Source organism: Protopterus annectens, chromosome 17.part0, assembly GCF_019279795.1.
Source record: "Protopterus annectens isolate FY-2018-M chromosome 17.part0, PAN1.0, whole genome shotgun sequence".
NCBI classification, from domain to species: Eukaryota; Metazoa; Chordata; order Ceratodontiformes; family Protopteridae; genus Protopterus; species Protopterus annectens.
This window is the reverse complement of record NC_056751.1, coordinates 431,811,365-431,883,453: the sequence shown is the minus strand read 5'-3', so window position 1 is coordinate 431,883,453 and position 72,089 is coordinate 431,811,365. Positions and strand designations below refer to the sequence as shown.

Genomic DNA, 72,089 nt, shown 5'->3' with positions numbered 1-72,089 from the left:
AGTTTAGCAAACCCACAGTAGCAATGCCACAGTTGTGGCCACTGACAAACTGTCTCATATTCTTGTAGGTCCCTCTGGTGTGACAGCAGGGCAGACGATCCATGCTGGTGAGTGTGTTATAACTTTAATATTGGTAATGAAATGTGCATGTCATAGGTGAGGTGTAAGCCATCTACACATAACACACCTACGCATAATGCATGCTGTGCATGTTTGCTGTGAGACGTTGCACATCTCAGTAATGTCAGTAGCTGCCTCAATCACATGAAATACACAGAGCATCAGACACACTTGTTGCAACACCGTACTGCACATTGGATAGGCATAGCTGTTACACATGTACACAACATAACACGCTTGTCATACGCAGTACACTTCAACATGCTACACATGGCGTAACCACACACCCGCTGTAAGGTCATAATTCAGTATCCCACATGTCATCCACACAGCACACATGATATACCTGAGGGGTAGAGGCCTATCATGGGGCTGTGCAACACTCTTCAACACATAACACAGTCATGTTAGGCAATGCTCCCTATTGGGCACCTCACGCATCCATGTACAAAGTGGCTGTGTAATTGTGAATGTAGCCACGGCACTGCAGATCAGGTACAGCATGCTAGGCAGTGGTCTGTCACACATTAGTAGCCTTGAGTGACCACATGACGCATGATGATGATGGCTCATGGTACTAAACCCCATCCAGTTACAGTGACCACAGTACTACACATAGCAGTCATTGCTTTGCACCTCAGTGTTGTGTGTGTGCAAACATATGCACCTATACAAATATGCATAGCATGTTGTGTGTGTGCAAACATATGCAACTATACACAATATGCATAGCAGTCGCCATCTGTACAAAGTGACACATATATGTCTTGGAATGCTATTGGGTGTATAGGTCACATGACACATATTGGGTATGTGTGATGTTTAATGTTGCAGTCGTGTAGCATGCCATGTCATGGCTGGCACTAACATATCTGCAATATGTCCCACACTCACCATAACCACTGTACAATGGCCATGTTGAGCATTGGTATTCCATCACGTATACATGCACCACTCATCCCATGTGTGTACATGCATGTGCTACACCTGTGCCCACAATTATCTGCTACAGACACAGACACTGTAATCAGACATGGAAATCTATGTGACACACAGATAACACATGCAGCCATGGTATGTATACCTGTGAGGGATGGTGCACAGGACATTGCAGAGCTTATAATACTTGCACAGCAATGTTGTGTCCTTATACACATTGTGTTCCAGGGTGTAGCCAATCACTGAACAACTACACACATGCATCAAAGCCATGTATACTGTTATTAACTAGGGCTGTCTACACTCGCACTGCATGGTCTTGAGCAACACATATTCTGCGTGCTGACATGTGTGAGGTGACTGTTTGCCTTGTGATACTGTCACCCACCTTCAACCACTATTGAGTATGTTTTGGATTGCTGGTGTGTGTGTGTATCTGCTGTAGTGAGGAGTGTATTTGTGTGCATGTATGCATGTGTTCATATGTGCATGTGTGCATGTGTTCATGTGTTCATGTGTGCATGTGTGCATGTGTTCATGTGCTCATGTGTGCATGTGTTCATGTGTGCATGTGTTCATGTGTTCATGTGTGCATGTGTGCATGTGTACATGTGTGATAACATCATGTACAGATTGTAAAGTGTGTTTCCTGTCTTCCTCTCACAGGTGCTGAGGTTGGGTTGGCTGAATGCAGCAGGGAACCTGAAGTCACTGCCACAAATAGTGGAGATGATGATACATGTATTGTGGCACAGGCAGGTTTGTCAGGGCCTGTCATTGGTCCGCCATTTGACAGTACACTGCTTTCCATCCCATCTATACCCACACTCATACTGCCAATACATCCCTCATCACCAATGGCCTTAGCTGAGGGACAGCATACAGTTGGCATTGACCAGGATAGTGTGGTATCCATGGCACATGCATCCCCTCACAGCAGCCATACCCAGATTCCTGGAACGGGACCACATAGGCGGATATCCAGGGGTTCTCGTGGGAGCACCGCTGGTCGTAATGCCCCTGGCAGACGTGCCCCCACAGGTCTTACAACCTCAGGTATGTTCCGGGCTGTAATGCAGGCACAGGCACATATGGAATGGTACACCAGACAGGGACAAGGGCGCAGAGGGCCCATAACACTGCTATCAATGACAGTATCCGTGACCTTGCCGTTGCCATCCGTAATTACACCGAGGTCATTGATAGACATTGGGGGGAGACATTAGATGCCCTCCACAATGTGTTTTCCATGAGCCAGGACCGTGCGGGACGGTTGAGATGTCGACGCGGATGTATGCCAGCAACATCAACAGCTGGCAGTCATCGCGGATGATCCACAGATCACAGCCGCTCCCGTAGCCTGTCGATTGACCATCCTAGTAAACCACGTGCATGTGGCTCTGGCCAGTCCCAGCAGGGACATGGATCCAGTTGACATACCTCTGCCTCTGATGATAGTACCCAGTCAGGCTTGGTACCCGATACTGTCCGTAGCACCCCTGCCAGGCACAGGTACCGTGTCCATGCCCAGAGACAATGATCTGTACAGCCTGGCAGGTACAGTCTGTGGCTGTCCCACAACCTCCCATATATGGCAGCCACATGGTGGAGCTGTGTGCATGCAGACACACACACATAAACCAAACACCTAGGGCTCACACATGCACACACACATTGCATCCACATTGGCCCATGCTGTACTGTTGCCCCTCACACACACACACACAAACACACATACATGTCGATTGGATGGGTCAATGTTGGGCTCTGGCAAACCAACAACACACCCTGTGCATATGATGAAACCTGTGCCACCTCCTGTCATCTGTAACATTGATGCAGGAACAGGCTAACGTGGTGCTGATGCACAGGGTGACATTATGGCAGTGTAGCAATGTTAGCATGTCGTCAACAGGAAAGTGTAATGATATCCTTGTAGGTATATCTGAGCAGGCATGATGCATCAAAGCTATGATTGTCAATGTAGTATTGTTTACATCAGTGTTAAGTCTGAGTATGTATTGTCCGCCCATGTGCCACTTGGCTGAAGTGTATAGTGTTGCCAGCATGTGTTAGTGAGTGGAAAGTACGTGTGTGATGTGTGCAGTACAGATTAGCAGGTGTACATCTGTGAACATGGTGGGGGTGCACTGTCTGCATGTACGTGCATAGTGGACACATGGGACGTGTGACATACCCTGTATTACAGTGTTAACATCTCATAGTATCTCTCGGTGGCCAGTATGTATTATACTACAAATATGTTCTAACATGGGTACACATGTGTGTATGACATGGTTTGACACTATGCTGTGGGTGATACTGTTACTATCTGTCAATGTTTTGCATTCTGGTAGCATGCACAACCTCAACAGCCTGACTATAACCAATCATTAGATGATGTCCTGACAACTGACACACAGTTGTAGGGAACTCTGTAACAGTTGGATCCTTCCGGTACTATACTATAACAGTAACCAGTGGTATTGACCGCCACCCGTTCCTGGGACCACACCTGTTTGGCATATAGCCCTCTTAGGTACATGCAAACACACAAGGGATATGTCCATCCACATCTGGAAATGCATGCATTGGCCTACAATGCATTCTCTGGATGGGACACATATCCTACACAAGGGTATCATACAGACAGATACCTGCTGTCCAACACATGCTGTATAGCTCTAGGCCAACTATAGCATAGTCATCCACATTTACTATACATAGTATCCCGACAGTACCACATAGGTGGTAGCCCTCAACATGTATGTCGGGTACCAATGTGTACATACAGCCAAGTGTTATGTCATCTGTCCTTTGGTATCCACATATCCAAAGGTATTGTGAAGTCCCTCGATGTATCACATAAGAAATTAGGGGCCTGTATGCATATCCACAAGGCTGTTGTACACCTATAATAACTGTCCATTATTGCCAGACTTTGTTGTGTATGAACATGTGTGACATATACCCCAGACATGTACCCTCACTCACACTAGTCTATAGAAACTGTCATGGGTGTGTGTGACACAGATGACCTTGGCCACAGATCACTACAGTGGCCGGCCTTGTCACATTCATACATATGTGACCTACGATCTGAGAAGCAGCGGCACAATCTGTCAAAGGTAACAAATGTATTCATGTAGTATGCAGGCTTCACACCTATGTACTAATTGAGGTCACATGTACATATATTTATTTGCCACACAGATACCTGATGTGTGCAATGTACATACTGTTTTAATCCTGATATGTCATACCGTAGTAAAAGCAAAACCCACACTGTACTGAACAACAGTGTCACACACGCACACACAGCAATTGCAGGATTCAAACCCCTACTTGATTATGTTATGACACTAGAGACATACGCATTAACACAACGCGCTATATGCTTTACTGGGATTCTCATTTCCACTGCTATATTTGTACCATTGCTATATTTGTAGGATGCTGACATCATCAGACTTGCCAAAGGGGAATATACCTCTCTTAAGGTGTTTCCCTCGTCTCCAAAAAGGGCATTCCTCTCAATGGAAGTCACACAGACACATACACCCCCCCCGCACACACACTCAGCAACTGCAGGATGCAAACCCCTATCTAACTATGTTATGACACTAGTGACACACACATTAACATGACGCGCTATATGCTTTACTGAGGTTTTCATTTCCACTGCTATATTTGTAGGATGCTGACATCATCAGACTTGCCAAAGAGGAATAAACCTCTTTTAAGGTGTTTCCCTAGTCTCCAAAAAGGGCATTCCGCTCAAAGGAAGTCACACAGACACATACACCCCCCCACACACACACTCAGCAAATGCAGGATTCAAACCCCTACCTAATTATGGTATGACACTAGAGACATACACATTAACATGACACGCTATATGCTTTACTGGGATTTTCATTTCCACTGCTATATTTGTAGGATGCTGACATCATCAGACTAGACATGGTAATGTGTGTGCACTTTGTTTTATGCAATCCCAGGACTGCACCATGGGGGACAGCAGGTGTTAACAGCTTGAACAGGACTCCTCAATTCTTAGCTTGTGTGATCTATCTGTCAACCAATTGCCAATCCATCATATGACAGTACATATTTATGCACAGAGTGTTGATTTTATGGATACGACATGTGTCTGGGATATGGGAAAAGGGCTATTCAAGGTCTATGTGGGATGTGTGTAGCTCATTTCTGTGAGGTATGTCCTGGGTGGCTGCCTTGCAAACAGTCTAGCAGTTTGGGAACCATGATCTGCCCATGAACAGACCAAAGTTGGTAGGGTTGTGTGTTTGTCGGCTTCTAATAGCTCTGTTTATGACTTCAATCATGATGGACCCCATGTCCTTGCAGATCAGACATCATAGGCATATAAGACTATAGTTCCCATGGTCTGTTGTGCACCAACACTTGTGGAGTGTGCCATATGTTGCTGTAATCCATTCAGAGGTTTCATATCCTGTAGAGAGGGTAAGGCTCAACAGACTGTTCAGGTAAAGGGTCTGTTTGTTCTGCAGTTCACTTATGACACATATAGGGAAACAATGTAATCCAATCGATGCCATGTTTTCAGCTTTGGAAGGAGCTGTTTACCCATTCTACATGTGATATCTCCTGGTATGATGATAGGGCCTTTTGTCAGTGGGAGGTGGCTATGTATGTATGGGCTTGTGTAACAGGATGTTGGCATTGTCAGTCATTTACAGTTGGCCCTGACTCAGGACATATATGAGTGTACATTGCTATTTATGACATAGCTGAAGGAAGTGTCATAGTTCTGTCTGGACTCCTTCACAGATAATCTTACAAAACACCAACAAACATAGGCACTAAACCCGTGTTATACTCTTTTACACACTTAATACCCTACTGATCCTTTTTGATCAGTCAAAAGAGTATTTCATCATAATATCTTGACATGTCCTAAGGTCGGTTTCGTGTGTACTCTCCAGTCCAGCTGGTGAATATGGGGATTTTGAGGCAATGTTACAACTGCCTTATGTACACAGACAACCCTCTCCTCCTCCCAACAAACTCAGATATTTGTGAGAGATGCAACTATATAGACAAACTGGAGGCTGAGCTCTCTAGACCCATGACTGGCACAGTCTATCAGGAGGAGAAGTTAACCACACACTCCACGACTCCATTGTCACATAGACCTATAGCAACAGCAGACCAAACACATAAACACACAAAAACATACTTGGAGGCTCTAAATAAAACTCTGCCTAATCAGCAACGACCCCCAAAGCAGACACCCAAACAACTGCTTCCCCACAACTATACCCACATATCACAAAGTACACAATGTCAGTGTGCCACACAGTCACTGCCCTTAAGGCTAAACAACACACCTAATACACCTGTGATAGGTGACTCTATTGTCAGACACACTGACGTCCCACTCACCAAGCTGAACAAGGAGACGGTCACTGTAAGCTGTCTGTCAGGTGCCAGGATCCGACACATAACACATGCACTCAGGTCACTCCAAAGCAAGTACAGATATGACTCCATCATTGTCCATGCTGGTGTGAATGTCCTGAGACATTCCTCCCTGGACTACATGAAATGAGACATAGAGGAGCTCTATGATCATGTAGCCCAGGCCAGTATGATCCTGACCTTGTGTAGCATCTTACCCTCACCAAGAATGATGCCACAGTATAAAGACAACATGATCAATTTTAACAGTTGGCTAATGTATTTGTGTCATTCACAGGGGATCCAGTGTCTGTCGGCCTGGGATGACATGCTCATCATGCCACGTTGCTTCACTAGGGACGGCTTGCACCTGTCACCCCTGGGCTTTCGAATACTGGCTAAGGCACTTGCCACCCCCATAGTGCCTTTTTTAGGCAAGGTTCAAAATACAAACCCACCTCCATAGACAATACAAGGTAAAAGAAACTAAGGGTAATGCTGCTTAATTCCAGAAGTCTACACCTCTAAATGCACGCAGTCAAGTCTATCTTCAGTATGGAGAATATCAATATCTGTGCAGTAACAGAAACCTGGTTTAAGGCTCCCGAAAGCACCCCAGCACTACCAGGTTACACTTCATATCATGCTTTTCGGCCACAATAACCGGGCCACACCACAAAAGGAGGGGGAATATCCATATACATCAAAGATACACAAATCTACAGGTTAGTAGCACTGCACAAAGCATCGGAGAACATCCATGTGTAACTAACAGTGGGCTAAACTGCCTTTCAGGTTGTAGCCTGCTACAGACCACCCTCCCAAACTCAGGGACCCCACTCGGCTTTCCTGAGAACACTGGAGAATATGTGGATCTCTCCAAACACCATTATATTGGGTGACTTCAACTAGCCAAACATTGACTGGGAATACTACTCAAGCCCCAACACCCTCACCCAATGGTTCCTCGAATATATAAACTCAAATGCTATGGAACAACTGGTCACCACCCCCACAAGTGGGGTATACATATTGGATCTGGTCATCACCAACATGGGGACTCTATGTTCCACACCAGAGGTATACCCCTCATTGGTAAGGTCAGACCATACATTTATCGCACTGGACATCCATATCCCATCCCCACCCCCAGCCAAGGTAACCTCGGTGAGAAACTTCTCAAAAGCAAACGTCACACTTCTCAAAACCAAGGTGGTTTCCTTCAAAGCCTGCGGGCCAGTGGGAACTACGACTCATACCACAGTATCCTTTAGAAACCCATTGTATGGACACCTACAGGAAAGCATGGATCATGCTATCCCACATGAATCCAAGACTCACTCCTCTAAAGACAGGTGACCTGTCTGGTAGACCCCGGCCATAAATAAGCTATGCAACAAAAGGAGGAGGGTACTACATGATAGAGCAGTATCCCACAAAGGGGAGGCATCTCTGACTACTAGCAAGAATCTACAATCACTCATAAAATCATCTAAGGCCAGCTTCGACAGTAAGATTGCACAAGACACTAAAGACAATCACAAGGCCTTCTTTAGTTATGTCAGGAACCTGGGTGGCAACTCCCAGATATGCTCTGAGTTAGTGCATAATGACAACAAAATTCACTGAACCCACAGACATTGCCAACATCCTGGCAGAGAGGTTCAGTGCATATTTCTCCCCCCAATCCCCCAAAAGTACAAATGTCCATCCCAACAGAGTGTAGCCTCCCTGACATCACAGATGAACATGTGAGAGCTGCCCTCTCCAAAACAATAATACAGCATCAATGGGACCAGACGGTGTCCCAAGCTGCGTCTTACATGAGCTTCATGAAGAACATAACCCTCACATAATGTCACTGTTCAATATCAGATTTACTACAGGATATGTACCCAAGGAATTGCGTACAGCAACAGTGGTCCCACTCCACAAAGGTGGTGCCACAAAGGACCCTGGACACTATCACCCTATAAGCCTGACTAGCCTGGTCTGCAAAGCTATGGAGCGTATCACCATGGAACTCATAAACAAACATCGGCAACCTCCAGGCACTGGCTCCTGCACAATTCACCTTTGTTAAGGACAGATCTTGCCTCTTGCACCTGGACGACTTCTTTGAATCAGTTACCAGGGCCATATACATAGGGAAGGTAGTCCACACAGCCTACCTGGACCTCCCAAAAGCCTTTGACACAATACCCCACTCGGGCATCTTAAATACACTCACCAGCTTAGATATCAACACATATGTCACAAGATGGATTGCAAACTGGATCAGGGATAGCACCCACATGGTCGGAATTGCAGGTGCCATGTCAGACTCTACACCACGTACGTGTGGCATCCCACAAGGCTCAGTTCTGGGACCTCTCTTGTTCAGTATATATTTCTCTGAGGTACAGGCTAACACGGGAGGACTATGGCTGACCAAGTTCACGGATGACTGCAAACTGGGTGCCATAATTGACTCTCCAGCTGACACAAGCATCCTCCTAAAGGGTCTCACAGAGATGGATAACTGGTGCCAGAGCCATAGCCTAAAGCTAAATGCCATAAAATGCATAGTCATCCCCTTTGGGAATAACAAAGTGCACACAGATTACCACATAGGTGTTAATCCATTATGTACAGAAGGTGTACTTAGGAATTTGGGGACCAAAGTAGATAGTAATCTCTCCTTTGCAATTCATGTTGCCAAAGTGGTTAGGTAGACCTTGTATATAGCCCACCTTATCCCAAACAGTTTCACATCTAAATCAAGAGAGGTCATTGTGCACCTCTACTCATCAGGCCCATACTTGGGTACAATGCCCCATTTGGGATGTACCTTACCCGACACCTGCAGCAACTGTAATGACCCCAAAGGTACCTCACCAAGTGGAACAGGAGACTCATACAGATGCCCTACGCAGTTCAGCTACAGAAACTCCAGCTGTACTCAGTTGCTTACCACCTACCCAGATGCGATCTGTGCCTGCCGTATACAGCCATGTCCAACCCAGACTTATTGGTCATGCTCCACCTCAGGATATCAGAATCCCTTACAGTTACATGCTCCAGGGACTTCAACCTCAGCACAGAATTAATAGGACATGCTGGAGGGACAGATTCATATCCCAGAAGCTCCCCTCACTCTGGAACGAAATCCCAGTCCAAGTTAGGCAGACCACTCAATGACCCTCTTCAAGGGAAGTCTTGACGAGTGGATGGGTGATCATATGTTTACCCCAGGGATCTCTTCTGGGTCCCTGCTAGACAGAGGCACAATACACTAACCATACAACGGCTATCTTGTGTGACCTACTATTCAAAGGCACAGTATACTAGTCTACAGGGTGGTGAATGCCAAACACACTCTGGCTAGGCTTATGAATGCCTAGGGCTGATACCTAGTATCAACCTATGAACCTATGTACCTATGATAATGTTTGGAGTGCACATTGTTTATTGATGATACTGACTGCCGGTTTGTTATCTTCTTTGCTTTCCCACTTTATATGTACAACCTATGTATCTGTAGTACATATTTGATTATGACAGGGTTCCAAGATGTTATATATGTGTCTGTTGTCTTATAACTGTGTGCACAAGGCAGGATTGGTGGCTAGTGAGAGGTTCCTGGGTTAACACATGAACTGCCAGATATGTCTGGCCCACTGCTGCACTCAGACATGGCCTAAGTGTGTGAGCATGCCCAGTTTGCCCTTGCAGTGTTTTGTTGCCTGACATTTTGTCTCATTTATTCAAGTGTGTGAGCATGCCCAGTGTGACCTTTCAGTATGTTGCTGTCTGGAGTCCACTACATTTGTTACCATGTGTGAACATGCCCAGTATTAACATGTATACTATGTGTGTTGGAAATCAAGTTATATTTATACTGCAGGGCTCACCTTTGTGTCATAACTCGACATGAATTATACTGTGCCTGCAGGGTTTCCATGAGACACTTTGCATAGACTTATCAACATGTCTTCATACAGGCTGACCAGTGCAATACTGTTGTGGTTTAGTGGTTCGGTACTGTGACTATAGTGCATAGTATCCTGGGTTCGAGGCCTGTCACTGCTTTAAATTTTCATACTGGGCAGACCAGACTGCTTAAGGTCCAATAAAGCATATATGTGCATGTTTACCTGCTTTTGCTCAACTATGCCCAAAGTTGTGCCAGTTAGTGTGTACCATTATGTTTACATATACTAAGTAGTGGCAAAGCTGTTTAGCACTGCTTTATATTGCTTAACATAAGGCAATCATGCCTCAGGTGGTGCTGCAGGGCTGCCTATGTCGGATGCACATAGTACACTCCCTAAACATGTTTGAAAACAGGTAGTGTCAAGTTAGGCATCCCTTTTACTATATGTGTGGGTTAGGGAGAGGTATCATTTCCAGGGTTCCTACTGAGCCAGTGTATGTGCTATGTGTTGCCTCTTTGCCAAGGCCAAAGCATACTGGGCACACCTCCTTCTGCCTACTGGGGCAGGCTCAGGTTGTTCCTCCTCTGAGTCACACTCTGCCTGTGATGGCCTTGGCAATGGTGGGGGGCTGTTTGGCTCGGCCCTATGCTGATCCTGCTGCAGCTGTTTTCGCAGGATCATATTATGTAGCATAGCACATTCCATGACAATTTGGGTACATGTAGTTGGTGAGTACTGCAAGGCTCCACCAGATGTGTCCAGGCACCGGAACTGTGACTTGAGCAGCCCAAACACATGCTCGATTACATTTCGTGTTTGTGCATGTGCCTCAATATGGCGTTCCTGTTCAGGTGTGTGTGCATTTCTGATGGGTGTCATTAGCCACGGCTCCAATGCATATCCAGCATCCCCCAATAGGTGACCATGAGGGATGTCCCCATTGGCAAATGTCTGGTACAGCTGTGTCAGATGCCAGATATGGGAATCATGGTAGCTTCCAGGGCAGCCAGCACACACATTCATTATTATGCCCTGGGCATCACACATGACCTGGCAGTTGATGGAGGGGAAGCCCTTGCGGTTAATGTAGGCCCTATCCCGCTCATCGGCTGGTGCTTTGATGCATATGTGCATGCAGTCTATTGCACCCACTACCTCAGGGTATTCTGCTATTTGCTGGAAAAGACGCATATTGCTGGCCAATACGTCACGGGAATTGGGGAAATATACATGATCACCGACATGTGCTGACATGGCATCCAGGAACTGGTGCAGTACCCTGGATGCTGATGCCTGTGAAATCCCCATCATATCACCAGTAGGTCTCTGAAAAGTACCTGTTGCTAGTATTCTTAGGCCAACACATACCTTGGTTTCCACTGGGATGGGTTCCCCTCTGTTGGTTCTGTGTGTGAGGCATGGCCTGCACAGCTCAACAATTTGCTGCATGAGGTCTCTGTCCACTCTATAGTGCTCCATTATCTCCAGCTCATGTAGCCCCTGGTAGGTTACCCTGGGCCTGTACACTCTTCTCCGTCTCCTCACTTTGTGTTGCTCAGCAGCATTTGCATTGTCACCACCCTCAGCATGTTGCATATGTCGCCTTATGGCAGCAATGGCAGCCCCTAACATTTCTTTGTCTCAGTAAAGCTTTTTGAGTATTGACTTCTCTTAGCTTACTGCAGTGCTGCAGTGTCTCTGAGGAATACATAGTGGAAAGTTGTTTGCAGAGTTTTAAGTGCTGGGCTGGGCTGGGCTAGTGTACTGCCTGTGTAATTGCCTGATTCTGATTGTTGTCACCTGCTAACTCTGCTGATTATCCCTGGTTAACTTCCTACTCTTTGTTGTGCTTCCTTTTCCCTTTCTCTTTCCACAGGGGGCAGTGCCGCGCACAGAAGCGCAAATACGTGCACACCACCTCACACATGCGCACACATGCTTACAAAGCCTAACACTTGCTAATTCCTGCTTAAATGCACTTACACAGGCGCAAACATGCTTACACAGATTTACACATCCTTACACATACTTACTCTGGCTTAAACGCGCACACATGGGCGCACATGCGTGCACACAGTCTTACTCGGATTCCCTGGCGTGCACCCACGTGCAAACACTTTGCAGCCACTTAAACCAGAAACTTTAGTGTTATCCATGGCATACACCTTCTATTTCTTGACTTTAGCTAGGATACCTGGTGACACACCTCTTCCAGTGATGAGTAACTGACAGCAGACACATGCCACTCTGCTCCAATGAGCTTACATTCTTTCATACATACCCCCCTCATGATGTCACCTATCTTCTACTCTGTTACTCCCCTTATCCTACTCTTACACTCCACTGACTGTGCTCATTTGCTATGTAAACTTGGGATTCACTATCCTTACCCTCATTTGCATAGGATTGCCTACGAATGCTTGGTTACATCTCTTAGACTGAGTTTCCACCTTAGCAACCTCTACTCGGTAGCCATGTTGTCTTCAGCCTGCCATTCACTTTCATTGTATAGTATGATATTCTGTAAATTCCCTATTTATGCCTTTTAATTTTTGGTTTTCTGGTTTTTAGAGTGCAGCACGTTTGCGTGGTGCTGCGCTACGCTTAAACCTCGGAGATTGGGGGAAAAATTTTTTTTTTTAAATATTGCATATATTTGGCCACTGGCATGCTTCCTCAACTGGATGCAACCTTTATTTGGTGCTGTCACGGATACATTTCTGCAAATAACACTGCTCTTACTCGGACAGGTTTGGGTTTCCTGGATCGCAAATTTACCTCATTTGCATGCCTTTCAGCAGCAATTGAGGTAATTTGCATATCCTAACCCTGTCCGTGTAAGAGCCGTTTTAGGAGCACTCTTGCACTCCCCTGCCGGCTGTTCCTGAATCGCTCATCAGACATGTTGGCTGCATGGAGTCTTACTCTACTCTTAGACTCTGTGCAAGCCTTCGTGAATCTGGCCCATAGTCTTCAAAATCTTCCAACATAACTTAACAGTATCAGGACAACATTAAGGTACTGCTGATAAAAATTAGGAGCTTTTACAAAAAAAAAAAGTCCACACCCTACAAAACATTATTTACCTTGGAAAATGCAGATATATGCATCATCACAGAGACCTTGATGACTGGAGGGCTTCTATGCATATTACACATACAGGCCCACCACATTAGAAGAAGGCACTATAGGTGTAGGTATTTCTTTTTTTCTTAAAAATAATCTCACATCTATATTCATTAGAAAATGATTTAAAACTCTTTTATGTCAAGCTTACTTAAACTAATACCTTTATCAAATCATAATTCCCGCCATGTCCCTCTTGGCACATACTGCCTACCTAACCAATATGGAGTCCCAAGGTATTAAGCCAAACACCATTCTTCTAGGAAACATCAACCATCTCATCAACTGGGAAACTTATACATCCTCAAACATACATGCTTAGAGATTTCTGGACTTCATAAATACAAACTCTATGGACCAGTTAGTCCACACCCCAAACAGGGGAGATAAAATCCTGGATTTGTTCCTTACCAATATGGAACAGCTCTGTTCCCTATGTATTGTAACCTCATCCCTGGTGAAACTGGATCACAAGTCTATTCACATTCACTTTATGACTGAAGGCAGAAGCATCCCACAATCTCATAGTATTCAGTGACTGTTAAAAAGCTGATCTAACCAAAACTGAATGATGAGTTTCTAAATTCAAATGCCCTTTCCTCCTCAACAATGCCACTGCTTATACTGAGTAATTTACTACCAAGATCTATGCCCTTGTAAATGGTTGCATAGATTCATCTGTCCCCCTCAGAATAAATAAAATGCAAAATTAGAAAAATAACCTCCTACATTTGAACCTTAATATAAATAGGCGCTATAATAAAAGGAAAAAAATAATAATTTCACCTAAACATAATCCTAATTCTCAAGAAACTAAAAATGCTCTTAATAAACTAAACAAGAAACTCCAAATTTTGATCAAATTATCCAATGCCAGATATGAAGCAAAAATAGCCACCCAAGCCAGCTTTTTTAATTATGCGAGAAATTTCAGAAACAATGCCTACCACTACTCAGAGCTAATAGTAAATGATATCACATACGCTGACCCATAGGGCATAGCAAATCTACTATTGCCCCTTCTTCCAGTATTCTCAGATCAACTACCCACATCTACATCCCTCCTCATATCTTCCAAGAGCAAGTTCTCAAGCCATTGTCTAAGGCCAAAAATGCTTCATCTTTGGGGCCAGATAGTATATCCAGCTAACTGTTGGCTAGCCTGAAACATAAATTGTCAGACCCCTGACAGGGGCCATTTAACATTAATCTCAAAACAGACTCTGTGCCAGATGAATAGAAAACAGCAATAATCATTCCTTTGCACAATGGTGTAACTACAATGCACCGTAATTACAGACCCATAAATCTGACCAGACTCATCTGTAAGGCTATACAAAGGATCATTATGGAAATAATAAATAAGGATATAGGTGACCTACAGACACTCAACCCAATTCAATTTGGATTAATCAAGGGATGATCCTGCCTTCTTAAACTGGTTAACTTGTTCAAAAAGATCACAGAGGCAGCAGACAAGGGCAAATAATTGCACTTGCCTATCTGAGTCTTGCAAAGGTGATCAAAACCGTCCCACATTGATAAACACTCTCAGCTAAATGTTTAATTCCATGTAACTCACCAGATAGAAAATTGACTCACAATTCGAGCACAGGAAGTAATGATGGATGGCTCTACCTCCTCCGCAAGACTTGTCACTACAATGCCCTAAGATTCAGGCTTTGTGCCAGTTCTCTTTAGCAGTTACTTTTCAGAGGTCAAAGATAATGGTAAGGGCTTGTCAATGACAAAGTTTGCAGATGACTGCAAATTTGCTGCCATCATAAATTCCAAAGAGAACACCATGATCCTATTAGAAGGACTGTTCCAAGCAAAAGGCCAAAACTGTGTACTGAAACTAAAGACCAAGAAATGTATAATTGCTTTCTTCAGCATGCTTCACTCCCTTTGTAACTGTCACATTGACATACACCCTCTGAAAACAGATCCCACAGGTAGAGATCTGGAACCTATATTGACAATGAACTGCCCTTTGATAACCATGTATCCACTCTTGTGATGAAGTCTTTTTTTACTACACAGCTCATAATGAAGGGTATGGAATCCAGATCCATGGACATAATTGTTCCTCTGTATTCAGCACTCATTAGGCCAACCATATAATATAATACCCCTTTAGGTATATACCTGTCAAGACATTTTTCAGAGCTAGAATGATCACAATATTTCCTCATTAACAAAAACTGCTTTAAAACCTTGTCTATCTTCTCAGTAACTTACAGGCTACTGAGAGGTGAACTTTGCTTTTTATATAGATCCTCAAATGATCCTGTTTTGTCAGATCTATCACATGTCCAGAAGTCCAGTGATATCAGAAATATATACTCCAGGGATCTCATTCTCTTTGCACGAGGAGCAGAGCATGCTGGAAGGATAGGGCTGTATTACAAAGAATACCACTTTTGTGGCACTGGCTTCTCCTCCACATGAAGTATTTGTGGCAAATGCAACTTGGACAAATAGATAGATTGCTGCAAATTCACCCCTGGTGTAGCAACAGTCGCCTTCTTGGATAGGAGAAGCATAAAAATACACAGCATATACTTGTGTGGTCCACCTTTGGGGATTCATACTTGTGTGGCCCCATATCTGGAGATTCATATTGCAAAATATAAGGGCTGATAATTACCATGGGAATGCAGGGCTATGGATCTTAAGATCTTCACAGATCATTAGTCTCATAAGTACCTATGAACCTGTGAACCTATTACATCAGAAGGAGAAATTCTTTATATTATAACAGAAGCAAATAAATAAATTTTTTATTCACAACATAGAATAGGTAATATGCCAGATGTCTGTGTAACTAATGTGATGAAATTGTATTTAGCATAGGACGGCACTGAAACTCCTAAAGCTAGAATAGGAAACTTACTTCTTAAAAGAGAATTGAAATATGGCATTTTATAGAGCCATTATATCCATACATTTAAAGGTGGTAATGCCACAGTGTGACAGTTAACATTATATCTCATTTCTGTACTTGTTTTGAATTTCTGCTTTATAACCCGAGCACAGTAATAGCTTAGAAAACTTCTTGACTGAGTTGGCTTTAGAGCAGAAGTAAAAATCCTCTACATTTCTACAGAAGAATAAATTGTGACATGCCAAGGCTGCAATGCCATGCTTTGTTCTGCCTAAAGAAGTGGGATGAAATTCAGAGTTATACTACTCTTGTATCTCTGTGGGTAGAACAGTTTTAGGTGTGCTTTGTAGCTGAATGCCCTGGGGTTATTTGTTCGGTGTTTCTCATTAAAAGAGCTTTGTAATACATGCTGAGTTGTGCTGTACTTTATCATTTGCTCAAATGAGTCATTTTAAGTTGAATTCAGTAAAATGCTTTCTGTTTGTACAAATAACTGAGAAGGAGTACTCTTTCAGGAGGTCTTAGCAGGAAGTATGTTACTCAGTTATTGGCATGGATTGATAACTGATGTGTTTATTGTAAATAAAGTTTTCCATTTCATAATCAAAGAATTAGATGTAATTTATGGTCAGTAAAGTAGCTACAATTATTTATTACAGAGGCTGTTTGTGAATAAAAGTGACTACTACCCCATATGAAATTTTTATCAAATGTCTATGGTTAACAAGCATATCATTCACGTATATGAAAATGTTGGAAAAGTGCTGTACATTGAAACACATGGCATCTAAAAGTCCATGATTATTAGCTCCCAGACACCTATTATAATTTGTTTCCTTTGAAAAGCACTTAGATTTCTAGCAAAATCCATTGGCTCACTAAGAAATGAATTAACTGTTCTTTATTAGTATTATACATTTCTATCAACATCCCTTAATTTTGTGGTTCACAGAAAATTTTGCAACTCCCCTCCAAAAAAGATTCCTGTGTATTACCATGGGAACCCCTGTTGATTTCATTCCTTGTAGGGTAGGGCTTTCTTGGCAAATACTGATCAACAGTGTGCCTCATGGAGAAAGTGCTACAAAGAACCAAAAAGACCACGCTCTAGGATTGTAAGTGAGCAAGTTATGTGAGAACAGTGGCATCCTAGCCTGAGGTCTTCATAATAATAATAGAATAAAGGCATGCAAGATGCATATATACTATAAAGGACTGATGCAAGAAGGCACAGGTAAAGGTTAAGGGGAACTGCCAAGACAATGTGAAAGAGGAAAGCAGTCTAACTTATAAGGGATAAGAAGACAATTATAAATGATAAGGAAAAGAAATATAAAGCCTGTGTAAACAACTGGGGAAGGTCATTGATAAATGTATGTGACAACCAGAAAAAAAACATAAGCAAACTATGTTAAGAACTCACAATGGAAATATAGAAAATATTAGCAGAAGGTATTATTGAGTAAAGAAGGCTTTTCAGGAATGTAGATGAAAGGAAGACTCAGGAAAGAAACTGATATAACTCAAAAATACCATATAATTAGTGGCAAAGGAAACAGTGAAGACTCTAAATTATTATTTTGCCTTAGTTTCCATAAGGTGAGACAAGAAAGAAAAGTGCCCTGTCAGCAGGATCAGAGTAGTAGCAGGACGGACAGGTGAGATGATAGTGAATACCAAATATACTAGTGAACAGAAAAAACTTAAGTATGGAGACCTGATATCTAATACAGGTCCCACAATGGCTGCTTAGGTTTATAGAATTGTTCAGCAAATATCTTTAAGAAGTGATTGTTGAAAGAGATATAAATAAAGTTGTGGTGCTTCCTATGTGTAAAGGCAGAGTAAGTGTCAACCCTGGAAACTACAGATTAGTGACAAAGACTTTGCAGGTTGGATAAGGGATCAGGACAGTCCTGATTTTAAAGTTTACAAGGTACTTGCTGTAGACTGTACTGCATAGTTAATTCCAGCATAGATTTACAGCAGGTAGATCCTGTCAGATTAACTTGTTACATTTCATTGATGGTGTCACCAAAGAAGTAGACAGAGACAGGTTTGTGGAAGTGATCTTTCTCTTTGCTAGTATAAATATTGTCTCTTTGGTTTCCATTAAATAAAAATTGTATAATTTATTATGTCACTGAGGTCCACAATGCTACTTTATATAAAGATGCTTGTAACAACATTGAGTAGTAATCAGTGTGGATGGGTAGAAAACTGGTTTAATAATGAGAAAAGGGTGGCCGTCAGGGTGGTATTAGGTCCAGCACTGCTATCTGTGTTTGTGCCCAATTTTATGCAAGACAATAATAATAGAATTAGCATTCTCAGGATCTTGCATTCTAAGGACCACTTACTCAGCTGGCCATTCTCCTTTCTCTTGACCAATAAATTACACTACATATGCCAGTTACTTAGACTTCATAGCTGACAGGTTTCTGCATTCAGGAAATTACTTTGAACCCTTCTGTTAATTGCTTTGTTTTGGCTATAAACTTATTACTGTCTGTTATAATTTGACCTGAGGGAGGGAGGTCACTGTAGTAGAATGTGTTGTCAAATATCCCCTCATTATTCTCTCCTCTTTCACTCATTACCAACTTCCTTCGCAGTGCAGATATGTCTCACATGTTATTACATTTCTGTTTGTTGTAAGACTATGTAGAACTATGAATAAACCTTGGTAGTGTGCTGTATCTGTATCAAATTCATTCAAGTCAGATAAGCTTTATGTATGCTGAGCCTGTGCCCTTTAACAAGTATGTAATGTCAGTTGCTGGTGTTTTGGTATATATAACACTTGTTTGATATATGAGTTAATCTCATGAATGATTAATAAATGATGGGTTTATATTGTGCTTATCAGTTCAGTGCTGTGTTATGATAACTTGTTCTATACATCTGTATATATACACTGCTAAACTATTTTCAGTTTACATTCATAAACTTTTTACCATCTCTCTGTTCTTATACTTTCCCCATATTTTCTTGCTGTGATGCACTGAGGTCCTTCCTCCATACCTTTATTTATAATAAGTGTTAATTTTATTGCCTCAGTATAGTATGACAGCTTAGTAGAGCTTTTTACTCTTGTCTTTCCTTTCAGAGTGTGTTTTCACTACATCCCACCCTAATTCTGCAGGAACGCTGACACAAAGGTCAATTTCTAAAAGTTTTCACTGAGAATCTTGTCTTTGTACAATGTAACCAAAATTTAACTTGAAGAACCTTGCTATATATTGACTTCCAGCTAGTCAAATACATGTCTGCCTTTGCTGGAAATTGATTTTAACTCCCACTCCGAAAGAGTAGTCATTGCATCTAAGGACCATTTACTAAGTTGGCCACTGTCCTTTGTCTTGACTAATAGATTACACTATATATGCCAGTTACTCGGTCTTCCTAGCTGACATGTTTCTGCATTAATGAAGTTAAAGAAAACCAGTTCACCTTTTACCTCTTTGTTTATTACTTTATTTTGGCTAGAAACTGATTATGTCATGATTTGACCTTAGTGTGGGAGGGTCGCTGTAGTCAATTGCATTTCTAAATTTTACCTCATTATTCTCTTCTCTTTCAATCATTACCAACTTACTTCAAAGTGCTGGTATGTGTCATTTATTCTAAGACTGTGTGGAACAATGAATAGACCTTGGTAGTGTGTTGTATTTGTATTAATTTAGTTGAAATCAATAAGCTTTATTCATGTTGAGCCTCTGCCTTTTAACAACTATGTAATTTCAGTTGTTGATGTTTTAGTATATTTAGCACTCGTCAGATATACTGGTTAATCCCATGAATGTTTAATAAGTGATGGTTTTATATAGTGCTTATCAGTGTAGTGGTATATTTTGATAGCTTGCTCTATACAGCTCTCGCTATACACACTATTACTGCAATTCTCTATCAGTATACCTCCTGCTAACCTCATTTCAGCTTACATTTATAAACTTTTTTACCATCTCTTTATTCTTATACTTTCCCTATATTTTCTTGCTCTGCCAAACTGTGGTCCTTCCTCCATCACGTTTTATAATAAGAATTAACTTTATTGCCTCAATAAAATATGACAACTCAGTCGAGTTTTTCTCTTTTCTTTCCTTTCGGATCCTGTGGTTACTATATCCGATTCCATTACTGCAGAAGTTGTGCCACAAGGGTCAACTGCCAAGCATTTTCACTGAGAATGTTATCTTTGTACAAAGTAAACAAATTTTATTTGAAGAGCTTTGCTGTGTAATGACTTCAACTAGTCAAATATATGTCATCCTGTTCTGGAATTTGGCTTTAACATCTCCCTTCAAAACAGTAGTCTTTGCATTCTAAAGACCACTTACTAAGTTGTCCACTGTCTTTTCCCTTGACCAGTAGATTGTACTGCATATGCCAGTTACTTGGTCTTTCTGGCTAACAGGTTTCTGCATTCAGGAAATGAAAGAAAACCTGTTCTGCTTTGTTCCTCTCTGTTAATTGCTTTGGTTTGGTTAGAAACTAATTATTTTTGTCATAATTTGTCCTGAGGGGAAGCCTGCTATGGTTAGCCTCACAATGCTCAGTTTTGTTTTGGTCTCCTACCCTACCCCCAATTTTCACCCACCCACCCCCTCTTACCCTTCTATTAAACATCTTACATACGCATTTCACTTGTGAATCCTATTTCCTAAGCATCCCAGACAGCCTTACTACTATCATACAAACACTCAAGTTTCTTTTCACTTAATTCCTAACTTTCATTTAATCTTTTAGAACCATTCCCAACAACCTTTATCTCCCATACTGGTATGCACTATATTCATTCATAATCACACTCTTCCCTAACAGCACCTATGTATTCTACATTAAATGTTCTTCTTTTCTCTATTTTAACTACATTCGCATACTCTAGCCTTTTAACCCCATCTATTCCTTACATCCCAGAGAAGACACTAAGACAACCTAACATTCTTTCTTCATAGAAAATAATTCTTTCCTAACTACCCCCCCTCAACCTTCAGCCTCCAACACCACTAAATATCCTTCTGCCCTGCAAATTATTTTCCTTCTTGATACCTACTTCCTCACTGCCTGCCAACTGTAGCATACAGATCCTTTTAATTAACCATGCTACTCCTCAGCTTATCCTCTATTCTTTTTTTGCTATTGGGCCATCACTAATCCTGCCATGACTCTATAATAGCTCTCAACATGTCTCCAGCTCTGTACCAACCACCTATTAACATTTCTTCCCTACTCTCTCCACTTATTGCTCTAAATATATTTAATGACGCCCCTCATCTTTACTCCAAATGTGCATTGTTTAACTCCATTTCAACTCAAACTAAAACAAAATTAAGTAGGAAAATAGTCTGCAAAAACAATTATCAATAATTCCTTCTAGGAAGAGGCATTCATCCTAATCATGGCCCACCTATCACAATGAACATCAAGACAATTATCTTCCATACACTACTCTAACCCTACATCGGTCAACCCCTGACACTGGTAAGCTAACTTTTGCTCCCATAAATGTTAGAAGCATAAGAAATAAAATTATTGAACTACATGCCTGGATTACTCATCATAAGCCTAATATTTTCACTGAACTGAAACTTAGCTTAAAGCCAGTATAAATGACTCTGAAATGACACCTCCTGGCTATAATATCATCCATAATGACCATATAAAGAGGAAAGTTGGTGAAATTTCTTTAATATTTCCCATCATCTACCACATTTCCATTTACAGCAAGCCCAAAAATTCAATTCAGCAGAACTTATTATTACTTTCTGGAAATTAAACAATTATAAATAAACAAGTATGGCTGTTCTTTACAACCCTCCTGGTAACAATACTGCTATACTGGACCATATCCTATATTGGATATCCATAATAATTCCGCATGAAAAATACTACTAGTTGTTTTGAATGTCAGTTGGTTGGACATAAACTCTAACTCCCCTGCAGCTAGTGTGAGCTCATTTGGTTTCACATAATTAATTAACAGACCCACGCATTATAGCAAGGCATCAACTTCCCTATTAGACTGGATCCTGGAATTAGACCTTAGCAAATACACCACCTCAGTTACAGTGTCTGTCTCTGAGATCATTTTCCATCTATACAACTAGGCATCATGAAGTATCGAATATAGAAAAGTATAAAGCAATTAAGCCAATAAGTTTCACTGTTAGAAGAGTATAGAAGAGGGAACAGATCAACAAAATTACTCAGAAAGATGGCCATGATAAAAGCAATGCACACTATCAGAACAGATCAGGATCTGCCGGGCACTGTTTCAAATATAAATTCAAAATATCAGCACAGGCAGAAAAACTTAAAAGGTACACAGATAAACATAAAGGAAAAGTACAAAATAAGCAATTGACTAATGACCCAAAAAAGTTTTATAGAGAATTGAGAAACAAAGGAAAAGGAATTGAAGCATCACCAAAAAAAAGAAGAAATAGATACATTTTGGAGAAATATCTATGAAGACCCTGTGGAACATAACAAAGATGCTAAACTGATAGAAGAACTAAAAGAAAGAATAAGAAGTTCAAAAGTACAGGATAGGCAATGGGATGAAGTAAGGGCCAGAGAGATTGAAACAAAGTTAAGAAAAGCTCCTATTTGTAAAACCCCAGGCACAGATGTAGTACATAACTTCTGACTAAAGGAATTAACACCTTTACATGAAGATTTAGCCATAAGTAAAAAAATAATCATATGCATACTCTGAACAGACACCAATCTGGCTAATAACAGGAAAAAAAATACTCCTACTTAAGAGTGAACCTGCAAGCTATCCTAAAAACTATAGACCAATAACTTGCCTTCCAGCGACGTATAAAGTATACACTGAAATTGATGCCGATGGAGTTTATAGTCATTTAGAAGAAAACTCAATCATGGCAATAGAATAAAAGAGTAATAAAAGAAAGTCATATGAAACAAAGGATCATTTGATGTTAAAATCATAATGGATAACTGTCAAAAGGGGAAGAATCTAAGTATGGCATGCAAAGACTACAAAAAAAAAGTATTTGACAGTATCCCACATACATGGTGTTTAAGATACACCCTGCACTGATTGATTACATTACTGTGACCATGGAACAGCGGCAAACCACTTTGCAGTTAAGCCATGATAAAGGCCAAATTATTATTCCAGGGATAAAAATTCAAAAGGGGATATTCCAAGGTGACTCTCTTTCACAGCTGCTCTTTTGTCTTGCCCATAACCCATTAAGCTACTTAACAGATTAGGTCATGGCTATAATTTGGATCACAGAAAACAACTAAGTGTAAAGACTTCTCATCTTTTTATAGATGATTTAAAACTGTATAGTTCATCAGATGAGGAACTAAAGGCACAACTGCAAGTGGTAAAACCTTTCTCAGATGATATAGCATTGTCATTTGGTCTTGATAAATGTTCAAGAGCAACCTTTAAAGCAGGAAAGCTGCAGCACCAAGAAAACATCACTTTGGGACAGGAATGCAATATAAATGAACTTGAGCAAGAGGGATTATATAAATATTTGGGAACTGATGAAGGATCAACAATAAAACATGAACAAATGCAGATAAAACTTAGCAAGGAATATTTTAAAAGACTTAAATTAATACTAAAAACAGTATTGACATCTAGGAAGAAAGTTTAAGCTATAAACCAATTTGCTCTTCCTGTCCTAACTTATAGTTTTGGAGAGATTGACTGGCCCTAAAAGTTATTGGATAGTTTGGACAGGAAAACAAGAAGGATGTTTCACGCTCATCAAATGATTTATAAAAATCCGTGCATACCAAGACTATATATTCCCCATTCTGAAAGAGGTATAGGCCTCCTTGAAATCGACTGCATGTATAGATCTGCAATAGTGGGACTGCATACATATCTGATAACCTCACAAGACTCAAATGTAGTGAAAGTTTTGAAACATGAGGAGAACAAGTCTAAGATAACTTCTATGCTTAGTTTAGCAGAAGCATATTGGCATCAAGTGGGAAAAGAAATCAGAGCAGAAGTAGATAAAAATCAGGCAGAAACTCTCCAGAAAGAATATAAGGTGAAGGATTGGATGAGAAGGCAAGAAATGTGGAAAATGCATAAATATAGTAGCAAGTATAGAAAACCCGTGGAACAACTACATGTTGATCAGGATCTAACGCAGGAATGGTTAAGGACAGGTGAATTTAAGCCAAAAGATGAAAGGTTAATATCCCAAGATAGTGGACTACATAAACGTTCATTTACAAAGGCCATTGAACATGTGGGAGAAACAGACAAATGTAGGTTTTATAAAAAAGAATTGGAAACAGTCACACATCTTGTTGCTGGTTGTGATATACTAATGGCTGATGTCAGAATGGTTCAACAGATGACATTTCTGATGAAATGCCATTTGACAATGTGGCCGTTCGATAAAATAATAGGGACCAATACTGCTGATAAAGATAGAGATAATGGCAAACTAGTCTCCACCCTATATCTAGACTTGTCTAAAACCTTTGACAAAGTTCATCACATGATTTCAAATGTCCTCATTAGGTCTCTCTCAGCCCACCCTTCTGTGGTTCAACAGCTACTTATCCAATAGGTGTTAGTCAATAAAATGGCACTCCACCCTTTCACCGTGCCTCCCATTTACCACCAGTGTACCACAAGGCTCTACCCATTTTCACCAACCTCCATACCTCCTTCAATAATAAGCTACAGCAATGCTACTATAAGATAGCAAAATTTGCATCTAACTTGTCTAACCGCTCTCACCACTGCAACGCTCTCTCAAACCTGTCTTGGCTAGAGTTTCACCAATATCCCCAGCTTACTCAACTAACTATTGCCACAAACTACTTTTCCAACTGGATAGCTGCCCCATTCTCCAATCCATCTTACACATATATACCCCCTATGCAATCCCTCTGCTCTTCAGAGAGAACCCTTCTAAGCATAGCTAAACCCAACAAAAGTGCTGGACAATGCCTATATTCTTACAACACAGCCAGACTATGGAATACCCTCCACTCTTCCATTACCCAACTACACTCCCTGAAGACTTTTAAAGCTGCACTAAAAAAACTACTTTTTACAGAATCCAAGCTGCTTGTGTGAATTACAATCCAAGCCCCCATAATCCTATAATTTATTTTTCCAAAAATCCTGCCTTAACACCTCTGATTCCAATCTACTCCTTGAATGGCAATACTCTAATACTTGTCCTTTACTATGTGCCTATTTTTTTCTATGATGCAGTTGTACTTGTGGTATGGTGCATGTTGTAACATTTGTTTGTATTTATATTGATTACTATGATAGTCTGATTTTGTGTAACTGTGGATCCTTCTCCCAGATCTGTAATTTAAATGTATAATATTTTAACTTTCATTGTTTTGCTTTAATTGTGGAGCTTTTCTCCCCAGGCCTCCACTGAAAATGGGTTCTCACCCTGTGGACTTTCCCGGTCAACAAATGCCAATAAATAAATAAATCATAATTATCCTTGGGCCCCTTCTCTTTAACATTCTCACCAGCAAACTCACACATTCGCACAACAGGCCTCACTAATACGCAGATGACTTCTCACTCATTTGCACATCTGACAACATGGCATACCTCCACAAAATTACTGGAAGCTTTAACAGCAACTGAAACATGGTTTTGTAAATCATAATGCATGCTCAACCCTAAAACCAAAAAAAATATGACTTTTTTCTCCAAATCTCTCTGCCACGAAAAAAAAAAAGTTTAAAGTCCTCTCTCGATAATACAACCATTGATGCCACTTCTCATAGCAAATTATTAAGGATGATAGTGAGGATGATCTTAAATTTGACATGCATGTACAAAATTGCATAAGAAAAACTCATCAAAAAATAGGGATGCTTTATGCAGCCAAAAACCTCTTCACCAGCACAACTAAAGCTACACTTGTCACTACTTATCTCCTCACCTCACTTCTTTATGGCATTCCCATCCTTACTAATCATTAGGCATTACAAAAATCAAAACTTGAACATTGCTTTTCAAAGTGGCTAAATTTGCAGCAAATACTTTTTCAGAACCCACCACTGTATAGATCACTTTACAACCTAAACTGGTTACAACTTCCCTATTGACTAATATATACACAGCTTCTTACCACCTATAAAATTATCCAGAATCCTTATCCAGAATCCATCTGCTTTTCCAGTATCAAATAACATTCTACACGACTATGTTCCCATCCAAAACTCCTATCTGTCCACAAACCTATCAGATCTGCTGGGCATTGTCTGCACTGCACCCCCCTGGAAATCTTTATTTGTAAACATCAATTCAATACCCTCCCTCCCATCTTTCAAAACCATTCTGAATGATTTCCTAGCCAAAAGCTAGCTCTATTCTTAGTCAACACCAGGATAAACTATATCCCTAAATGTGAACAAATACCTATTCATACCTTGCATCTCCTTACTCTCCCTTCTTCTTCAATCACTTCCTTATGTCTGTCAATTTATCTCCCAGGCTTTCTCGCTAAATATACTATAAACCTGCTTTTCTTTCACTTTGTATTGTAATTCATGTTTGTATTATACTAACCTACCTTTAATTTCCTCTATAACTTGACTAAGATTTCTCTAACTATTAAATCATTGTCATATAACGTGCATCTATTCTCAACCAATGTCTATTTTTTTATAATTATTTAAACTGTAGGTGTTTTTTTGTATTATTTTGAAAGACTGTAAAATTATTGTTCTTAAAATGTTTTGTAATACTTTGGAGCTTTACTTCCCAGGAATCTGCTGAAAATGGGCTCCTACCTAGTCAGACTTTCGGTGTAATCAAATGTCTATAAATCAATCAATAAATTGGTGTCTAAGTTGGAGATACCATCATATGGAGGATTGGTGGCCGTGCCTAAAATTGGATGTATAATGTCAGAGGTGTGGTCTATGAAGCAACAGGCCTTCCACCTGCATGGAGCTCTACATCAGCTATAATAACCCAGAAAAGAAATATGCATTAGAGTTAATCAAACTGGAAAATATGCAGTAGGTAAAAAAGTCAGTAGTTATTATTATATGTAGTGCAAATCATTAAGAAACAGTGAGAAGTTGGTGTCTAAAGCAAAACTGGTGCAGTGGGTATGACTCAGGTAATGGAATCTACTAGGTAGCAGGTAATTAGCCTTGAATCAAACACTGATATTGCCATAGGTGGAGCACTTATGAGGCTTTATAGTGAAGAAGCATTAACAGTGTTGAAAACAGTATGGATGACAGCAATTAGGAAGGTAAGGAAAGAGAGAATATATAATGAGAGAAGAGAATAAGAGAGCGTATTCACTTTTTAACAGAAATCAGGTGAAATGCTGAATATGAGACACGTCTACAAGACACTAAAGGAAAGATGTTTGTGAATCACAAATTACACTGAAAAAAGAGACATAGACTAAGCAATAAGGCTCAAGACCAGCAGATGAAGGAGACATGATTAATCTAGGTATACAAACATACTTTTTCATTAAGAATCTGATGAGCAGAATGAACTGTCTCCCAGAATGCAGGTAGCAAAATAGCCAAGAACATTGAAAAAGTCTGGGATTTGAAGAAGGATAGGATGAAAGAGGAAGAAGAAAGGGCCACTGATCTAGACCAGCTGCAGCTGTAACATGTTTGGAGACTAGAGAGAATCATATCCACCTTTAGCAATTTTATTTATGTAATATGATGTTATGTTACTTTATATGTTAGGTTTATAATCTTATGCTGTTTCTTTACTGTATGTTACCATATATGTGTTACATCCTTAGCATATGTTATGTTGAATTACCTCATATTCTTGGATTATGTTTTGTTAAATTATGCTATAGTATGCTGTATCTGCTGATTGTTAACAGGGGAGTTGATTGGATTTTGTGCAACATTTTGTGTGACTGGACAGTTGTGAAGCTAAGGTTTTTGATCTGTTGTCTTAGTTGTGCATTCATATTTTTATGTTATTTATTTATCTTTTGTAGACCCAGTTATTCCCACAAGGCTAGTGGACTCTTTTCAGGGGAGACATAAGATATTATTTATACTACTTACATAATTTTGGCCAGGGCATTGGGGAACTTAAACAAAAATACATTAACCTACCACTCAGATGTACAAGTACAAGCATACAAAACCAAGCTGCCAGTTTCCAGCAACCATAACCAGACAGACTTGTTTGAAAACATTTTTATATTTTTTATTCAAGCTACTGGTACTTTTGAAGAATAACAGCAGTCTTCTCTTTAAACACTTTACTGCAAATGTCATTACTACAGTTTTTGTTAAGTTGTTTTAAGCTTTATTTCTTTAAGTCATCTGTTTTAGACCCTTCTAACATGACTTCTTTCTTTTCACTTTGTTGTTCTTGTTTATCTTGATAGTTTTTTGCAATGATTCCGCATACCAGTATAAGATGTTGTATTCCTTGACATTATTTTATGCTAAAGTTCTTTGCCTTGGTTTAATTCTTGGGTACAGCCCAATTAAATTGCATGGCACATATCCCTCTTTATCACCAAGCTGGGCCCACCACCACTCAACCTCGAGTTCATCTTCCCTCTGGATAACAGTCATGCAGTCACTTTCTTTAAATGAAAGTTCATCCTCATTCTCTACCTCATAGTCCCAAAGAACATAAACTTCTCCTCGGTTCATAATGCCCATCTTCTATTGAACACCGTATAAGAACTGGGAACATTGACGGTAACCTTCTTCCATCTCTTCAGACTTATCAGCTGCAGTCTGAATGTTGCTGTATGTCATGCCAAACACTGTGGCTCCTGATTGTACCAGTAACTTATAAACTTGGACATTATTGCAGAATGCAGCACAGTGTAAAGGTGTCCATCCATCACTGTCTGCTGCACTGATGTTCACACCAAACTGTACTACGAATTTAACAATCTCTGTGTGACCAGCACATACCACATTGTGAAGTGCTGTAATACATCCATCATTTGGCATACTGGGGTCCTCCACCTCATAAATGACCCTCTGGACAAGGTCATATTCTCCTTCCAAAGACACATCCAAGAGAAGTGCAAGCAGATTGAATTTTGCTCTCATTCCATGATCAATCCTTTCAGATTCATTTTTTCTCAAATTAATTCTCTTTCCTGGTGGCAGTGACAATTGTCCTGTAGTTTCAGGTGGATTTAAGTTAAAGGTGTCCTCTCCCAGGCTCTGAGTCCCCAGCAGTAGGATATGATGGGGGAGGATATGGTGGATGCTCCTCTAAGTAAGGAAGCATGGCATCAGAATCCACTCCTTCTGGGCCAGGTAGTAAAGGCTGTTTCTTCTTGAGAGTTTTTCCAGACAGTGGTTCAGGATATGATGAAGTTACAGATGCTGCTAGTTCCTCTGAGCTTATATTTTCATTTTTTGGTAAAGGAGGTTGGTCAGGTGAAACAGGAGAAATGTCTTCTTCAGGTACAGTTTCATTCTCTGTTCCTGTGCTTGGATCTTGTAGACTTTCTGTCATGCCACTACTTTCGACATGTAGTGAAGATGCAGGCTGCTTGGGTTGGTAGAATGGATTTGAACCTGTTGTCTCTAAGGCAGCCAAAGTAGTTTTTTGGTAAAGTAACTTCTTGATGTTTGGTCCATTGGGCCTCTCTGGTTGCATTTCTTCAATGGTCTTGGTACATTAGTCAATTTCTTTTTAAAAGGCTCTAAATTGGCATTATTCTGGTTTCGATAACTACCTGAAAGGAAGGGGAACAGTTTTGTAGGGCTAAGAGGTCGAGGATTGCATTCAGTCTACTGGTTCTCTATCGAAGCAGTAGAAGAGCCAGTCTCAATTTCAGGGCTGTCAGATTTGTCATGGTTCTCTGCATAAATATTCTCACATTGTAAGTTCACAGGGGGAGCACCAGATGAGTTACCTTCAGGAACAACAGACTTTCCGTATACTGTTGGTAGTGGCAAATTTCATGTCTGTCCCCTGGTTAAGGCACTTTGCACAGCTTGCTGAAAGTTCTTCCCTGGAGTCTGTGCTGCTGTGTGATATCTGAGTAACTAGAACTAGCTACAACAATCAGAAGCTTTCAATAGGACTGGGGTGGAACCTCTTTTTCAGGCTAAGGTGTGAAAGGTCGTACTGTGGTAGCAGGTGGAGTTTCTTGTTTGGAAGGTGCTGAAGAGTTTGCAATTGACCCTACTACAGCAGGAGTTACACTGACTCTATGCTAAGAGCCGCTCTGAGGCTGTTGCTGGGTTGCTGGCTTTAGTTTACTAGCCGCAGCTGCTGATGAATTTTGAGGGCTTGCATCTGGCTTTATCTTTCACACAGGTTGTACGTTTGCTGGTCCAAAGTAAGATAAGTTAACTTGCTTAGATTTGGTAGGAAGAGGTGGTGGAACTCTCACCTTTTGTGTACTCTGCACCTCCTTCGAGATGTACTCACTGCTCTGGTTCTTTCTCAACATTCCAAAGGAAGGCAAACCTGTGGCTGGATCCAAAGAATCAAACATTGAAACTGGTCATGTTTTTGTATCTTTCTCTCTCATCACATTCTTCAAATCAGCAGCTGAGTCTTCAGGTCCTGCCTAAGGTGCTTAAGAAGCTTGAATTCTACCTTGTGAAACTGATTGTTTTCTAGAACAAAATATATATCCCAGAAAATTAAACATTTGCCTAGTTCCAAAAGATTTGTTCCAGAGTACAGCCAATCTATAAATTAGGCTCACACCATCACTTACATCAAGACCAAGTCTTTTAGAACTGGGCCCATTGTCCACACCTAAGCTTGCATTCAATGTAAAGGCTTCTGAATGTAATAATAACTTAAATATGCCCCACTGAAAAAAATAACAGCTATGTGCTTCTTCCACTGTGTTAGCAGGATGGTGTTAATTCCACAGCATGTACATCTATTTGCAAAGCTGCACCATGCCATTGTTAATACTTGGTTAATGCACTGCATGACTTATAAATCAAAATAAGTGAGTACCTATACATTTCTTTATACTGTTCTTGAAAATGAAAGGTTTACAGAAAGTCTAGAACCTAGCTTTACATGAATCATTTTTGTGGTGAACAGTGGATTTGTTTGTATCCTTTGTATGATTTCATGAGAGTTTTGGTCTCATGTTTTGAGCATTCTCCATATGTTGGTGCAGAAAAGTTCCCCGCATATTAGTTTATAAACAAAGTTGTCCACTGTTATATACTTTGTGATTCTGCAGTGGTCTTTTTATCTTAATTACCTCATACTAAAAGAAGAAGCTAAAACTATCTATGGGTTGAGGCGAGATTATTTATTTCCATTTGTTTACAGAGAAAGTCCGACTGAATCAGAAATAACCTCTTTTCTGTGAAGGTCCAGGAAGAAAAAGATCTCTATCAGTCTTACTTACATTGTGTGACTAAGTTGATTTATATAGAGTTGTTTATAATACATTTAACAAAAACAATAAGAATAATAACTACACTACAGTAAAAGGCATAAACAGACATAATACTAATTCTGTTAGTTTTTCTCCCATGTTACACAGCACTTCATTTTCACATTTTTGTTTGCATTCTATTCATTATCTTGTGCAGCTGTGTTAATAAAGGTCTTTCAGTAGGTTTAAACTACAAAATGCAGAGGCAATTGCCAGAGGCACCATGGGTGGAAAAGGACAGATGACAAAAAAATTGGTGTGGGGATGTTAGGACATCAGGAAGTGGCAGTGTAAAACTCGTGTCTTGTTCCCATTAAATGAAAATGATGCAATTTAAGTCACTCATTTGACTAATGTCACACAGGGCAAATACAAGTAAAGGTTTGTATTTATCCTGTCTTCCTGTATGACAGAATAGGATAAGATCTCACATACCACACAACCACCACAATTACAGTGACTGATGAAAAATTCAATCTACACTGAGCTCTGAACAGTGTCAACCTCTTCCAAACATTAACTTTCCTTTTGCTGGTGGTTCCATTCTCACTTTTTCAAGAAGGCTTGCTGATAATGTATCCTTCTATTTAAAGCAGAGTTTTTGTCTAGAGTTCATTGTGTTCCTAATTAAATATTGATTCAAGTAAAATTGTCTGCTGATATGCAGATAATGTCCCCTGATACAGTGATAGATTTTCTTGGTATAGTTTTGTATGATTCACAAATAGCCTAATTGCAGTACGTTATTTAAACAAGCAAGAAACAAGCAGAGAACTAACAGAAGAGATGCATATACTCTCCCATGTATTATAAATACCTTTCTCCTCACAGTGCGTACTATTTGCATAGACAGTCACACAGATAAAGAAGGCTAACAAAAATATTAGAGCCCATAAATAGACTTAGAAAGGTTAAACCATACAAGCATTTTTTTCTGTAAATGAATAGTGTAGTTATTTTTTTGTAAATCTAGTTCATATCCCACAATTAACTTTTGAATCACTTCTTGCACTGAAGTCAGTGCAGAATGTTTTTCCAACTTCAATATATGTGACTCACAGTTTATCGAAGGTGGCCATTACTAAGAGGGGTATATTCTTACCCATAAGGTATATTCTTCCATACAGGGTGCAGTGACTTTAAGTTTCAAGTTTAAGTTTATTTAAGTGCTTTTTTCCTCATCACCATAACAATAAGGCTAAATAAAGATAAAATGCAGAGCAAGACACCTTAACAATGAAAACAAAATGTGGCTAGATAAATAAGGCAACACAGTAAGCCAAAACTTTAATGCTGCATCTGCTCCAGGTGCAAGCTGTTAGGGTGTACCATAAGGACTTTAGAAGAGTTACCTTTGGGAGCTGATGCAGTGCTAACATTCATTTAAGGATGTAAGGGCAGCACTTCTGCCCTTATGTGAGTAACTATATCAGTGGGCTACTATATGCCATTTTCTATGGTCATCAGCCTCATGAACGTACCTTTTTTATCCTTGACCCAATGGACCAGCTATACTAGCTACATCAAGAAATTTGTGCATAGCTAAAAGATTTTCTAAAATATGTTACAACAGACAATAACCTGAATAAATCAAACCAAAGCAAGACTGTAAAATGCAGAATAAAAGCTTACAGAGGTGCCATACTGAGCTGAAAAAATACAAAATAAAATAACAGCAACATTAAGATTTATCAAAATTAAAGATATGGTCAGGTAATTTGCTTTAGAGGAATCTGTTAAAATACTGGATTATGGGAAATTCCCTCAACCCCTGAAGGAGAAGAGGTTCTAGATTCAATGTAGTTTATGGTGAAAGATCTTGCCTCCACAAGGCTGAAGCTAGGACCTAAGAATCTCCAACAGTCTCATGGAAGAAGACTGTATGAGGATAATTAACAGTATGGGACAAAGCATCTTTGGGGTATAGAGACCCAGACTGTGCAGGGCTAAGTAAATTGGCAGCCGGTGCAGCCTTTTTATACCAGGAGTAATATGAAAGTAATGAGATGTACCTGTAAGAAGCCATACTTACAGGATTGTGAACCAGATGCAAACAGTCTGGCTCACTGCTAAACAGCTCTGGGTAAAGGGAATGGTAATCAGATAGTAAAGAGACTAAGCCAGTTACCTTCTGAAAATGGCCACCAGGAGAAAGGAAATGCTTAATTCAAGAAATATTTCAGAAATAAAATCAGGACAGTTTCATTACAGATGACACATGGTCAGCTATGGCCAGTCTGTTATTGGAAATTACAACAAGATTTTTTACCTGCTTTACAAAAGTCAGTCTATCACCTCTGTAAATCCCAATGGGGTCAAGGGTTGGACAAATAGATTCCTTCAGAATGACATGGTTTGCCATGGTTATTCTGCTCGACATGTTCAGTCAAAGGTGGTTTTTAGTCATTCAGTTCTGAATGCATTGCTGATTCTCAACTAATAAATCCACTGACAACAGAGTCGAGTATCATCCTTGTAATAATTGCAAGGATATTGAAGATCTCGTTCTCACTCTCTAATGAGCTCTTCTAGTGGAAGGGTATGCATGGAGAGGCATAAGAGAGAGACCTGAGGAGCTACAGATGATGCAGATAAAATAATGAACAGATTATCCCCAAAGAGTCTTTTGTATGCCCTGTAAGGTAGGAGGTAAGCCAATCAAGTTTGGTACCTTTAATTGATCAAGAAGTATACTCTGATTTACATTATAACATGAGATGAGAAAGAGATCAAGGAGCACCAGTATAGAATAATATTTTTGATATCAGCCATTCAAAGGTCATTCAGAGACCATGTAACAGCCATACCTGCACAGTGTCTTTTGCAGAACATGGACTGGAAAGGATCTTGGGTATGGTATCCCTAAAGATAAATTCCAGATTGAGCACCCAACCTTCTTAACAGAACTACAAATACATGGAAGGGTTGATATGTGGTAACAATTATCCAAGTCATCTGGATCAATACTTTTCTTCTTAAATACCAGGATGACCAAGGTCTCCTTTAGAAAAAAAGTAAGTACAAGAAAAGGTAGAAACCACTTCGTAGAGAAATGGTCTAAGAACATCAAGGTGAGTCATAACTAATCCTGGATATTGATCTAAGTTGCATGCAATAGCCTGTAAGCCTGAAATTATGGAGACTAGATCTGGGCAGCTAACTGAAAATTACATCATGCCCAAAATTTGTGGATGGTATGGAACTAAAGCAAGTAGCTTTTCAGCTTATCATGAGGAATACACAGTCTGCAATAAGGCCAGCTTAGCAGCAAAAAATCCAAGTAGCCTACTTACATTCATTGGACAAAATTACTCAATGCAGGATTACTCAGGCTGTCAACCACTGAAAAGAGCAGAGCTGTTCAGTTAGCCACATCAGAGCTCTCTCTCTTGACAGTAATGCTGTCTTCTTCTGAAAGAGCTCTGCTGATAAAGCACACAGTGTTCATCAAATGTGAGCTTGTCCTCAACTCAGCCTGTGTGATTTTATAAAGTTCAACATTAAACCATGGCTCGTGTGGACTAAGATAGAACTTGGTATGCACAAAGTGCGGCAAGAAGGTCAAGTGAGGAACATACAGCTGAGTTATATGGTGCAAGTAGCTCCTTCTTGAACTACTGCACTAGAGACTGTAAGAAGATGGCTTAACACAAGAGGAAGCCAGTTATGGGTTACTTCTCTCCAGTTTCAGCACTTGACCACTTCAAGACTAGGAGTCAATAACTCTGTGAGAAATAGACAAAGCAGAAGATAGACCAAGACAGTGGTTCAACCACCAAGTCAGAAGTAGACACACCAAGATGGAACACTAAATTCAGAGTATGTCCAAAGTGATGGATAGTAGAGCAAAGTAAAAATCCTTTATAGTAGAGAGAAAATCCTTCACAAAACATGGATTCATCATTAACCCGGATGCTGATGTAACTCAGAACTACTCAAGGAGACATCAGTAACATCTGGTCAGGGATAAAGTCTAAAATTCTGAAGGACAATTCTCAGATTATCATGTAGAAGGTAAATAAAAAAAGAACCATAAGTTTGCTCCTGTACTCATGGCATACTCAAGGAATTTGGCAGTCCAATACTAAATCTTGGTCAGTCTCAAAAAAGTGAGAACAACCCCCCCCCCCATCTTGCCAGATCTAGGGTGTTCTAGAACAGAGAATATAGGGGTAGCTGTGGCCAGCAAGTATTGACCAAATTTATCACCTAAGGAGGTCTCTATGATAAAAGCTATGTCCGCATCTCACAAGTCCACCATGAAACCAGGTGTGTTGTGGCTGGATCTAAGCATTAAGTACCTGAATAGAGGCACTGTGTGCATAGGACCCCAATAACAGGCCAGGAAAAATAGCTGGATTCCAGGGTACATTGCCTATAAGAAGTTCTGTGCTTCTCCCAAGGTGACAGTTGGGCAGTCTTATGACCAACAGGCCTATGAAAATAGGAATTCCAAAGCATTTCTGTCTGTTGGAGATTCGGATGTGATTATAATAATAGCAAAAGCATGCATGGGTGTACTATCTACTGTGTGAAATGGGATCAAAAGAATCATTCAGCAGTTACAAACAAATGGCCTTTTGGCCATCTTTGTACATTTGCAGATCTATTTGGTCTATTCATTCAGACCAATTTAGAAGGGAAGGTAGTAAACAGATGAAGATAAGTAGTTAAGCACTCTTTTTTTCTATTTTTTCTGCCTTATATTAGTGGTTGTGACCTTTTTTGAAATGATTCATTAAAATGTAATTTCTTTCCCTAACTTTTAGAGATTAAAGATTAATTTGCTATACACTAGTACATTTAACTCAAAAAGAGATAAGCAATTGAGTTGAATTGTCATACGTCCATTATGTCTCATAAACATTTATCATGAATGCAGGTGTACTAGTAGAGATGTACGGATTTATCTTAAGGCCAAAAACCCAACACAAATCAAGACATACTCACATTTTGACTGTGATGCCAACATTTAAAACAGAAGTAGTAGCACCATTATCAGGGGATTCATTTTCACACCTTCATTGGTTCATGGGCTAGTTGAACTTGCTGGCCATTTTAAGCCTATCCAATTTCCCTTTTTTGTGTTTTAAGTAATATGCTCCTATTAATTAGACACTGGCCTTATCCATCCCATGGTTGATAACTATATATTACTCCAATGACAATAACTGGTGTGATGGTCCCTACTCTGGGCCAGCAACCAGGGAGACCCAATCCTCACCACTGACACCGGTGAGGAACAACCACTAGCAGCAAAGATGAAACACATTATTTTCAGTTGCAGCTCTCTGCACCAAGTACAGTTTCCCTTAAGAGCACACAGCTAGCACACTCCCGGCCTTGGGCTGGACTTTCTTTCTCTTTGCAGGCCCCAAACAAGACTCATCACTGACCACTTTGAAGATCTGTGTCCCTGTTCCCAGTAGCTGACACACACACTTGGATATTTGATTTACACACACACACACACACACACACACACACACACACACACACACACACACACACACACACACACACACACACACACACACACACACACACACACACACACACACACACACACACACACACACACACACACACACACACACACACACACACACACACACACACACACCTCTGGGAAAGACTGGCATATATTTGCCAGCTGCGCACCCTCTGCCCAGACTATGAGGTAATTATGCTGCCACCAGTCAGCTACTCTGAGGTTCTTACAAGGGTACGCAATTATACTGAGTAAAATTAATACTAATACAAATGGTAGAGTTTGACCAATGCAAAAGGCTTTCAAGAGTGGCCATGGTGTCACTAAAATAAGCATAAGTACTGTCAAGAAGTTAAAAGTATTCTCTAAAAAAACTGCCACAATGGAAGGTATAGAAATATTTAATAATAAATAGTAAAATAGAAAACATGAGAATACTGAATATCTAGTTACAATAAACACCAGAGTTTCAGTCACAGGAGATATAAAAAATAACACAGTTGGATAGATTCACACAGATGTAGAAAAGCAATACTTAACTAATCTCACTCTATTTTCCTGACTGACTAAAGAACTACTGTACCCTGGTTACTTACTAAAGCAAGGCAAGATGATGACTGCTGAGTTGCTTACTACAGCAAGGCAAGATGAGGTGTGAGATATCTGTGAGAGATCTTTCTTTCTAGGTTCTAAAGCGCTGCTGTCAGAGTTCTGGAATATCTCTCACCAATATCTAAAAAAATAATTTCAGTACTGGTTTTAGAATGACATCACATCCGGTCACCTGACTATGATACAATACACACCCAGGGCTTTGCTAAGATCTGTTGCAGCATCTGAAAGCTATAAAACAATTTAAAAACCTTCCACCCTTCCAGGGTAGCAATTAGTTCACCCTTAAGGACAGTATAGTAATATTCCTAGTTCTGGTTTCCCAGACATTTTTGCCTCTGGCTGCAACCAGACCTGTAAGATAAAATCTTTATGGCCTAAACCAACCCATTTCATTTTCAACTTATTTTTTAAAATTAGTTGGATTGTGATTTACCTCTTCCCTTCCAGAATTCTTTGTTCAAACCGATACCTTTAATCAGTTAGAATAATATTGTCTGACATCCATGTATATCTCTTTTCTGTTCAGCAGGACCCACTGTTGATGCATTTTTTAACACAAGCAACTTTACAAATATATTTTTAACACAAGCATCTGTACAAATCAGTATGATAGTCAAATGACATACAATTCTTTACAAAACTCCAGCTAGATATGCAAGCATATGTTACACATGCACTTCCCTACTCTCCGTGGCACAGATAGCACTACCTCATATCATCACAACTAGAATCATAAAATAGATAATTTGAGGGGACACATGCATGAAATAAAGCATGTAGGTGCTACTTTTGTCCAATAGTAGTACAGGGGGCAGTCCTGGGGTAAATATTCTGTTACATATCCATAGATCCGTGTTGCAATTGAATATGGGCATGGATGGACTTTGTGTTTATGTGCATGGGAAGTCTGTTCCAGAGCAGTGGTATCCTCTGCGAGATATACCTGTCCCTGCAAACCATTCTGTTGATGTTGCAGAAGAGGTTTAGATCCGTAGACTAAGTATTTCTATTGCCTTCTGACTTGCTAATGTACTAGGAAATCCATCAGTATTAGGTCAGAGGATGCCTTGTATTTGAGACACAAGTTACCTCTTAGCATTCTGTAGGATAATGAGTATAGTGACATGACTTTGAATTGGCCTATTTATGTCATGTTGTTTAGACCTAGTATCTCTTCAGTGAGATAGTTAATTTTTTATCCTTTATATAATAAATATATATCTACATAATATATATATAATTTATATGTACATTTATATAAATATATATAAAGCCTATATTTATATAAGATGTTTATCCTTTTAGTGTGTTTTTTTATGCAAGTAACACCAGGTGGAGAACCAGAGAGCCACAAAAGCAATGGTCACTACAACAATAAACATTTTGTACTCACCCTTTATAAACAGTATGATAATCTGTGTTTGTGTAAAACTGCTCATACCAAGAGAAATTTCATGACCTTACTTCTGTTTTATAGATAATGTAAATTTCAGTAATCTCTCTATTAAATATTTTTTTTTCATAATTCTAATCTTTTTTCACAGAAATATACAATAGTTGCATATGAATGTTACACTATGTACCGCAGATCTCACAGTTCTTGAAGGTGATAAAACAGGAAGCACCAAGTCACAAATTCACATGCTTTGTAATTTTGTACCTCTTCTCATATGACATGCCTTCACTCATTGCTGTACATCTTTGAACTATTCATTGACATTCATTTTGATACAGTCTGTTAAAAATTTGTTAAATACTCGATAGGCTGGATTGCTACTCATTCACTGTCTCAAAATGAAAAAAAAAATGTTTATTTACATGGAAAATGTAATTTTGTATGTTACATCTCATTCCATTTGCTTCCTGCTTTTGAAAAGAGCAGCCAGACTCTTTTACATGCTGCACTACTTCTGTTAGACTACACAAACTGGAACTGTGATATTGTGCTATTTTAATACCAAGCAGTTTGGATGTTTTCAGCTACCATTCCAGGGTATACAGATGCATGTTTTCTGCTACCATCCTAGGGAATGCAGATGCATGTTTTCAGCTACCTTCCTATGGTATGCACATACATGTTTTCAGCTACCATCCTAAGGTATGCGCCTGCATATTTTCAGCTACCATCCCAGGGTATGCAGATGCTTGTTTTCACCTCCATCCTTGGGTATGCACATGCATGTTTTCAGCTACCATCCTAGGGTATGAACATGCATGTTTTCACCTACAATTCAGGGGTATGCACCTGAATGTTTTCAGCTGCCATACCAGAGTATGTGCCCACAATTTTTCAGCTACCATGCCAGCATATGTTCCTGTATATTTTCAGCTACCATTCCAGAATGTGCAGTTGCATATTTTCAGCTACTAACCCAGGTTGTGCACTTGCATGTTTTCAACTATCATCTCATTGTATGCGCATCCATGTTTTCAGCTAACATCCCAGTGTATGCACATGCATGTTTTCAGATACCAACCCAAGGTATGTACCTGCATGTTTTCACCTACTATCCCTGAGAGTGCACCTGCATGTTTTCAGCCACCATCCCAAGGTATTTGCCTGCACCTTTTCAGCTACCAACCCAGGGTATGCACTTAAGTGTTTTCAGCTACCATTTCAGGATATGCACCTGCATGTTTTCAGCTACCATCTCAGGGTATGCACTTGCATGTTTTCAGTTACCATCCCAGGGTGTGCACATGCATGCTTTCAGCTGCCATCCTAGAGTACATACCTGCATGCTATCAGCTACCATCCCAGGGTGTGCACCTACCTGTCTGTTTCAATACCATCTCAGTGTATTTACCTGCATAGGATACATGATAAGGCACTGCCTGTGGCCTGACAATGCCTTTCTGCAAATCAGTCCTATAATGTTACCACCTGCAGTCATTCATGTGGCATTTGAACAGCTCAGTCCATCACTATGCATTGCCTAAGAAAGTAAGATCACTTGTGGCATTCAGCATTCTTCTTCTGAGGCCTTTAACAGGACATACATGTATAATAACTGCTAGCAGTACTTTGTAAGACAAAGACATAATCCTAAACCTTAATTCTAATCCACAAGCATTTAATTTATCAGGAGAAAAGTGCTGAATTAATCAAAATAACTGAACTTCATTACTAATTCATGAGGTCCCTAGCAAAGCAGTGTCTCGCTTCAGCAGTATTGCCTTTGAATGATAACATGACTAAAGTGCAGATCTAGAGACCTGTAGTCTTTCATAATAATTCTTAGTTTCCATTTAACACAAAGCTTAGTCTTACCAGAGCAAATGTATGAATTAATGAATTTCAAGGGAAATACCATCCCTCTCAACTGTAACTGACGTAAGTTCATCACCTTCTACAATGCATTTTCTATGAAGCAGGATAAAAAAAAGGATATTAGAAAATCTTTAAAAAAATTAACAAATGTAGGGAGACTTCTCCATCTTTTCTAGAAGTTTTATTTTATACCTTTAATATTGCAAAAAGTGACAAATTTTAGATACTGTTCAGGCCTGGGAGACACAAAATAAAAGAGAAACAAATATATCAAGAAATAAAGAAAGAAGGGTATACTGTAGCATTCACTGTTTCATTTCATAGTGTCCCACTGTCTGTCTCTGTCTCTCTGTGTCTATGTGTCTCCTTACTGTTTTTCTTTTTTTTTTTTCGTTAGCAAGATCCACTTCCGGTTTTTGTAGTTATACTTGAACCTTCCTTTTACTTTCTGTGACACTTAAATATTTTCTTTGTTTTGTGTGTGGGGAGCAGATTCTAATGACAGGTCAATAATACTACAACCAGGTTTTCAAAAGCTTACTTCATCCATCCACAACCCATTTTCTAATTTTTACATATAGGGTTGGAGTGTCACTTTAACAACAGCAATCATTTACAGCCATGGTTCACATCACTCGGTGGCTAGCCCTGCTGTAGCTGTTCTTCCATATCACACTCTCCCATGCACACTCACACCTATGGCCAATTTAGAGTGTCTAGTCCACCTACTGCATGTCATTGGAATGTGGATACAAACCAGAGCATCTTGAGGAAACACACATGAACACAGGGATGACATTCAGACTCTGCACAGAAGACACCCCAGCCAAGAATGGAACTGGAGAACCTTTTGGTGTGAGGCAGCAATGTACTTGTTTTATTCTACATTTCCCTGTATTACCTAAGTTTTTATTCCAAAGCCAGCTATAAGCAAACTGAATGTGGTCATGAGACATAATAACATATTGTATACTACCTGTCTTTTTTAACACTTAAGTCAGCCTTGATCTTTTTTCTAAACACACAGTTAAACCTGCACCAGTACCCAGAACCACACAGCTGAGAGAATGAAGGGAACCTTGTTTTTCCATGTTTACTGTCTGTCTTCCTCAAGCAGAGCAGGTATAAATGTATTTATTTTTTTTTCTTCAAGTAGTCATCAAGGTCTCTTGACATTATGAACAGCATCACCTTCTGCCCAGCTGTGGTTGATGGCAAAGCTATTTCTTTCTACACACTGAATCATGATTCCAAAGTTCTGCTCCCATGACCATTATATCAGGAATGGGACAGGCACCTCATTCCTGTCTCAGTAAATAGCACAACATTCCTCTACCTACTGCAGTCATCACAAGGGAGGAACAAAGTACATCCAGAAATTTCTCTCCTGTTTCAACAAATTGGATTACAACAAACGTTGTGGCTAGTATGAGACAGGCCTAAGAGAGCTATTGGGCTGTAACAGTTTATTAACCATTACTTAATAAATCCATCCTTCTCCTTTAATAACACAACACAGCTGTTCCATTAGTTACTGCAAGGACCTAATAGTCACTCTTCTCACACAACCAATAGTAAGGACTATAATGCAGATAATACACCAAACCACAGTAGGACAAGCACATGTAAACTGATTTATCCTGACTGTAACATATATACAGTATTTCTCCATAAATAAGACCTAACCAGAGAATAAGGCCTAGCATGGTTTTCCATGGTGGTCATGATATAAGCCCTACCCCAAAGATAAGCCCCAGTTAAGTTTGTCAACAACACATGACTGACGTGTTGAATTGAAAAATAATATTATTGACACTTGTTGACTGAGGTTATCGTACTCTGCTCGCCATTTTCGGACCATTCGGACACCCAACTGCTTCTCTTTGCAGAAAGTCATAAGATTCTTTCCCTGGGAGTCCTCCACAATTCTTACTGTAACCCTAATCCAAACTCACACTTGACGGTTGAGATCCATGGCCCATAAACACTGGCAAGTATACTTTGATCGGTCAAAGTACAGACAACGCATGTGCACTTGATAACAAACGGGTGTGGTTGTATCTTCTTAACTGTCACCATTTTATGTTGCCACACCTGTCTCGTAAGTCTTTAATTACCCCCCCCCCAGACAAGGTGAGTGCAAAAAGAAAGAGCTATTCCGTCAATTACAAGAAAGGAATCATGGAGGACTCCTGGGGAAAGAATCTGATGGCTTTCTGCAAAGAGAAGAAGTTGGATCTCCAAATGGTCAGAAAATGTCGAGCAGCATACGATAACCTCAGTCAACAGGCCAACAAGGGAAATGCTAAGAAGTGCAAGTGTGAATCAGGTCAGCAACTTATTTCCTGAGCTGGAAGACATCATCTGTGAATGGATTGCTAACAGGAGAGCAAAGGCTTTGGTTGTGTGCAGGGCTGATATTCAAGCATTTGTCCTTGCAATGGCACCACAGTTAGAAATATCCCCAGAAGAATTCAAAGCATCACAACACTGGCTGGATGGCTTCCTTCAGCGATATGAACTGTCTCTAAGAAGATCGACAACACTGTTTAAGCTGGAAGATACTGAAGTTAATAAATGTGCACTTGCATTCAAGTCCTTTGTTGATGGCATCAACTTTTCTAAATACCAACTCTCCAACATGATTGCTATGGATGAAACTGCAGTGTTTATGGGCCAAGGATCTCAAACAACAATTGATCAGAGGGGTGCCTTGTCAATCTACCTTCCCTCCATTGGTTACGAAAGTGCATGTGTTACCTGTACTTTGGCAATTCATCTAGATGGAAAGAAAACCCCACCTCTAATCATTAGCAACGGCAAGAAAGATAAGATTGAACATGTTTCAGGCATTTACATTCTTGAAAATGAAAAAGCCTGGTGCACACAAGCAGTTATAAGGAAGTGGGTCGATGTAATGCTGCCACTTGTTTTGTGAGGTGGAGAAAAAGGTCTGCTAGTCTGGGATTCAGCCAGCACTCACCACGCTAAAGACATGAAGAACTTCCTTGCACAGAGAAGAATAGATCAAATAATGATTCCCACAGGAGTGATTGCCTATCTCCAGACTCTTGATATTGCAATAAATAAGCCATTCAAGGACCATTTCAGCATGCAACTCATGACTAAATTGAAAATAGAATGGAGAGAAATCAGCGTGGAAACTTTGTGAAGCCTAGCCTGCAAGAGGCTGTGACTTGGGTGAAGAATTCATTGGAAATAGTCACTGACAGCTGTGTTGCCAATGCACTACAAGCAGGCTACATGGACAAACAGTGCTCATTTAAAGGGAGCTCTGTTGTTAGGGATGACAGTTTGGGGCCAATGGTTCTACAGGAAATGGAGTCACAAGAAATTCAGACCAGAATTCGTGGGTTGGAGACTTATGACAATGTTCTAGAAGAAGATGACATGAGTGTATTTGAATAACTTTTCCATTATCGGGACAACAGAATGGATTGCTTCTGCTTTCAGCTGCCAGCAAGCTCGTAATTTTTTTTTTACTTTATTGTATTAAGATAACGTTTCATTATCAAGGGGTAGTTACAAAGTAAGGCCACTAGTTCCAAGACTTCATTTTTATGCCTTTCCATCATTCTTCTCTTATGGTTTGGGTAAGGAATAAAGAAAGCATCACCACTCAAAAAATTGGCAGTTATTCACCTGTTCTAGTCCCCTCCTCCAATACACATGTATTGAGATTTTTCTGCACTTTCTGTTAAGCATGAAATATTGCACTGTGAAAGCCAAGGTGTAGATATTCTGAAGTTGAAATGTTTGTTGCACTGTTTATGTAGAATTCTCACACAACTGTTAACACGTTACCTAGAACTGTTGCCCAATAACAGAAAAGTACCAAATAAATGTCAGTTTGTGTACATGAGTAAATATCGATTTGTGTACATGAATAAATGTCGATTTTTGTACATGAATAAATGTCGATTTGTGTACATGAATAAATATTGATTTTTCTACATGAATAAATGTAGATTGTTGTATAGGGGGTAAATAAGGCATCCCCTGATAATAAGCCCTAATGCGTATTTCGGTGGGGGGGGGGGGAGTATAAAACCCGGTCTTATTTTCAGGGAAATACGGTACTACTTATGGGCCAAACTCCTCCTCTTTCCAGGAAGAGGTCTGAGTTCTGCACAGTTGTAAGATAACTTATTCTACAAGGAGGATCTTGGCTACAAACATCTCACCCCTATTTCCTTTTCTCAGCTAGTGAACTATGCAGAACACTGTTATATACAGAGTAAAACAATACAGTACTGAGATTTGAGGCTAGGGCCTCAAAGGTGAACTTCTTTGTTTGAAATTAAATGGCAGTAAATCACCCTTATGGCTATAGCTTTACTGGACTGTCTATAGGTAATACATTGCAATATGACCAGCATATACTGCACACCATTAAATAAACACACAGGAAACTAGTCTCCCTTTATAGGATCAATGGATTCCTTACAGATACTGCAAGAAAAACTCTAGCCACCACCTTCTTATTGCCAGCTCTCTTATACATTGCTCCTATCCTAACAGACTTAAACAATACTCAAAGAAAGAAACTCCTGCTACAGTAAACTAGACAAATTTGTGACCAATCTCCCTCATAAGACCCACCATTGTCATAGCTTAATTAAACTGGCTTGAATTACACATTTACCTAACATATTCACTACTAACTACAGGACACAAACTTATTTATCATCCAGAAAAATGCCCTGTACTACAAAAGTCATTACTGCCCTACTGTTCAGCAAGGAACATCTGAATTCAAACAGTGTTGCAGGAGACTTGCTCTACTCCCAGTACATTGCTAAACTCTGGAATAGTATCTCCACACAAATAAAACTCTCTGACAAACTCAGTAGTTTTAAACCACTGCTTAAACAATCATCTTAACCAGTTCTGGTTTTGCACATGCTCAGCATAAGGTTAGGACTTTGTGTTCACTGTACAGTACTCTCCATATATTCTCCTTAAACAGAATATTCTCAATCTCTCACTGAAATGACAAAACACTTTTTATGCACAACTGCTGCCTGTACAATTCATTAAGTTGCATGTGGATTTTCTCTTTAGTCACTTCCACCTCTGTAAAATCTTGTAATGTATAAATGTAAATAGAAATGTAACTATTCTACCTAACTGGAACTTCGTATAATGCAATGTAAGCAAAAGGAGCTTTTCTCCCCAGGCCTCCAATGAAAATGGGTATTATCCAGTCGGACTTTCCCGGTAAACAAAGACAAATGAATAAATGAAAAAATACCACTCAAACTACTTCATAACAATGATCTGGACTTACTGACATAGGTCTGGAGACACTGTGGCATTATTGCACACATGATAAGTCATATCTGCACTGTGCAATGGTGACAAGGTTTTCTTTGTGTGTCAGTACAGGACTCAGAGAACATATTGGGACATTTCCCTATGTTATGTTACTCCATTAGTTTTGTAACAGCAATCAACTTCTTCGTTCACATAGGGAAGTATGTAGCGCTTATTTTTACAGTTTCATAGTTTCAGTTGTCAGGCACTCAGACCTGGCCATTATAAGCTTGTTACTGCTTTTACCAAATAAGATACTTACAGTAGCCTACTCCTTATGCTATTTTTTGCAATGTTTCCACTGATACTTTTCAAAGTTTGCATCCATATTTCTAGTCAGTAAATGGCATTTATACATAGCTATTCAACTTCATCAGGATAAACTTATTTTTCAGCTACTGTACTACTGTTTTTAACATTAAAATATTTCAAAGCAGAGTGAACGTTTGCAATTTATTTATTTTGTATTTCTTTGTTAGCTTTCTTGCTTATTTATTTGTCTTCTTGTTTGTTTGATTTATTACTTGAAGCACTCTAAAAGAAGCAATTCCATCCATAATGATTAATTCAGAGTACCAGTGGCTTCTGAAGTTGGATCTATAACATACTGAATTTATTTATGGCGGCTAAGTTAAAGTTAAGATAAAAACAAAAACAAGTGGTAACTGTTAGCCCAGAAGCACAGCACTGATTAGCTTTGTATATGTAGATGGGAAAAGGAGTTGTCTCAGATTAAAATCTATCAGGTCTTCTGTAAGCCTTGTGTTCCTTAACTGGGATCTTGAGGGATTGCAAAAGCAGGAACAGCAGTGTTAGGGCCAAGCACCAGACATTTGTCCCATTCTTCAAGGTCTAACTCCTTGCCAGACCTGGATCATGGTTAAATGGGGCCAAAGGCAAGATAATGGACTAGGGCCCCTCCAACTTTACCAGTTTCCCATTGCTAGACTATCTGTCCTCAATTACTATACAACACTGTTCAAACTTGTCAGTGTGCATAATATTTTCTTCTTTACTTTAACACTGGTCATACTGATATGGATTTAATTTACAACTTTTATTTCAAATTTTGCAGCAAAAGTACTGACAGCAATTTGTTAAACAATACAAAAAGTTCTCACATTGAAAATTAAGAGGTGATCTGTGTTTGTCATACAAGGCATCCTCCAATCCAACACTAATGGATTTGCTGCACATCAGCAATTCAGATGGCATCAAAAATACTCAGTCTAGGGAATTAAACCTCTTCTCCAACATAAACAGAACAGTTTGTTGGGACAAGTATATCTCACAGAGGATACTAGTGCTCTTGAATAGACCACCATCCACATAAAACAAAATCATCCTTGTCCATATTCAAGCACAACCTGGATCTATGGCTGGAACTCAGAAAGTTTGCTCCAGGACTGCCCTCTGTACTACTAATGGATGAAGGTGGCTCCTAAATGTTTTATCAAAATTATCTATGGTATGATCCCAGTTGTTCTCATTAGGACTTTGTTTGTGTCGTTCGGCTTTTCCCGGTTAGGAGTCGCCACAGCAGAACTCCGGTCCGCTAATGATTGGTAGTGGATTTTTATGTACCGGGTTACCAGCCCTGATGCACAACCTTCAACGAAGGCATGCCCGTTCACGTATGTCTCTACAAAGAAGACTCTCTAGCTGAGAATCGAATGGGACATCGTCTTACTGTGAGGTGACAACGCTACCGCAGCACCACCACCGCAGTTGTTCTCATTAGGACTAATATATAATAATTCACCATTGAATTGGTAAAGTCAGTCTCTAACCTAATGGGATAGGTTGATTGAAACAGAAAAGGGAAATTGGCTAGGCTTAAAATGGCCCACAAAGGCAGCTAGCCTAGTACTTGCCTATGGACCTGTAAAACTGACTTAGCATAAGCAAAAAAATAAACTTCCTTTCCATGAAAAACTCACATTTATTAAAAGTGCATTTGATAAAACTACAAGACATGTGCTTGTATTCATAGTCAAATAGTATATAGTTAAGTATTAATTAGTGGCTATATGAAGGGTGCAGCAATTCAAATAATAATGTGTAACAAATTTGCTAATAGCCTGTAAGAGCCCAATGGACACAAGTGTCTCTTTTAGGAGCAGCTGTTGAGCACAGTCTGGTAAAATGATTTGGACATAGTCATACATTTGACAAATGATTGCTGAAGGAATCAAAGTCTGCACTACAGGAAGTAGTTATTTAGCAGCCCATAGCCATACTCATCTGGATTAAGTGCCAAGCAAGTTGATGTAGCCCAACACAGTGAATTTCACACCCACATATCTGCAAAATAACAAAATTAAAAATGTATTCAGGTTAAAATATTAAAATTAAACTCATAGACTTCACACTGTCCAGTTCATTCACAACCAGATAATAAACACTCTGCCACTTATGAACAAACCAAAGAAAATATGGATCATATGATAACGATTCTCTTTTTATGATCAGTTCCTTCCTTTACACCATACCAGTCTGGGATGTAGGAACCAAGTATTCATATACTCATATGCACACATTGACACACAGACACACCCACACAGACACACACACACACACACACACACACACACACACACACACACACACACACACACACACACACACACATACGTGACTGTCAGTTAGTGCCCCTTGAATAACTGTCTATACCTCAGATGTTTCCCTGAGATAAAATGCATAGACAAATGCATAAAATGAGCAAGAAATGTATTTCAACTTGCTGCTGTGAGAAACATACAGTGCAAGCTATTGCACCCTCCGTCCAATCCCAACCCCATACCTCAAGAATCCCAGACAAAGACCAAAAATCAGGAATATATTTTTCGTACATACTTAGAAAGTTCATAGTATACTTTTTGCATTAGCAAACAATTTGTGAAGGTTACGAAGTGTGAAACTCGTGTTTGTCATTATTTAGTGACTGTAATCCATAACAATTTGTCGGAAAGCCACAAATTTTTGCAGAACAATTTTCTTTAATAACTTATTAGGTTACATATCAGCAATAATAAAAACAATAATTAAAAACACAACATTAAAAAAAGAACATAATAGTGTAGCCTTCAACTTTACAAAATACATTCTAGTGCACTTATAGATTATACTGCACATAATTGATGTATCAGATATACACTGGGGATTAGCCATTCTCAGATTACTGCCAAAACAGTTACAATCTAAGCAACTCATTGCAAGACTTTTAACAGATATAATAATTTTGGAGTTCTCTAACAGTGATAATGACATCCATCTGGATAGCAAGTGCCACCTTGTGGAGAGAATGATACTTGGGTGGGTGACTGCATGTCCAGCCTCCAGCCCTTTCAGTTCATTTAACAATCAAACTGATTGTTGTCAAGTAGAGAGATGCTCTTGATCCATCAGCTGTTGTTGCATTAATGACATCATGCTCAGGTCTACTTGTCCCACTCTAGTGCAGGCATCATCCCCTATTATTTGCCACAATACTAGCTCTGGGGTATATGCAGCTTTATTGTAGTGCATACACTCCAAAACCAGAAACCTGGGTGTAACAGTGCTTCCAGAGGTGTATAACATTTATTACACACATAACCTAAGTGCTGTTAAAGTCCGGTGTCACGGAAAGGATGTTTCTTCAGTCTCAGCTTTTCCTGAATATCTTTCTTCCTATATCTCTGGATGTTTACAGACATCAGTCTGTATGTAACTTATTTAAATTAAGGTAGTATTTAAAAACTGTCCCTGACTTTTTTCTGCAATTATATTTATTAGCTGTTTATGTGACAACACCCCCTAATTATTTTACTGGCTTCCAAAGTCAGTAAAATACTGTTTGTTTTTTCTCTAAAAACTGGTAGTACGTGGCATAGATAAAACTCCCATGCATTACAAAGAATTATGATCAGGTCTTACTGATCATAACAAGTTATTATGTGTTCTCATCATGAATGCTAACACTCAACTATTGAGCATCACTCTCAAGGTGAATTTCTTGACATCTATGTTTCGAACATAATAACATAGCTATGATCAGAAATCATATCATAATCCACTGTATTCACAATAGCATTAAGGTTAGTCTGTTTGCCCTTTTTAAACAAGAGAAGGGCAGATCAATCCCAGAATATATGATAACAATCCCCCACTACCAGGCTATTGCATCCTCAACATATTTTATTTATTTATTTATTTATGTTTGTTTACCAAGATGGTCTGACTGGGCAGAACCCCTTTTCAGTGGAGGCCTGGGAAGAAAAGTTCCACATAAAATTTCTTACTGCAACAAGCAAAATTCAAAAATACAATATACAATGCACACAAGTAACAAGGAAGGAGATGTATTTTGTAGAATGCATCTTACATAGTAGATCACACATAACTGGTTAAACTTAAGCAGGATTTGATAAATGGTAGCATGGATAATTACATAAGAAGAGCATATCATAGCTACATTAGGCTTAGTTAGAGGTCAGAGGTGATACATTCAAAAATTAATTATGTGGTTCATTTGTTTTTAGTTATGAAAAAGAGACAATAGATAAGGAGCATATAGAATTATAGTAGTAAGAATAAAGGGAAAATATACTTATTCTACCTGGGGGCAGAGTAATATACTTCTTCTAGATGGGGTGGAGTAATATATTAATTCTAGCTGAGGGTAGAGGAATATACTTATTCTACCTGGGGTAGAGTAACATAATAGCTTTGGGTAGAGTAATACACTTATTCTAACTGGTGGATAAAGTAATACACTTATTCTAGTTGGTGGGTAAAGTAATATGCTTATAATAGCTGTGGGTAGAGTAATATACTTCTTCAAGCTGGGGTAGGGTAATATAATAGCTCGAGGCAGAGTAACATATTTATTCTCACTGGAGGTAGAGTAATTTAATAGCTGAGGTAGAATAATATATTTATTCTAGCAGAGGGTAGAGTAATATACTTATTCTAGCAGAGAGTAGAATAATATACTTATTCAAGCTGAGGGTAGGTAATATACTTACTCTATCTGCTGGTAGAGTAGTATACTTGTTTTAGTTGGGGGTAGAGTAATATACTTATTCTAGCTGTGGGAGAATACTATAGTTATAATAGCTGAGAGTAGAGTAATATGCCTATTCCAGCAGAGGGTAGAGTAATATGCTTATTTGTTTGGTGGTACTGTAATATACTTATTCTAGCCAGGATAGACTAGTATATTTATAATCATTGGAGGTAGAGTAATATACTTATTCTAGCAGTTGGTAGAGTAATACACTTATTCTAACTAGGGTTAGAGTAATAAACTTATAATACCTGAATGCTTATTTTAGCAGAGGGTTGATTTCTGTACTTATTTTTGCTGGGGATGGGGTAATATTCTAGAAGATGGCAGAGCAATATACTTATTCTTGCTGTGGGTAGAGTAGTATACTTATTCTAGCTGGGGGTAGAGCAATACACTTATTCTAATAGAGGGTAGAGTAAGTGCTGGACTAAATCTTAGAAATATTAAGCAGAAGGATTTAATGTAGTATGATCTGGGAGTAATATTAAGCCAATGGCCTTAATGTAATATTGAGAGAGAAGAAGTACTATTTTGTTAGGGCGGAGAAAGAGCAAGACTAAATGATAATCAGATGTCTACTGAGTTTCTTATTAAAGGATTTATGTGCAGCACAGCTCTCAAGCTTCCATTTCCAAAATAAGGAGCACTAGTCCTCATAATGTGGAACAAATGAACATAATGTGGAACACATATTAACAGCTTACTAACAGCTTCAACTAGGAAGGTCATAAGATGGTTAAAATGTATTGGCTTTACTTATAAAAAAAGATATTTTAGTGAATTAATATGATTCACTTCTATTTGCCATGGATATCAGTTAAAAATTCCTGACACTGAATGTGGGATAGGCTCTTTCAATGAGGAACTTTTAGGAGCATGACAAATGAGGTATGTCCCCCTTAATTTTTGGTACACTTGAGAGGTATGATGTGCGGAATCCAGTCTTGGATGGTGCAAAACATTATTCCTTATTTTGAAGACATGACATGAGAATAGAGAGTCACTTGCAGAGTTTGTCGATTTGGCCTTATTGAGTTTTTATCACTTGAATGTAGAGTTCTGTCTGCTATATACTGAATAAAAAATTGGCCAGGCTTGAGCATTTTGGGGTTGTAGATCAGAATATGTGTGATACTCATTTGGGAGAAAGGCAAGCAGTGAGGGAAGTCTAACCAGAAAAGCTTTTTAAGGCTAAGAATTGGTGTGACCTGTATGGTAGGTTAGATGTGAATTTCACTATTTTGTTATAGTGCTGTTCTAGTAGGTACAGCTGGGTTTACTTTAAGGTTAAAAAATATGGGGGTCCTGTACAGAAGGGTTCAGAGTAAATATGATGTGCCTATATGATTTTTTGCATCTTCAGTTAAAAATGGCTTAATTATGTAGAGGATGCTGAGTTTTGACAGCTTTATTAACTGATCAAATTTCATATACTCATCTATTGTTATTCCTTCTAATTTCTTGAAGAGTGAAACTTATTTGTTTGTGGTGTTATTGGAAGAGGCTATGGTAAAATTGGGTTTGTTGTTTTGCAATGTTTTAAGAGTAATGAGGAGTATTTTTGGGGGACGTTGGGGGTTCAGTAGGAGTTAGGAGTTATAGTGACAAGCCTCCATAGAGAGAAGGAATTCTTGTTTGAGTTGCTATAGTTTCTTTGATTGTTTTAGCTGCACAGATGAATATCAAGTCATCTGTATACTGTATGATAAAGGCACTTTTGATTTCTTTGTGTAGGCCTTTAATAAAATTATTAAACAGGAGTGGACCTAGAATGGAGTGTTTGGGGACACCTAGAGGTATAGTAAGAAAGGAGGAAATGTTGGTATTCCATTTGTTTGTCAAGTAAATGACTAGAGAACAATTAGAGGGATGAAGTGTCTAGTCTAAGGGAGGAAAGTCGGTTAAGAAGTTTAGGATGGGACATAGCATCAAAGGCTTTAGACAGGTTGAGGAATACTGCTGATACTAGGCTGCAAGCATTGAAATGTGGATTAATGTAAGAAGAGAAAATGAGGAGGGCAGTCCTGGTACTGTAGTGTGGGTGGATGCCATGTTGGGAGGGAGACAGTACATTATTTTCACATATAGATTTTAGTACATTATTTTCACATATAGATTTTAGTAGTTGTTCATTAATGTATGTATGTTTTTAGAATTTTAATGAGGGAGGAGACAATAGCAACCGGATGATAGTTGATGAAGTCTGATGATTGCCTACCTTCATGAAGTGGCAACGTCTAAAATTTGTTCTGGACTAGAGGAACCTTAGCTTTCTTTGATGGAGTAGTTGAATAGGAAAATTACTGGAAAGGCTAGTACATCTGCTTCCAGTTTAACACAGTCTTCAGGAAGATTATCTTGGCTGAGTGGTTTTCTTTAGTTTCAGAAGGAGATTTTTTTTTTGCCCTTTTTTTGTCCAAAAAGTTTATTACATTTTTCAAATGACAAGTAATATATAATCAGATGTAGTAAAATATATTGAAAATAGTAAATATTGAAATTACAAATGAAAGAAATGACAAACTATCTACAATATGTACAAAGGCATGTGAACAGAAGGATAAAGTTATAGCTCCATTTGTTCAAAAAAAAAAAAGAGAAAGAAAAGAAAAAGATAAATTGTCCATTTTCAAATTAATTTAGTGGTCAAGTTCAGTTGATAAAATTTAGGAGATATAACTTTTGTCCAAGAAGTTTTAATGAATAAATTGGGTTAAATTCTTTGGTCTTTGACTATAGTCTCTCTGATTGCTATTTCTATTAAAATGGAGAGAAAGTCTTCAAAAGATGGTGGTGTAAATATTGTCCACTTTTTGATGTTACATTTCCTTGTTACTTGAAAGATACACCATAAGAGAGAAAAAAAAATGATATTTTTCAAATCACCCCTTTCATTTACATTGAATAAAATTATGAACTTAGATAATGAAAAGTTATCAGAAATAAGTTTTCTTAAAAATTTCTCTATTTTAAACTAGAATAAGCACAATGAAAGATAATAAAAAAATGAGTCCAATCAGTATTACATTCTTGTAAGCATCTCCAACAAAGTATATTATTATTTCTATTTATTTTAGTTATTTTATTTGGTGTTAAGGAGGCTTTGTTCAGAAATTTCCAAGTAAGTATATGTCTGTATTGGGGATCAAGAAGTATGTCTAACCAATGATAGAAATTGAGCTTTAATATGAGAAGTAAAATGGGAAGCATGTACTAAAGTAATGTGATTCCAGAATTTAAGACTGAAATTTGCTTTATATTCAATTAATATTTTGTAAAGTTTTGAGATTAAATTATCACGTTTTAGTTTATTGTGTGTGATTTCATTGATAACGTGCATTTATTTTTTCTATACAGTGAGAATGAGCTATAGCTAGACATAATGCCTGAGCATACATTTTCACATTTTGTAGTAATAACCAATTTTGAGTATTTCAGTCAAATTTTGAAATAAGTTGTTTATTTTTTTTTAGGTTTTAATTCTTTAAAACAATGATGCCAGCAAATAAATGTATTGATCTTGCAAGTGTGTGATTGTTAGTTTTATTGAAAAAATTGTGATACTAAGAGGTATTATGGATACAAACCAGATTTTAACATCTATATTAGCGATAATCAAGTTTCAAAAGTATTTTAGTATAAAATTTAAATAGTTTGAACCTGTAGGAGTAAATAGATTATACTGAATTAGGTTACAAAGGTAATGACACAAAATAATTAAATTAGTTAAGTTATGATTGTGACACCCTTGCCCTGGCCCAGCAATCAAGAGCCTCAATCCTTACCACTAACACCAGACAGAGGTGTCTCATATAGGAGGAAAGGATAACAAATACTCACAGTAAAGTGCAATTTTCCTTAACAGCACACGGAGATCACAGTCAGTCTGGGGCTGGTTGCTCCCTTGCTCTCCAGGTCCCCAATAAGACTCCCCACTGGCACAGCTATATGGTCCATATCTCAGCCTAGTGGGCAAGCTAAAACCTCCAGAACCCTCTCTGTCCAACCAGTGCTTCATGTCCCTGCCCAAGTAGCTGACACACACACACACACACACACACACACACACACACACACACACACACACACACACACACACACACACACTTTGAGAAGAGTTTATACAACCACACAGACACTCCTGGGGAAGGCTGGCACAGGTTTTCCAACTGTGCCCCTTTTTCCCAGACTATACAGTAGTACCAGCTGCTGCCACCCACTAATATTTTCAGCTACTCAAAGGCCCTTAAAAGGATGTCCAATTATTACTGTGCAATATTATTATCCAATTGGTAGTATAGCCCACAGCTAAAGCTATTGGAGTGGCTTTGTACAATTTTACCAAAAGCATGCAAGTACTCTGAAGAGCTTAAATTATCTCTACAAAAACAGCCACAGTTGAAAGGACTTAAAAATATTTAATAACAAATAGTCAAAACACAAGACAAAACGTTTTACTGCACAGTGCTAGTCAAGAGTTCAGAGATCACAGAGAAATGCTTAAAATAATTCAGTAGTACAGATCTGACATCACAGAAAAACTAATCTCTACTCTAATCACTCTAGTTTCTAGCTATTTCTAAGAGAAAACACAAGTCTAAGATAAACTTACATATAGAGCAAGACAGTGCTGGAGAGTTGGATGGTCAAGACAAAAATGCTTAATGCTCTCTTATTCTCTGTTTTTTAAAATCACATTCTTGGTTCATATTACATCATTCTTCACACTTTCCTGGGGTTCCCAGGCTAACAGACTACATTCTTTAGTAAGCTCACACCAGGTCAGAAAGCATAGCCATTAAGGACATTTATGCATGCAAATTCTGGCTATTAACTCTGGGCTTAAAACAATAGCAAGGATTCCTTCATCTAGATCAGCCGGAGCCGTGTTTACATCAAAGGGTCACAACATGCTTTACTTGGTCAGCAGAGTGCACTGTTGTTGCATTTTTGCAGTTCCACATGTAACAGCATTTATTCCATTTAAGACAACAAACCGGTGGCTTACATTAATATTTACAAATGACATAGTTATCTATAAAATTCTGTCTGGCTAGGCTGGCAGCCTTCACCTATCAATCTTCACAATGATTACATAATATATTATTCTTATTAATTAGAAGAGTTAAAATGCAAAGTTGTCCGGTTGGATTTATAATTAGGGTCAATCCAATTTAGCATTATTTTAAAGACTGATGCTTTTATGTAAGTATCAACGTCAGCAAACACTGATTCTCCTATGAATCCAATGTCTTATATGTGAAAATGCTATTCTCGGCTTATTGGAAATCAAAGAATTTTTTTAAAGTTGTCTATTTATTTCCTAATATAATTACTATTTGGAAAGAGAGACAAGGCTTGTATTGCATATAATATTTTTAGGAAAAGAAACATTTTTATTAGTTGAAGTCTGTCTTCAAATGAACGATAAACTTATTCCATTTAGAATTAAGATTATGTATTTTATTTATGATATTATCATAATTAGCGTTCATTAGTTCACCTATGGACAGTAGTAATATAATGCTTAGATATTCAAGCAAAGTGACTAAAGTACCAATAATTTGATTTTTTTTATAGTTGTGTATTTTTTTCTTTTATTTATTTATTATTATTATATAATTTGATTTGGATTGATTAAAATAAAGACCAGAAAATATATTTAAATGCTTTTATAGTGGATTCTAGTTCAAGAAAGGCTGATCTTGAATTTGGAAGTGTTAACAAAATATCATCTGCAAACAGCATGATTTTAGAAGAATAAGCATTAGACATATCAATACCACTGATGTGTGAATTATTTTGAATTGTCTGCAAAAAATTCAGTTGCTAAAACAAATAAGATTGGAGAAAGAGGACAACCTTGTTTGGTTCCTTTAGTCAAAGAAATATATTTAGAAGTAAAGGGACATATTTTGACATATGCAACATTGTTTTTATAAATATTCTTTAAGAGTAAAATGAAATTTTTGGGAAAATCTAATAAAGCCATGATTTGAATAAATAATTCCAATTTAGAGAGTCAAAGGCTTTTTCATTATCAAGACTAATTAGTAAAGCTTCTTAGTTATTTCTATTCAAAATGTCTATAAGAGTTAAAATGCTTTTAATATTATCATGTGTTTTCCTTTGCTATATAAATCCTGTTTGATCAAGGTTAGTTACTTGGGCTATAGGCTCTTTTAGTCTGTTAGTACAAATAGACATACAAATCTTATAATCATTATTTAATAGTGAGATGAGTTGATAAGTAGAACATTCATGGCTGGAGCACCTTCTGTGTGGAGTCTGCATGTCCTCCCTGCGGTCGAGTGGCCTCCAAAAGACATGCGTAAATGGGCGTGCCTTTGCTGAAGGTTGGGTATTGGGCTGGCAACTCATCACCATAAAAATCTACTGCCAATCATTAGCGGACCAGAGTTTCGCTGTGGCGACCCCTAACCGGGAAAAGCCGAAAAGCAAACATTTTCTTTTAATATCAGCACTATGAGGGAATATTTCCAAGAGAGTGGAATCTTTTCTTGAAATCGAATACCAATAAGTGTTTTGTGAAAAAAGGATATAATATGTGAAGGAAGAAGTTTATATATTTTTGATATTAATCCATCCATGCCTGGAGTTTTATTAGGTTTTAACTTTTTAATTTTATCTACAATTTCTTTGTATGATATGTGTTTATTTAAGTCATCCTTTAAGTTTGATGGGATTTTCTTAATATCAAGGTTATCAAGATTTAATCTTTGGAGATATTGTTTTTGAACTGTAATTTGAGTTTTGAGTTGTAGAATGAAATCTAAAAGCATCAAGAATTTCTCCAATGTCTGTGGTGTTTTTTTTGTATTGTTCATATCTGATTTCCAGAATATTATTTAATTTTTATTGTATCTTGACTCTTTGGGAAAGATTATGCATGTGTTTAGGAGATAAGGAGCGAGAGTTTTTTATTAAGCTTTCAATGTCCAAATTAGATTTATAAGTTAAAATATCAAAATATTTTTTGCTTAAAGCTTTTATTTTTTGTATTTTAGATTTATTATTTTTGATATTTTAGTTTTGGCTATAACATATTTATTTTGTATATTTTGAAGTTCTGTTCTGAGTCCCATTTTGTGACTTACCAAAAAATGTAAGCTTTTAATGAATCACAGATCATAACTATGTCTATGCCAGGTGTGTTACTGAATTCCATAAATTAATTTAGTTCAAAGATCAACCATGGTTTAAATTCCTTGAGTTTGGTTATATACACTGGAATTCTAGTCAAGAAGGATAGACTTTTGGAATTAGTTTAGAATTTTAGAATAAGAATGTCCTGGTCAGCTATAGGATAAGGAATAATACTAAAGTTTGATATTCTGGAAATTATTTCCCATGAGATTGCTCTTCGATCTATTCTGGTTTGTGTACCATATTTATAATTCTGATGAGAAAAAATAATCAACCAGGATCTTTCATGCTAAAAGTATCTTTTAAATTAAGAGATTTACTGGTAGCTGTTGAGGTCATCTTAGTTTCATGTTATTACTGGTATCAGAGTCTTCAAATATACAATTAAAATATCCCCCTATAATTAGACTACCTTTGTTTTTATCAAGGATAAGATCTAGATGTTTCTTGGTAAGCTTTTTCCCCATACCTGGAAACCAATAAAGATTAACTAGACTCTACAGTTTATTATGGAATTAAAAAATATAAAGGTGAGAAGACCTTCTTGATCTTTATACATATATATAAAATAATTTCTCTTCTTTTTTTGTTGTTGTTGTTTTGCTTTATTTTACAAAATGATTGAGCTTGAATTTCATATTTTTCTGGATTTCAAATGTCTTTTTCTGTATGTTTAATATGTGTCTCTTGGAATAAAACTGTTTGCGCTTTGTTCATACTTAGATAATTTAATAGGTTTGATCTTTTCCTTGGATTGTTTAAATCATTAATATTTAAAGATAATACAGATAAATCCATATCTATAACTGTTTAGTTATTTTTATATCATTACTAGATCTAAAGGAATAAATCAATATAACATAGCAAGTAATATAAAACTTCATATGTTTATGGAGTATAACATTCATTAAGTTAAAGTTAAAAATAAGAACAGAAAGAAATAAAGTCTATATTGCAACTGTAAGTAAAACAAATATTACAATCAATGGATTATTTAAATTTCAAATCCAAGAGATAAAAAAGCTATTGAACTATCCAACACTGCCCTATTAGCCTATAATCTGAGATCTTAGAAGAAAAAAAATGGAAAACTATCTTGAGCTCTGTAGTTGTATAATAGTGATAGAGGTATTGTATGTTTGAAAAGGGTACATATAAAATGGATTATGTCTAAAGAAGACACATTTAAATAAGGGAATGTGCCTTGTGTGTACAAAATGTTAAGTAATTATATTTTAGAGAAGGCTATATATTTCTCATCTTTCTGTTCTTCCTTAGTTCCACTTTTTACTTCTCCATTGTATTTTCCTCTCAGTTCTCTAAAAAAAATAACAGACATACAAGTTTTCTATTTTAACTAATAAAGTTAACATATATTAAAATTTGTATTACATGGATTAGATTTTTTTTACTATTTTCATTTCAATTTGTATGTATAAATGCATCTTATCTATACTATAGTTCCTCTCTCATTATCGTTTATCATTCATCTTATGTCTATATTAATTTAAACATTTCAGCATAAATTTCTGGCTTTCATAAGGCCACTTTCTTCTCTGAAATACTCAGAAAATGTTACTCCAAACATAGAGTTAAGTATTATTACAGTTATTAGAATTGTGAGTCTATCAGAAAGGAATAGGACATTTAAAATATGAGAAGAATACTCTAATTAAATGACAATATAGTACCTAACATTGCTTATTTAAATAGGTCTCAGGATATATTTGCATTGCTTTTGATTTATGTTTCAAGATTTCTAAGAAATATATGGCTGCAGTGCTCTGCTACAGAATCAGAATATGGAAAAAGTATTTTATGTGTGTGTGTGTGTGTGTGTGTGTGTGTGTGTGTGTGTGTGTGTGTGTGTGTGTGTGTGTGTATATATATATATATATATATATAGACAAGTGTTAGGTTTAAGTTTGCATACATACAGAAGAGGGCATGTAAGATAACTCTTCTGCATCACTCACTTTACATTTACTTTTAATCTTAAGTCTGTTTTGAAATTCTGCAGTACTCCAATATGTGACTTCAATTTTATATATCACACAACCTACACTAAAAGTAACAATAATAAGAGGGAACAGAACTGGGGGCATCACACCTCTCAACCTGCAGGCATCAAATATCTGGACAATGGCTTTTAAAAAGATGGTACATCTAGCCAAAAATCTGGACAACTAACTAGCATACCATTCACACATTAAATAACTTCTCCCACTTCCAGAAGGAGTACAGGGTATCTCCATTTAGAAACACAAGTTTAAAAAAATGAGAGTGACAGAACAATGCAAAATGAAAAGATTGTCACACTCATTGTTCCAAAATAATTTTGCCCCTGCAGATACTTTATAAAATTTTCTGTGAAATCACTGCACCACCAGGAAATCGATATGTAATTTTGATAAACAGTGCATTGTTGTGAGCTGATTATTGCACAGGTGAACAGGGCAGAGATTTTGCTACAAAACTGTTATTGAAGAAAAATTACTATAGCAATGGAGTACTGCAGCACAATTCCTAGACTTATTTTGAGACTCAAACTTGTACACATTATCAAAAATTAAAATAAGTGCAACTGTTTTAACAAGCAACAATCAAAGGCAACAGTTTTATCTTATAGTCAGGGAGTTTGATTCAAGCACTTTCCACTTGCAAACTTTATAACTACCTTCTTCAAACAGTCAGTACTCCAAGATTATGCCAGTAAATAAGCAGTTGTGCCTAACAGACTTGCCCATAGTTAACAAATGAATAAATTCATAAAATAATAAAATGCATTAAAATAAGGTGTATTGTATTTTAGTTCAACATAAATTGTCTGTACTGGATTGTAGCTGATGTGTCATTTACACATAAATTCAAAAATGACAAATGCAAATAAAGCTTTTTCAAATGTAGTTCTGCATAACTAAAATAACCTTAAACAGCACATTTCTTTTGGTAATTTATTACACCAGTATGTGGCAGCATTGCTTAAGCAATATTGTTCACTTTGCCTAGCTACTTAAAAAACAGCAAACATTTGTTTTATATTAGAATTTCTGATTGAGAGTAGCACAAGCTAATTAACTAAACATCAAACTACAAAAACAAAAAGTCTATATATCTCATATAAAGAAACGTTTTCTCCACTTAGCACTGCAGAATATGCACTTTGTTCCAGTGAACATCGGCATCCATTCTGAGCTGGGTAAATGAGGAATAAAAGTTCACAGTATTCACCTAAATATGCTTTTTGGGGAGCCTTGTGAACATGTAATGCAGCAACTCATTTTGGATTGTGACAGTATTAAGATCACGTAATGTATAACACTAGAGGTGTAATTTCTGAAGCTGTGGATGAGCTCCTTAAACTCACTAATGGGTGTAACTTTCTAACTGTCCTTCAATTGAACTGTAAGAAGCCAAAATGCTCAGTAGTATACTGTGTACTTACTGAGAAATGAACAGATGCCTTTTTTAGCCATACATTCTAATTCAGAGCTTGAATGTGGCCTCAAAAACTACTTCTGAATATTGTATATAGAAATGTTTCTCTGGCTGTGAGAGAGAAAACGAAACTTTGATTTAAAGGGGTCATGCAAACTTTCATGACATTTCATCATTTTAAGTCAGAATTCGGTATTTTCTGCCCAAAGCATGATAGTTGAGAGGTGTGGCAGGCATGTGAGTTAGCACCTATGTATAGACAGAAAGAAAAATAAGAGTGTCATTATCTAAAACAACACAGACGTCTGTGCATAACAAAAAAAATCATCAGTTCTTGTTAATTTTTTTCCTAGTAGATTTACACAGCTAATCTCAAATTTATATAAATGAGCCTCAACCATTTTCAGTAAAAAAAAAAACAAAAAAAAAAAATACCCCACTATAACTACTTTAAATAAAACATCCACTTGGATTACAAGGAGGAAGCAGTCATTGAGCGCAGAGGTGACTTCATGTCCAACATTGCAAGAGCCGAGATGTTCACCACAGAGGTTGAAAATGTTAAGCAGAGAAGAAAAAAACCTTTTAAGTAGGCTCACACTACATGGCAGAAGGAAGAAATGCACAAATTAATGGAAAATTAACAAGTAAGAGAAGATTAGTGTTAGAACTTTGGCACCAATAATGCATAAGCATTCATGAAGTGTTTTAAACTGTCTATAAAACCTTTCCCTTCACAATGGATGACATCAAATCTGAACAAATACAAAACAAGAAGTCAGTATCTACCATCCCTAATGAAAAAAATATCAAAAAGAGAATATACCTATCTAACACGTCCAAAAAATGAGTACATACAACCCTAACAAAAAAATAGCAATCCATCAAGTGTCCTGGTACTGCAAGGAAGACATTGTGTAAGAGAAAGATTAAATAATGTTAGTAACAATTAGGAAAAATAATAAATTGTTTATATATTTACACATATATACCTATAAAATGTTACCTTCATATAGAGAAAGGGATTAGATGTATTAATAATTGCTAGACTTTCATTTTGGAAACAAAGATATAAAAAGAACAATAAATAAATGAATAAGTCAATACATTACCATCAGTGTGTATCTCCCATGTGGTCCAAAACAGCAAAAAAAAAAAATTACAATAAAACAAAGGAATTTGCACAGATACAGTAGTCATTTCATAATTGAAGGTTTTAGAGCTTTGCTAGAAGAAGATGAAGCAATGTCTTTTTTTTGTTTCTTTTTGTTCATGTCAGTCCATGCATTTCTATTCTTTTCAGAGTAGGAGATGAGCAGTCCATATTTTCTGTTGTTGGTAGAAGATTGTTATTTTTGACAAACTTTGAGGCTTCTTCTAAATTATTAAAAAATGTTGTTTCATTATACAATTGTATTTTTATTTTTGCTGGGAAGAGTATCTGAGATTTAAGACCATTTTGTCTTAAAGGTTTCACAAGGGGTCAGCAGCTCTTTCTCAGATCTATCCATTTTGATGAGTAATCATATCAAATCTAATAACATTTTGTTTATATTTCAAGGAAGCTTTCCTCCATGCAGCTTTAAGTATTAATTCTTTATCTAGATAAGATAGAAATTGTATATCACTAGATCTCAGTGGAAAGGTTGGGGCAGAGGGAATGGGTTTACCTATAGTTCTGTGGGCTCTTTTGATGCTATATGAACATCCTTGCTGAAGATTTAATATTTCAGGAATCCAGGAGTTCAGAAAAGAAAGTAAGTCCTCAACTTCAGTTTTTTCAGGAAGACCAAAAATCCTTATGTTGCATCTCCTTTCTCTTTTTTCCAAATCATCTATTTTGTTTAAGATACAGATATTTTGCTTCAGTAAAAAGTCAATTTGTGATTTTTTTCTCTTTAAGTCTGCTATCAATGTCATTCAAGTTATTCTCCATTTTAAACATTATTGTTTGTTGCAGTTATTGACCTCAGTTTGTTTGAGATAGTTTTCTTTTAGATTTTCTAAGTTGTCCTGAAATCCATTCATTTTCAAAGAAAGTTCCTGACAAGTTGATGTTACTAGTTGTATGTCCTTTCTTATGGAGGTATCAGCATGAAAGTGCTTGGAATTACTCATTTTTAGTTAACAGTTTAGTCTCCAGTTAAAAGTGACAGGAAATACTTTATGAAAATTCATGAAATTCAGAAAAAATCAGGATAGATATCAATAAGACTATATGTATTTTTTTCAATGGAATAATTACTTTCCTGTATTTAGAAGCAATTCTACAGAGCCTAAAAAATGCTGCCTTCACTTGCCTTTCTTGGTTGCAGAAGAAGCTTTTTGATGAAGGAAGCTTGTATAGGTTTGAGAGATATTTTATTTGGCTGTTGAATGGTCTGTTCTATAGGTACAGAGATCGCTGTTGTATCTTTTACAAGTGAGCCAGAGTAGGTGAGTCATGCAATGCAGAGGCAAAACATCTGGAAATATCCAAGCCAAGTGGGCTGGAGTGTAAAAATCTTGTATTGGCATTAATAACCAATAATCTGAATTTTTTAATCTCTGATACATACCCAGGAAAAATCAGTATCTTTTCCCAAATTTAATTGGCAATTGGGATCTTAAGTTCTCTTTTCCATAATGATCTAGTAAATTGCTAAAATTCTACACTGAACATCTAGTGAGTGTACCACTTGGCCCCTTATTAAACAGATGTGTTTCTCTGTTTAATATGGCCCTTGAGATTAAGGAAGGATATTGAACCTTCTATCCATTTACAACATTCAGTTTGTTTAACTCCTTTGACACATAATTTGTATAAGCTCTTTCTCTGTTCATCTATGCCAAATTGTCATGAGAAGCCCTCCCAGGACTGGACACCTCCTACAATCAAGAGATTCATCCAGAATTTCAGATAGAGAACATATGTCTTCTGGTGAGAGATACTTGAGAAAAAATGGAATATTCTGTAAGAAGGAGAGCAGTCTTGCATTGATCCAGATAATGTTTATCCATGATTTGAATCACTGCATTAATAAGTTCAGCCAGAAATGTAGAGGGAAGGCTATTTATGGTCAAATGATCCACTTTTAGACATTCATGAAGACCTGGATAGCCACCCAATATTGAAATAGTTATCCTCTACCACCTGGGGGTATGATGGTTATTAATCAATACAGGAAAAGTTTTGCAATAAAATACCATCAGATAGGATTCAAAGTTGGGGAAATCTAGATTTGTGGAGACTCTATATTTACCCCATCCTGAAGTTTAATAGCTGTGCCTTTAATCTTGTTATGAAGCTACTATTTAATGAAATCTGAGCACATTGAGCTTGCTATAATTTTAAGGGAAGAATAAACCAGTCAGGTGCTTGAATCCTTTGCAACATCTCAATACATTTCTTTAGGGTCTGGTTAAACTTGGAGAGAACTCAAATGAAAGTAGTTCACATCTATCATGGCTTTCAATGGATCCAAAAGCCACATGCCCAGATATTTTATGGGTTCTTTCCTCTTCAGGAAAGGGAAGCGCTAAACCAAACTAAGGGAAGGGTTATAATGTATCTTGACAGCCTTTTTTATACATTAACTTTACCTTTATACTACCCCAAAGTAGTCTAATATTTCACTTAACCAAGAAAGGCCCTTCTCTGGATTTGTAAGCTATATTTCCATCTCATCAGCATATAATACTACCTTATGACAAAGGCCAAAGTACTGAAATCCAGCAATAGGATCTGACCTCAATTTTGATGCCAAGGGATATATATATATATATATATATATATATATATATATATATATATATATATTTTTTTTTTTTTTTAATCTATATATGGACCTACTTTGAAAGTTTGAATTGCCACTATCTGAAATTACAGATAATCCAGAGGAAAATTCCAAAGATTTACAATGCTGCAACTTTAAATACTTGAGTTGCAGTATTTCGAAAGTATAAGGAAAGTATAGGCAAACTGTTTGAAAAGACAACTATCGCTTTAATGATTTGTATAATGTACTTCCATAACATGGTGCATGTTATGTTTAGCATTACAGTGACATTGAAAACTTTGTATTCCACAACATTGTCAAAAGAAATGCAAACAAATAGTAGAAATTTAAGAATAAATTTACCACTTGTAAAATACTATAAACATTAAAAACATTGGGGTTGTTAAGTATAAATATGATTATTAATGCTAAGGCAGAGTACTTAACATATGTATCAGGAATGGTGAAGATTTGCAGAAGTCTAGTTATAGAATAATCAAGTTTTAGAAAAGTAAAGCAAGGCTGTTCAACATTTGTAAAATTGTATTATTACAATTCGTTTTAGTAAATGAATGTCATGTTTCACTATAGAGCACCTAAATTTAACAATTTAAACAAGAAGTTTTTGTTTTAAAAGTTCAAACATTCAGGTTGATGGTATACTGCAGTGGCAGATGGAGAAAATCTTAACACCTGTAGCATAATTTTCGAATATATGAATGATGGTATTTAGAAGTTTTAGTGCTAAAAATCATCAGGATTTTCATCTTGACTATCTGCAATTTGAGATAGTGGTAATTCAGCCTTTCAAAGTAGATCTCTCTCTCTCTATATATATATATATATATATATGTGTGTGCGTGTGTGTGTGTGTGTGTGTGTGTGTGTGTGTGTGTGTGTGTGTGTGTGTGTGTGTGTGTGTATATATATATATATATATATATATATATAAAACGTTCTTCCCTGGGCCTCCTCTGAAAATTGGCTTCATTCTAAGTCGGACTTTCCTGGTAAACAAATGGTTAAAAAAAAAAAAATATATATATATATATATATATATAAAACACATGAACCAGTTGCCTTGTCACTCTGGTGAGATGAAAGAGAGGAAACCCTGATACCTAATTATTTAATCATGGCTGTCGAACCCTTATATATTTTCTGTAAAACATTTGTATAAGTCATCACCAGGAAAGGCCATGTGCTCCTTTACTAAACAAAAAAAGTACCCCCAACCAACCCTCTCAAAAGCTTTTTGATATCAAAGCTGTCTAATAACAGATAGACTTTGAGCCTATCCATGTGTTCATTCAAAAATGGTGTTTTGTAAGTTATCTGTGATGGAACACCCAGAAACAAAATCTGTCTGATCAGGTTTTACTAAAACAGGCAGTCAGGATACTAATTTCACTCCCATAAAGGCAATGAATAGTTTGTAATTATGACTGAAGACAGAGGTAGACATATGCAAGGCTATATGAGTAGGGCCTTTATTTGGTTTCGGTATAAAATAAATGACTACTTGCCTTCAGGATGCAGGAGGCCTCCACTACAAGCCCTTGGATAATTATCAGAGAGGTTTAATTTCAGAAGTGTCTTCACCCTCTCTACTTTATGGTCAAGAAGATTCTTAATTTCAGTTTTTAATGCCTGTGCAACTTTTGAGATATCAACCTAGGGTCAGGATCCAGAACTCCACATCTCTGTTCTTCATGAAGTATTTTGTACAGTGATCTGTGCTTTATTGTGAGGTCTGAGCTTGGCCTGTGCCACTATACAATTCCAAAAAGTCTCTAAGGGATACTTTTACCTTGTCCCATCTCTGGTCTATAGGAATGTCCTTATGTTCCATTACATCCTCCTAATACCTGCCATTTCTTATATTTACTTTAAAAATCCATATCTTTACAGTAATATAGATTTAATTTCCAAAGATTTTCTGTGCGGTCCAGACTCTGAAAAAATTCCAGCAGTACTGGGACATGATCAAAAATGCATGCGGGTTGATAAGTACTTTTCTTGGCTAAAAATGTGTGTTTGTTATCTAGTAATAAAGCATTTATTAATCCTGCAGTATGAGAAGAATTTATATGAAAATAAGTGCATAGAGAAGCTGGAAGCTGATACAAATGTAAGATTACTACATAGCTACTCTAGTTTTTAGGGTCTTAACAAGAGGGGTATTAAAAATCTCCTCCGCTTTGTGTAGCTAGAAAAAAAAACTGAGCACAAGTATCATTCTAATTAACAATGATCCTGATTAGGTAACTAGGTTCTTGTAGGGACATGAAGCGGAACTACACCTGTTTAACATCCGTAAGTATCCTTTTCTTTTTATTGAACTAGGTGCCCCATTTTTGTTTGACAGCATTATATCAGCTGCACTTATCTGATTTTATTATGTCCATCCATATCTAGTGAATTATATGTAGCAAACTATCTTTATATGTTATAGTGATACTTGCTATAATATACAACATTTCATTTATAGTCCCACATCAAAATAACATCATTGATTGCAAAAAAGAAGACAATACTTGGACTTCCAGTAGGGGGGCCAAGCAGTAAGCACACTGGCGAGGTTTCTCCAGCACCTTCTAATATTATTTGCAAACATCAACTCCAATAAAGTTAGACAACATGGAAAATTAGTGATTTACTGCTAGTAAATATCATAGGCTCACATATGAGGAGCAAAAGCAACAGGAAGACTGTGAACTTACCCAAAAATTTGAGTCGTGCATCATCTGAAGCATTGTTGGCTGTCTGGGACATGGAATCCAGAGATGCAGCAGATCCACTGGCTAAACAATACATCAGCAGTAGTCAGCCAGAGTTAAAAGAAATTCTCAATGAAATCAAGGATATGAAAGCAACATTTCAAAGTTATGGTCCTAAAATGGAAGAACACTTATAACAAAGCACAACAACCCTCAACTCCCAGTCAGATGAAACTCAGTAAGTGGGAGGTAATAACCAGAAACACATGGCATGAACTGAAGAGTTAGAAAACAGGCAAGAGTATTTAGAAGCTTGGCAGACAGATTTTGAAGATCAAGCCTGACAAAAGAATATTAGATTAGAAGGGTTCCAGAACACGTGGAAGGGAAATAATGTGTGGGCCTAGTGAAACCCATGTTTTTCAAGTAAACTGGGCTGGAAGAAGCACAGATTAAAATTGAAAGACCACACACTGTGTCCCCTGGAATCGACTATGTCAAGACTCTGCCCCTGACACTTATACTAGTGAGATTTGAGCCTTATGCATAAATGGAATTTTTCCTTTCCAAGGTGTGGCAAACAAATTTAAGACTACTGTGGGTACAGACCAGAATATTCATGGCAAAGGACTTTTTTGCCTCTTCTAGGAAGCTGAGAGTGGCATTTCTTTTGGTTGTGAGTTTAAGCAAGTCTCAACGAGTGAAATTCAAGTTGCTCTACTCTGCAACGCTGAAGTTGTTCTTTCCTAAAAGTACTGAAACCGATATTCTTTCAAGCCCAAAAATTTATCACAGGAAGCAGCCCTGCTGGAAAATGGTGCCTCAGCCAGATCCGGCTCCACAACTGCAAAAGAAGACAAAGCTCACTCTGTGGGCCCCCATAACTTTTTCCCCTTTTTAAGAAACAATCAACCTTAAAAGAAAGGGCTTAGGTAATCATGGAGGGCAGGAGATAGCCAAAACTCACTAGCTGTACACCTGTTTAGCCTAAGTGGTTTATGAGGAGGCACCCAACATGGGCCACTAGGATTGTAAGTATAACATTTTACTTTTATTCTAAGCTGAGTGTTTGAACCAGCTACTGACGTTCTACAAGGGTTGTCTGTTATCTTTTATTTTAAAAAGCTATTGTCACAATTAAACTACAGAACATTGTACACTTAGGCTACTATACCTTGAGATCATGATAATTAAAAACTATCATAAATGAAATATAATCTACTGTTTAACATGAGGAGAGGAATAGACATCCTGGCTTTAAATGGCTGTTAATTATCATTTGTGATCTGTGAGTTTGTTATTACTAGCAAATGAAAGACAGCCAGCTTCGTAAATTAATGGAGCTAGACTCCCTCCTTGGAAGCCGTATCCCTAGAGTTATTAATGTAATTTTACGTTATGCATTTTATTTTAACTTTATTGTAATATTGGACTTACTGGCTGATAGGCAAAGTACTTTATGCTATCTGCCAGTAGCTCAGAGAAGGTAGGCTTATCCTAACTGATGGGGGGGGGGGGGACATGGATGCACATACTTGGGGAAAACATAAGGGGAAACATTGCACCTATTAGTAGAACTTTCACAATCTATGGCATCACAAAGTAATAGTGCAAAAAAGTAAAAGTATTTTTTTCTCTTTTGATATGAATGGAGATAGTGACCCAGTTTAGTGGGGGTGAATCTTTGCCTGTGTACAAAAATTTAGGCCAGATGTCATATCACTCCAAGGAATGCATGTGAGTAGTGAGAAGGACAGAAAGCTCCAGAGGGCAAGATACCAGCTGGCTGAAAATTTTTCATATACTGGGGCCAGAAGGAGGAGAGTAGCAATTATAATACATATGTCATTTTTATTTTAACCTGTAGATCAAATGGCAGATGATATGGGCCATTACACAGCTGTAAAAGGTAAATGGTGCGTTGAACGTCTCACACTTATTCCACTTTATCTTCCCCTGCATAAAAGGTTACAGAAATAAAAAAAAGCATGGGCATTAGGGCTGCCTTCACTGCAGGAACTACCTTAATATTGTGGGATTGGAACATAACCATTGTACATGGGAAGGTATCAGGTGGGCATAGACAAACACATTACACCTTTCAGAGTAAACATCTTGGGGTATCCTCTCCTCAGTAGGATGGAAGTATGCTAGAAACTCTGTGAGGGTATTGACTACAGACTCAGAATACACTTATCATTCATGGAGACAAAAGTGTTGGTCTTGCACAGATAGAATTCATATAAATGGGGACAACCAGTCTAAAGTTCTTACTGTAACTAGTCCAGTTACTAGCCTCAGTAAGGGAAGATCCACCACCAAAACTATGGAGATTCCCAACTTATATGTTAAATCAAGAAGCCTATGGTGTCTTTGTTAAAGATCTGTTAAAGACACACCTTCCTAGGCTAAAGAATGCCACTAGCTCAGGTTGGGAGGAATTTAAAGGAACATTAAAATTAACTATACAACAAAACACTTTACAATCAAGAAGGAAATGTATTACACCAAGACATTATTTCACAATTAATATAAATAGACTTAGAAATATTAGGTCTGAATTTCAGGGATGCATTGATCAAAGACTCTTATTTCATAAGCTGGTACTCAAGAATATTAGTTTTGCCAATACCCCAAAAGCATTAAGTGGTCTTTTGATAAAAATTAGGCAACACGCTGTTGCAAGGATGACCACAAACCTATGGGACTCTAATGGTAAGCAATGGCAAGTGACACCTGCTGCAATCCTGAAAACTTTCAGTGCCTAATACTCTCAGTTATATCGAACAAAAGGTAAGGCTCCCAAAGGGCAGAAGATATTTTGAAATACCTGAATAAGGCCTCCGTCACTAGTCTATCTAAGCCATAGCTGGCATCTCTTGCTGAACAGGAATTAAAGGCCATCTGGGAAAATCAATCTTTAGGTAAATCCACAGGATCTGATGGAATTCCATGGTATCTTTGGAGACTCATAAAGAATGATTTAGTGCCCATTTGGAAGGTCCTAATGAATGGGATTCTTGAGGGTGCTGCACCCCCTTCAACTTGGAAACAGGCGGTTATTGTACCTATATTAAAAGAAGGAAAAATTCAACCTTCCAGGAATCCTACTGCCCCATTTCCATATTGAACCATGACTATAAAATAGTTATGGCTATTTTACCTAAAAGAGTAGCCTTTTTTACCAACTTTAATTCATAAGTAACAGTGTAGATTATACAGGTGTAGCAAACATATGACAACACTGTGCATACAATGCTTATATTGGGAGATTTTCAATAAACTGGAGAACCTTTCCAACTTTTAAGCCTTGATGCTCAGAAGCCTTCAATACAGTAGAATGGAATTCATTTTTTAGCTTTGACTAAAATGTATCTCCCAAATTCATTTATAACTGTACTTCACAACATATTTGA

The 72,089-nt window shown here is 37.9% G+C and overlaps 1 pseudogene; it reads right to left on the bottom strand.

The window, feature by feature from the left end:
* Positions 1–28,872: 28,872 nt before the first annotated feature.
* On the bottom strand, positions 28,873–30,977 carry LOC122791790 (annotated as a pseudogene).
* Between the last annotated feature and the right edge of the window lie 41,112 nt (positions 30,978–72,089).